Source organism: Bos indicus, chromosome 2 (genome assembly GCF_029378745.1).
Source record: "Bos indicus isolate NIAB-ARS_2022 breed Sahiwal x Tharparkar chromosome 2, NIAB-ARS_B.indTharparkar_mat_pri_1.0, whole genome shotgun sequence".
In the NCBI taxonomy this organism is placed as follows: domain Eukaryota; kingdom Metazoa; phylum Chordata; class Mammalia; order Artiodactyla; family Bovidae; genus Bos; species Bos indicus.
This window is the reverse complement of record NC_091761.1, coordinates 118,742,191-118,799,407: the sequence shown is the minus strand read 5'-3', so window position 1 is coordinate 118,799,407 and position 57,217 is coordinate 118,742,191. Positions and strand designations below refer to the sequence as shown.

Sequence of the window (57,217 nt, the reverse complement as noted above, 5' to 3'; positions counted from 1 at the left end):
AGCTGTGTCCATGGGGTGGACCTGAGGGCCAGCACTCACCACGGACTCCCTGCTCCTCTACCTATACGTCTCATTCTGTGCATTTTCAGCCTCCCCTTAGTCCCCTAATTGATAAGATCTAGGACATATGTGTTTGAGCATATGGACATCAGTGACTTCATGATCAATGTTCACAGGGGGACTGGTGTAAGATAAGCTGACCACTAAATATGAATCTTATTGTAACATTTCTTGCTCAGACCATATCCTGGCTGGAACTTCTCTTTCCCAGAGGGATGGATCAAGGATTCAAAAAGATGGGCTCAGTGAGTGCATGGAAACATGTGTTCCACTGACAGATCTATGTGTTCGATGGGACCCCTTGTTCCCTATGAAAACACATGGAAGAGATGCCTTTCTGGTCTTGGAATTAAGCACGTGATTGTTTTTAAACTCACAGACATCCTGAGTAAAACAGCTGGTCTTGTTTCTTTCTTTGTATGGGCTACTAGGAAGCTCAAACTGTGGCTTGTAACTAGCAACTGTGTAGAACTTTCATTACAAGCATTTTGTGTATCAACCTTATCCCTGGCTTCACATTATTTCTCCTAAGCTAATTCTCTCTTCTTCCCAATAGCATCTGTGACTTCTTAAAAAATATTTTATTAATGTATTTCGCAAGCAAGCTTAAATTTTTTTTTCTCTATTTTTTAGTCAGAGCAGGATCAAAATAAAGATACACATAAAATATCTCAAATGTTTTCACTTGGGCTTATCCTGAACTCTGTGCTATTCTCTAATCTGGGAAGCTCAGGGGTTTTATTGAGATGAAAGTTTCTATTTCAGCCTTTGAGAATAATCATTGTGTTACCATTTCTGTGATTCCTGCAGTAGAAGAATTTTTACCCACTTGCAGTCTTTCAAAACTCCTCTTCTTCCATCTGATGTTTACTTGACATGTGACATAATAGTTATGAACTTATCTTTATTGCTTGGATAGTGGAATGGGATTCAGAAACTCATGTCCTCATGGAGCCTTATAATCCTCAGGAAGAATTCTAAGAATTTTGAGTTTTTAAGCACTTTTCCCCGCTCTGGTCATGGATCTGGTAGATTAACATCAGAAAGTCACTAGCTTGTCTGCGAGGCAAACTTAAGAAGAACAAAATGCAGTCACTAAAGCTTCATTAGAGCCTCCACTGGCCTCCATCTCTCTCAGGCAGCAACACAGACAACAGGGACCTGAAAACCCAGTGTGTGCTTACAGAGGAATGTATGTATTCATTACGGTGTAATTCTGAAGGCAGCGGTCAGTCCTCTTCTCAGCATATTTCTTGCAGAAAAAGAACGGACAATAAAGACAATAAAAAAAGAAAAAAAAATCACCCGCTATTCTATTATTAACAGGTAGGGGGTTAACCTTCAAGGTTTTTAACAAAATCTTGATTATATTTAACACATATTTATTGATGGCCTAGAATATGTAAATCCCTGTGTCATGCCCTAGAATATGACAGTATTCAAAACCAGACACAATCCCTGGTCCATGACTCCTGCTGCTGCTGCTAAGTCGCTTCAGTCATGTCCGACTCTGTGCGAACCCATAGACGGCAGCCCACCAGGCTCCCCAGGCAAGAACACTGGAGTGGGTTGCCATGACTCCTACCATAGGTCTGCTCTACCATTAACTATTCATGCAGATGGCACCACGCAGTGTTCGAGTACCTGCTTTTCTCCCTGGACCATATATTGTGGATATCTTTCCATGTCAACATCTATAGACAGACACTGTCATTTCAAAAGGCTAAATAGTGTCACGTATATGTAATTTGTTGTTGTTTAGTCGCTAAATCGTGTCTGACTCTTTTGTGACCCCATGCACTATAGTCCGCCAAGCTCCTCTATCCATGGGAATTCCCAGGCAAGAATACTGGAGTGGGTTGCCATTTCCTTCTCCAGGGGATATTCCTGACCTGGGGATTGAACTCATGTCTCCTGCATTGGCAGATGGATTCTTTACCACTGAGCTACCTCGGAAGTCCCATATATATGATTGACCGTGTGTATGTACATTTCAGTTGCTTCAGTTATGTTCAACTCTTCTTGCAACCTCATGGACTGTAGCCCTCCAGGCCCCTCAGTCCATGGGATTCTCCAGGCAAGAATACTGGAGTGGGCTGCCATACCCTCCTCCAGGGGATCTTCCTGACCTAGGGATCCAGCTGACGTCTCCTGCATTACAGGCAAGTTCTTTACCATCTGAGCCACCGGGGAAGCCCATGATTAACCATACTTTATTTCAATCAGTACCCTAATGTTGGGGATTTTTCAGTTTAGTTGCTCAGTCATGTCCGACTCTTTGTGACCTCATGAACCACAGCACGCCAGGGCTCCCTGTCCATCACCAACTCCTGGAGTTTACCCAAACTCATATCCATTGAGTCAGTGATGCCATCCAACCATCTCATTCTCTGTCGTCCTCTTCTCCTCCTGCCCTCAATCTTTCCCAGCATCAGGATCTTTTCAAATGAGGCAGCTCTTTGCATCAGGTGGCCAAAGTATTGGAGTTTCAGCTTCAACATCAGTCCTTCCAATGAACACCCAGGACTGATCTCCTTTAGGATGGACTGGTTGGATCTCCTCGCAGTCCAAGGGATTCTCAAGAGTCTTCTCCAACACCACAGTTCAAAAGCATCAATTCTTCTCTGCTCAGATTTCTTTATAGTCCAACTCTCACATTCATACATGACTACTGGAAAAACCATAACCTTGACCAGATGGACCTTTGTTGACAAAGTAATGTCTCTGCTTTTTAATAAGCTGTCTAGGTTGGTTATACCTTTCCTTCCAAGGAGTAAGCATCTTTTAATTTCATGGCTGCACTCACCATCTGCAGTGATTTTTGAGCCAAAAAAAAAAATAGTCAGCCACTGTTTCCACTGTTTCCCCATCTATTTCCCATGAAGTGATGGGACTGGATGCCATGATCTTAGTTTTCTGAATGTTGAGCTTTAAGCCAACTTTTTCACTCTCCTCTTTCACTTTCATCAAGAGGCTCTTTAGTTTTTCACTTTCTGCCATAAGGGTGGTGTCATTTGCATATCTGAGCTTATTGATATTTCTCCTTGCAATCTTGATTCCAGTTTGTGCTTCTTCTAGTCCAGCGTTTCTCATGATGTACTCTACATATAAGTTAAATAAGTAGGGTGACAATATACAGCCTTGACGTACTCCTTTTCCTATTTGGAACCAATCTGTTGTTCCATGTCCAGTTCTAACTGTTGCTTCCTGACCGGCATACAGGTTTCTCAAGAGGCAGGTCAGGTGGTCTGGTATTCCCATCTCTTGAAGAATTTTCCACAGTTTATCCACACAGTCAAAGGCTTTGGCATAGTCAATAAAACAGAAATAGATGTTTTTCTAGAACTCTCTTGCTTTTTCCATGATCCAGCAGATGTTGGCAATTTGATCTCTGGTTCCTCTGCCTTATCTAAAACCAGCCTGAACATCTGGAAGTTCACGATTCACATATTGCTGAAGCCTGGCTTGGAGAATTTTGAGCATTACTTTACTAGCGTGTGAGATGAGTGCAATTGTGTGGTAGTTTGAATTGGGGACTTTTATGCCATTATAATGGAGAAGGCATGGCACCCCAGTCCAGTACTCTTGCCTGGAAAATCCCATGGACGGAGGAGCCTGGTAGGCTGCAGTTCATGGGGTCGCTGGAGTCAGACACGACTGAGCGACCTCACTTTCACTTTTCACTTTCATGCATTGGAGAAGGAAATGGCAACCCACTCCAGTGTTCTTTCCTGGAGAATCCCAGGGATGGGGAAGCCTGGTGGGCTGCCGTCTATGGGGTCGCACAGAGTCGGACACGACTGAAGCGACTTAGCAGCAGCATGCCATTATAAAAAGCACCTCTGTGCACAGCCTGACACATACAGATCTTGTGCACTGGTCTTATGATTTGAAAATCCTCTCAATCATCATTTTAAAGATGCTCTTAAACCATCCTCAGATATACCAGTGTGGAAAATTGGCTCCAAGTCACCCATAATCGTTCTGGCTTTCCTAGTTCAATGACTTCTGCCTGTTCTCAGGTAATAATTTTGTATAGGAAGCTTGACTTGTTTGCATTCAAGTCGAGCTGACTGGAACTGCTTGGGACATGAGTGAGGAGAGTCTGCCTTCATCCTTGTAATGGCCTTACTTTCTCCAGTGACAGCATCATTTCATATCAGTCTTAGAGATAATGATCGCACTGCCTTGTCACTTCTGGTGGTGGAAGGAACCATGCGCGCTTGGTTGCTTCAGTCGTGTTCAACTCTGCGATTTTACGGACCGTAGCCTGCCAGGCTGCTGTGTTGATGGGATTCTCCAGGCACGAACACTAGAGTGGGTTGCCACGCCCTCCTCCAGGGGATCTTCCTGACCCAGGGATTGAACCTGCATCTCCTGTTTCTCATACATTACAGGTGGATTCTATACAGCTGAGCCACTGGGGAAGCCCAGAAGGAAACATATCCTTTTCCATTTACACTTCATTTGAGAACTAGCACCTCCTTCCTGCAATATCCTGGTGCTCATTAAGTGTACCTGATAGATGAATGCATGAATGAATAGCTTCTGTGACTGGAAAAATGCTGTGACTGAGGGACAGACAGTTCACACGTAGGAGGTAGCATGCAGGTGGTGGTAGGCAGGCTTGAGATCATAACATGGGTAAGTTAAAGATGAATGTTCCAGTTTCTAGAAAAAACAAAACAAAACACTAGAAACAACACCAAGAAGTTTGGCTAAAAAAATAGATGAAATAAATGGCAGACTAAATATACTCAGGGAAGAGATGAATAGAAAAAAAGGACAGATGGGATAAACAGAAAACTAAACCAATACGGTAAACTGAAATCTAACCATATTAATAATTATTTACATCAATGAACCAAATACTTTTATGTGAAAAATAGAGATTGTCAGATTGTATTAAAAAAAAACATGTAGCACTTTCACTATGATAGACTCATCCCCCAGCTTCAATCAATTTCAAAGGGTTGAAAACACACAGGTACAGTATCTGAGGTATTTAATTAGTCATCAATAAAATATCTAGGAATTCCTCAAATATATGGGACACTTTCTAAGTAGCCCGTGGGGCAAATGAAAACAAGTAAAGTTAGGAAATATTTTTAATTGAGTAAAAGTAAAAATAAAACACCAAAATGTGTGAGGTATGACTAAATCAGTATGTAGCAAGTTTTTTTTGTTACAGCTATGGATTTTATGTCCCTCTTTCCCCTCAATTTTTTTTTTTTTTTGGCTGTTGTTCTGTTTTTTGTTTTCTTTCAAAGTTCTATTAAAAAATAATTTTATTTGTTTATTTATGGTTGTGCTGGGTCTTCACTGCTTTGGTGGGCTTTCTCTAGTTATGGCAAGCAGGGGCTATTCGTTGCGGAGCGCAAGCTTCTCATTGTAGTGGCTTCTTTTGTTGCAGAGCACGGGCTCTAGGCACACAGACTTCAACCAGTGCAGCTTGCAGGCTGCGTACTTGTGGCTCGTGGGCTCTAGAGCGCAGGATCAGTAGTTGTAGCACATGGACTATGTTGCTCTGCATTATGCAGGATTTTCCTGGACCAGGAATTGAACCTGCGTCTCCTGCATTGGCAGGCAGATTCTTTTCCACTATGCCACCAGGGAAGTCCCTGTTTTTTGTTTTTAAATATTTGTTTAGTTGTTACCAGTTGCAGTATGCAAGATCTTTTAACTGCAGCATTATTTTTGTTTTTTTTTGTTTTTTTTCCAAATTCAAACTCTTAGCTGCAGCATATGGGATCTAGTTCCCTGATCAAACCTGGGATCAAACCTGGGGCCCCCTGGCATAGGAAGCACAGAGTCTCAGCCACTGGACCACCTGGGAAGCCCTCCCATCAACTTTTTGAATGAGAGAGCATTGCTGTTTTCTGTCTCTGTCTCACTGTTATTTGTCAGGTGTGTATCAGAGAGCTAATTAGTCTCTGTACTTCACAGAATTAGTCTAAAAACACAGGGCAGTTGCACCAATGAAGGTCTCTGACCAGGATTTCTGGCCCTCGGGGAGTACTCCCTGGCCATAATTGGCTTCTGTGCAGTGAGAATCAGGCCTCACTTTTTCCTGGACAGCCACCCTGACTCATTTTTGTCTTTGTTACTCAGGCCATGACAGTGAAGGTGTCAGGCAGCTTGTTCTTGGGGCCTCAAACATGGAGAGAGAAGTATACTGCAAGCTTGAAGATGGTATTGGGGATCCTGTGCAAAAGGGTGTGTATCTTTAAGGATGTTCATGGTAGTACTGTTTTTAAGAGTGAAAGACTGGGAAAATGTTTATCTTCATCAGTGAAAGTGAAAGTGTCTGTTGCTCAGTTATGTCCAACTCTTTGCATCCCCATGGACTGTAACCCACCAGGCTCCTCTGTCCATGGAATTCTCCAGGCAAGAATACTGGAGTGGATTGCTATTCCCTTCTCCAAGGGATCTTTCCCATCCAGGGATCAAACCCAGGTCTCCTGCATTGTTAGGCAGATTCTTTACTGTCTGAGCCAACATGCACATTATTATATCCATCAGTAGGTGACGTGTTAAAAAAGGAAAAAACCAATACTGAGAATGTACATGTTGATCATCTCCTCAGCATTCCATGCTTCCTTACTGAAAGTGAAAGTCACTCAGTCATGTCAGACTCTTTGCGACCTGGAATTCTCCAGGTCAGAATAATGGAGTGGGTAACCTTTCCCTTCTCCAGGGGATCTTCCCAACCCAGGTCTCCTGCATTGCAAGTGGATTCTTTACCAGCTTAGCCACAAGGGAAGCCCAAGAACACTGGAGTGGGTAGCCTATCCCTTCTCTAGTGGATCTTCCTGAACCAGGAATTGAACCAGGGTCTCCTGCAAAGCAGGCGGATTCTTTACCAACTGGGCTATCAGGGAAGCCCTTACTAAATAAACTTCTTTACTAAAACAACCTAATTTTCACTCATATCATATGCCTTCTCTCATGCAATCTACTCACTTCAGGGGAAGCTAATTCAACCCGAATCTGTAGGTGGCCCCTGGGAGGTCTAAGACAATCAGCACATTCCACGCCCCTGGTCTCCATCACTGGTGGTTTGTGACTCAAAGGGGTCCAATTAGAGTAAATTATAGGACTGCTGCTTGGAATGCTGGGAAAGGCACAGGCTTGTGGGCCCTTTCTGGATGTTGACAAAGACATATTGCAACTGTCAGGAAGGCAACCTTTTCCCTGCACCCTCTTAGGGTTTTTCGACTGGGCTTGAGATGTAAACTGACGTGAGACAGATTAACAAGAGGAAAACATACAAATTTCTAAGAATGTTATATGACATTGGAACCCTTATAAGGAAATGAACACCCCCCAAAAACAGAAAAACATATATGCTTTTATATTAGTTTAAAAAAGACGGGCAATTGTGGAAAAGTTACTAAACTGTGTGGGGAGGCTAAAGGAAGATAAGAATTACTTTAACAAAGTCTGTTTGTATAGAATTCTCTCAGTCCCAACTGTCAGTTTTGTCTTTGATAAGAATATTACTTTCGTTCTGGTACATGGAAGGCTTCTTTCATATGGGAGTTTTTAATTTCCTATTTTCAGGAAGGAAAGGGGAGATTAGGATGCCATTCTTACATCATCTGTGCTTTAAGTGTTTTTAGCTCAAAACAAATATGGCACATTTATGGGTAAAATACGCTGTCACCCTTCATGGTCCTGGGTGTGTCAGGCCATGGGACCTTCCTGGGACAGACTCCTTCCCCATACTCTCTGCCTGCCTCTTGTTTGTAGAAAAGCTGTAGTCACCTAGGCCTCCCCTGAGTCACAAGAGCCTGGCTCAAGAATTAATGATTCAAAGAATGTGAACATGTAGTGGCAAAAATAGCCAGTTGAGCCAGGAGAGCTGGTAAGAATTTAAACAGAGAATCAGCCATATTCAAACTGAGCAGAACACAGCAGGGCTCCTCCCAAGTACAAAACTGAGCAGTTAATGATTAGGATAATAAGAGTATATATGTAAGTGGGCAACTAAAATTGTTAGCAAGGAGATATTATAGACTATGTTGACAGCTTCCACTCCAAACTTGTGAGAATGTGGTGCCCTATGTCCGCACAGGTTCATTGAGCATTAGCTGCCCCAGACTCCTTGTCTGGTACCTTACAATGAACACTGCACTTTCCTGCACCACAGCCTCATGGTGGTAGATTGCCTTTACTGTGCGCAGGCAAGTAGACTCAAGTTTGATTTGGTAACAGGTGCTATTGGCAGCCGTCTTACAACCTCAAGGAGTCTTAGTACGAAGCTAACTTCATGGAAGGCAGAGTGGAGAAAAAGAAAGAAATGGGATCTTTGGATTAAGCCCACCCCAGAGCCTGCTTGATCAGTAGACTCTACAGATCATGAGCCACTGTTTCCCTTATTGGCTAAGCCAGATGCAGCTAGGTCCGCCTTCCCCATCTGTGAGTCCGACAGGCATCATAGCCAGTATTCGCTGATTAGCACTGGGAGCCAGCAATATGCGGAACCTGCAGAGGCTCATTTGATCAGTTAAGGAACAGTCAGATGACAGCACCTCATGTAGCTGTTAAAAATGATGTATTGCATGGAACAATTTCCAAGAGAAGTGACAAGAGCGGGTGGCAAATATAGGCATGAAATGTTATATAATCAGGGGAAAAAATGTCCATTTTAACCAAGTGATCTCTTTGGCGGCATTGGGAAAGGGCGTAACAGGAGAGAGGAATCTTGTTTGCCTCAGTTATTTCAGCTTAAACCCCATCTGAGGCTAGAGGGAGATTAGGGCACCCCCTCCTGGGGGTCACCTGGTCAGAGGGTAAGAGGGTGAAGGTCAGAGGAGAAGCTCAGGGGAAGAGACCTACTCTTGGAAATGCCAACGTGGGGGCAGTCCAGACTGGATATCAAGCCTTAAAACACCCGATACTTACTGACCCAACAGTTGCCCCAGGGCGGATCTGCTCTGTCCAGGAGGCACTGAGGCCCGAACCTCCTGGTTGTGGGGGTAAAGGGAGCTGGGCTTCTGGAAAGTGGAGAGCTGGCTCATTTCAAGGCTTGTCCTCCTCCCTGGATTTGAGCTTCTGGTGAGTGACAGCCGTCTTGTTTTGAGTTCCCAGTTATCCAGGATTAACATGTGCACTGGTGCAGGGCAACTCTGAACAGAGGGGCCCAGGCCTAGGTGAGGGTGGGGCACAAAGATCAAAAGTGAGGGTTTCACACCTGCGAAGCTCTGAGAAACTGGTCTCCCTCCCTTCGTGGTCAGGCCTGACTTGATAGCTGGAAGTTCTGCTTCCTGGCAGTTTCAGAAGCTTCTCCTTTACACGCAGATATCATTTTTAAGGAGCCCTTTGCGCAGGAAAGTCTTGATCTGCTTAAGGGCTCTCAGTGAGAATACACTTGAAAAGAGAAATCCAATACTGAGGAATTTGCATATTTAGAAAGCTTCCCACAGAAGGCCGAGCCTTGGAGCCTGTGAATGAAGTCTTTCTATGTTTGTTGTACCATGTGAAGGATACAGAAGGGAGGAGAGAAAGGAGTGCAGGGCATCAGGCGGCTGAGCCGGTGGGGGCGGCGCGTGTGCCAAGAGTGCGGAGGACTCTGGGATGTGTGTGGAGTCACCTCCCCCTGCAGGTTTCCAGGGAGCTGCTTTGCATGAGATAAACACGCAACCTTGTTCTCAATGCCAAGGGCCGCCACTGTTTGGTGCTCTGCAGCCTCCTCTTCCCTGGAGGACCGGGCCTGGTGGGGAGGGGCAGGGCAGCCCAGTGGGCAACGCTGGGGAGGGGCAGACTCTAGCCGTTTGGTGTTTCTAAGAGATTCAGCCCCACACTCAGAGGGGCTCCTTTCCCATCCCTTCTCACTTCCCTGGGGTCCTGTGGGAACCAAGGGGCGGTCAGGAGACCTGACTCTTGTCATTTGCTCCCTTTGGCCCCACCCCATGCTCGTCTTCTTCCAGCTCTGGAGAGGCTGAGTGAGAAAGCCTTGAGGAGGAAGGAGGCTTTGAAGCCTCAGTTCAGTTCATTTGCTCAGTCGTGTCCAACTCTTTGAGACCCCATGGACTGCAGCAGGCCCGGCTTCCCTGTCCATCACCAACTGCAGGAGCTTGCTCAAACTCAGGGCCAGGAATTGGTCCCAGTAAGGGTCCTCATTGTGGGTTCTTAGCTGGAGGAAGCAGGAGGCTCCCCCTAGAGGTCACAGTGAGAAAGATGCGGGTGTTTTAGCAACACCCTCCTCCACTTCCACCCCACCCCAGGGCCTGTTGGGTGTATCCTCTTGGAAAGATGAAAGACCCTCTGAGGTTGCTGTCCCAATTCTTGTTTCAACTCCTGAGTGTGCACTTGGGGTCAAGTTGCTGAGGTGTCTACATGTGTAAAAGCAACAGTCAGAACTGGACATGGAACAATGGACTGGTTCCAAACTGGGAAAGGAATAGGTCAAGGCTGTATATTGTCACCCTGCTTATTTAACTTCTGTGCAGAGTATATCAAGCGAAATGCCAGGCTGGATGAAGCACAAGCTGCAATCAAGATTGCCGGGAGAAATATCAATAACCTCAGATGTGCAGATGACACCAGCCTTACAGAATACGAATTAAAGAGCCTCCTGATGAAAGTGAAATCTAGGAGAATGAAAAAGCTGGCTTTAGTTTTAAACTAAACATTCAAAAAAACTAAGATCATGGCGTCTGGTCACATCACTTTATGGCAAATACATGGTGAAACAATGGAAACAATGACAGACTTTATCTTCTTGGGTTCCAAAATCACTGCAGATGGTGACTGCAGCCATGAAATTAAAAGACGCTTGCTCCTTGAAAGAAAAGTTATAACCAACCTAGACAGCATATTAAAAAGCAGAGACATTACTTTGCCAACAAAGGTCTGTCTAATCAAAGCTATGGTTTTTCCAGTAGTCAAGTATGGATGTGAGAGTTGGACTATAAAGAAAGCTGAGTGCTGAAGAATTGATGCTTTTGAACTGTGGTGTTACAGAAAACTCTTGAGAGTCCCTTGGACTGCAGGGAGATCCAACCAGTCCATCCTAAAGGAAATCAGTCCTGAATATTCATTGGAAGGACTGATGCTGAAGCTGAAACTCCAATACTTTGGCCATGATGCGAAGAACTGACTCATTTGAAAAGATCCTAATACTGGGAAAGATTGAGGGCAGGAAGAGAAGGGGCAACAGAGGATGAGATGGTTGGATGGCCTCACTGACTCATCAGACACACATCTGAGCAAACTCAGGGAAGTAGTGAAGGACAGGGAAGCCTGGTGTGCTGCAGTCCATGGAGTCGCAAAGAGTCATAGTGATTGAACAACAACAAAACTACATGTGTAACCTCAGATACTCCTAGAAGACACTGATATGATGGGATGCCATTCCCAAAGGTCCAAAATATACCCCAAATGATCCGTCATCCCTGGAGGATGAGACAGTCAGCGTTATCCAACTCCCAGGGCTCAGCCAAGGGCCTGCTGGGAGCCCCAGGCTCTTTGAGCAACTGTAGTCTCTGGAACCTTCCATACACACTATGTCTCTGAAGATGGCTCATCAGCACATTAAAATCACCTCCAACCACACCTGCAGATAAAACCACACCCCAGTGCCATTCTCCAGCAGACTGCAATCCAAACACCATTTTGGGGGTATAATCAGATTCCCCAGAACATGGTAAAAGCAGTTCACTAGAGCACTGGAGGTGGGCATGCAAGAGAAGGGCAGAAAAATGGAGTGAGGTGGAGGAGAAGGGCATATAGGAGAATCCAGTGAGGGTGTTCAGCGTTTTCATGGAATCAGGCATCCCAGACTCTTCACCCTGAGTCCAGCGGAAGACAGGTGGGCCTTCCTGTGTGTCTCTTTTATGTACTCAACTGGGGTTGGTCACCCCAGACTTGTATAGACTTTTAGTTCTCTCTCTTGGAGGAGTCTGAGCTTGGCTTTCTTGCTTCAACCCTGCAGCTGGGACCAAGCGGTCCTCTTTCTTGGAGAGCTTCCTCCTTGTCAGCCAGCAATGCTACACGTCTAGCGAGGAGGTGCCTCAAGGCTCTTGGTCCCACTCCTTCTGTTAGTTCATGGCTCAGTTCCTCCTGGCTTTGGCCAGGAATGCATCTTGGGATGCTGACAAGGGCACTTTGTTGATTCAAATCCCTGCTTCGAGTCTCTATGGTTGTGCGAGGTGTGATCACGTATATAATCTGCGTATTATTTACGTATATGCTGTTTCTACATATACAGAAGAGGAGTTTCCTGGGGACACAGGATTTGCCTGAATTTCCTGGTAAAGCCACAACTTGCAACGGCAGTGTGAAAAGCTGTCCTTGCTCCACTGGGTTACAACTTGCCTTGCCTGACACGACAGTGAGCCCGAGACCCTAGGCAGGAGTTGGAAGAGGCTGTACTTAGGTGTTTCTCATGAATTTTATGGATGGATTTGTCAGTTCAGTTTTCTGGATCATAGTTACTAACGATCTGTACCTATAACCCACCATGCTTCATGACCAGTGGGACAGTGTTGTCCTCTGGAGGTGGCGATGGGATGGATAAAGGCCACAGTAGTATCTGAAAGCTCAGCACCTTTCACTTGGTCCTAGGCTCCTGGAACCAATGAGCTGGGTGGACCAGACAGGCAAGTGCTGGAGGATGGGGCTTTCTGGACTTGGTTCCACCTTTTCCTTCTTCTACTCTCATTCCCACCCTTGGATGGATTGCTCCAGTGGGACAGACCTGATTTTCCCAAGAAGAACCAACCCGTGGTCTGGAGACCATATTCAGAGTTGAGGTCTGAGTCCAGCCTGTTGAAGATGCTAAATCCTCAAGTCTAGCCTCAACCACGCTGTCTACAAGCTCACAGCCATGACAACCTTAGTTATTGCACTATGTTTACAAATATATTTGGTTCTACTTCTCTCTAGTTCTAAACTTCAAAAGCACCTCTTGGAGCTACCTTGGCTACCCCGGTGGCTCAGTGGTAAAGAATCTGCCTGCAGTGCAGGAGGCGAGGAGACGCAGGTTCGATCTTTGGGTCAGGAAGATCCCCTGGAGAAGGGCATGGCAACCCACTCCAGTATTCTTGCCTGGAGATTCCCATGGACAGAGGAGGCTGGTGGGCTACAGTCCATAGGGTTACAGAGTCGGACACGACTGAAGTGACTTGGCACTCACAGAGCTATCGCTTGAAATTGGCAGTAATTAAAATACATTTGACCCTTGAACAACATGAGGGGTTATCTGAGTTAATTTATAGTTGGCTGCTCTATCTGCGCTTGCTCGGCATCCTCACATTCAATCAGCCATGAGCCATGTAGTACTGCAGCATTTACTGTTGAAAAATATCTGTGTACAAGTGGATTTGTGTAGTTCAAACCTGAATTGTTCAAGGGTCAACTCTAGTTCAATCCCATGATTACATTTATAAACCACTCTGAATACAATAACCCAAGCCAAATCTGTTTGTTCAAAAATGGTCCTAATGGTGGCAGGCCTATTCACTCACGAGATTCTTTTATGTTCTGGGAAGGATTCGAGAGAGGAAAACACCTGGTCTCTGCCTCCAGGACCTAACGGGGGGAGGGGAGAGTGGTGGTGTGGGGGAGATGGAAAACAAGGCCACACAGCAGGATGATGGGGGACTCTCGGAACGTGGCTGTTCTCATGGGGGAGGGTTTCCCATTCTTTAAGAGTGATGCCTATGGTCCATGATAAGTACTGTGAGACCCAAGGCTAGACCAGCACAGCAGAGTATCTGGGGTGAACCCAATGGTGCTGATTGCCAAGGAGGATGCTGTTGGTGTTTTGGGGTGGGATAATTATTTATTGTGTGGGACTGTCCTGTGCATTGTGTTGTTGGCCGTCACCACTAGTGGCCCATAGTATCCCCTAATTACTGTGACAGTCAGCATTGACTCTACATTTCCCTGGGTGGAAGGGGAGTAATGCGAGGTCACCACTGCTGGGGGGAATCTGACCACCAGGGGTCTGGGGCTCAAAGCAGCTGGAAATCCTCAGCTCCCCGCTATTTCCATGCTGGTGAAACGGTGGAGGTGGAAGGGAAAGAGGCAGGAGTGGGAGGCCAGCACCAAGGCCCTGGTCGCAGGTCCAAACCTACCTGGCATCAGTATCTGCTGTTTGTAGCTGCCTAGCACGCACTTCCATTTCCTTTGGTTAAAGGTTACCAAAACGCTGTTTGGTCTCTTCCCTGCTCTCAGCCCTCGTAGTTTCTGTGGAGCTGACCCTCAGTTCCAAAGGTGGTTGTGTAGGGCTAGCCTGGCCAATCAGAGCACCGCATTGCCCTGGCTAGAGTGCAGTTCCAGGAGGGACCCAGACCTAATCAGAGCCCGATCAGGGGCCTTCTGCTTCGGGGACAGGCTGCCTTTCCCAGCCAGACTTGACTTCAGAGGTGGTGGGGTTGGGGGTGGCTATGGCTGGTGCACCTTGAAGGATGAACTTGCCTGAACACGGAACTGACACAACAATGCAGACGGAGAGAAACGGGCTCTGGGGGCACGGCCTACACCCAGGGAACAAACCACATCTGGACTGAACTCTCTCTTGACTTTTACTGGAGTCCGTACACGCTCCTTTTGCTCAGGCCACTTGGGGTTAGGTTGTCTGACATTTACAACCAAAGGGGGCCTGATTAATATGCCAGAAAAAGGAGCTAAATGTCTTCAGAAAATTGGGCTGACCGGACGCAGCAGTCTCGGGGTCCCTGGTCTCCCCACCGTGTCTGTGGGTCCCTTTTCTGCAGGCCAGATGGCAGCAGGACCCCACCCCACCCCAGCAGAAACCAGCATTCTTCTTCCCAAAAGCTGACTGCCCAGAGAAGGATCCTGGCAACCCAGGGCACCCTCTCCAAGTCTCCCAGTGTCTACTCAGGAAGGGAAATCCTGGGATTGGGAGGTGGTGGGTGGGCTCTGGGATTCCTGGCAACCTGCCTTCCCCTTCCTCCCACCTCCCCCCCCCCACCTTCTTGCTCAATCCCACCTGTGCTGTTGCAGGCGGACCTGCCTCCCCCAGGGCTGTCCTGCTGGTTCAAGCCTGGCCCCTTCTTAGAGGCGAGCAGGTCACCCAGGTGCTCTGTGCACTCGCTCACTTGAGTTAGGGGTTGTCCTCACCCCTGCTGCTACTCACCCCTTCCTGTTTGGGTAACAGGCTTCAGTGCATTCTCAACTCCCAACTTCCACCATCTGCATTCCCCTGGGCCCCCTCCCCACCGAGGGGGCAGGGCACAAAATTAACCACCTCCCTCCCAGGAGCCCTTAACCGATGAGTGTATAAATAATACCCAACTTCCCCTCCGGGGCGGGGTGACTCTGAGGTATGTGTTCTGTTCCCTAGCACTGTGTTAGAAGGATACAGCTTCATCTGCCCCCAGTGGCCACTGTACCTGTTCCACACCTGTCTCCCCTATTGGTGTTTCCTGGGATAACCTTGAACTAAGACTTCTGCCTCAGCCGGTCCAGGAACTAGATGTCCAGACCCAGCAGGCACTGGCTGGGGGCAGGTACGTCACCCGACAAACCACAAGGCTGCGAGCCACGCCTCGACAGGCTCTGAACTTCCCCCATCCCAGGCGAAGCTGAATGAAGCCATTTCCCAGGGACAGAGTTTTCTGGTGGTGGATACTAGTGCCCGTTGACTAGTTACCTTAGGTATTGAATTAAGTTGCCTAATTCCTGCATTTAAAATAGGAAAATCTGAAATCGTTTCTTCTGTGAGTGTGTGCAAAGTTGCCTCCCTTGGGTCCGTGGCCCCCAAAAGGAAGGGTAGGATTCCACCTTGGTTTACCTTGGGGTGGGGGGGCTCACAAAGTCACCAAGGCCCTCACATTTCCCTACCCATTTGCCAAGACCAACTTTTGTGTCTCTAGGTAAAACACACTAAAGAAACAGAACTCCTTTTTTTGATTTTTTTTTGGTTTTGTTCTATTTTGGTGACAAGAGAGATCCTTGATGGAAAACTGGATCTGTAAGAAAAATAAGGACAGAGCCATTAGCTTAGACAACACTCTGTGACCCCAGAGTTCTGGTGGCTTTCCAGTTTTATGGCCTCAGGGTGAGGGTTTAGCAGCTAAGATCCTCCTGTGGGAAAATAAATAATTTAGGATTAAAATTTCTTCCATTCATCACCTTCCCTCTTCCTTTTGTCTGAACTCACAGAGACTTTGTTTTTTTCCCTTCAGGCTGTAACGAGCTTATGCAAAATGCCTGGCAGGAACTGGGCTTGGGCCATTGTTGGCACCTTCTGTTTCCTCTCCCTGTCCCCAGCACTTAAGATGGAGCCTCTCTCCCCTGAAATGGAAGGCCGTGGTGGTTTTACTACACTCAGCGCCCAAAAGGAGAGGGGAAAGCAGCTGATTGATTTTAGTGCTGCGTCATTCACTGGTGGGATGCAGCGAGAGAGGCTCACCAAGTTTTTGGAAAGAAAGTTCTGTAAACGTCTTTCCCTTGAGAGGAGGCTTTGCCACTGTCATCATATGGTTCCTCACTCTAGGGTAAGAAGGACACCCAACTGCCCATCTCCCTCTCAGAAGGTCGAAGAGCTAAGTCTCTGAAGCTCTGGATGACTCAGCAAATGCCCGTAATTCATCCCTCCTCCACCCACCAACATACGCATGTGCATTGATTCACGGGTCCTCAGGGTGGCTTTCAGTGGCTGAAATACTGAAGTCAGAGAGGTCTCCAGGCCAACAGGTCTGCACTTGGCCGTTCATCCTGCACTGCCTAACATATCACCTTCTTTAAACGCTCTCGCCCGCCATAGTCGGTGCTGCTGTCTGCTTCTCCCATATCCACTCTCACGTCTTCTTTCCTGGCAGGGGCCTCCTTTGGCTGGATACGCCCCTCCTTGTCCCCACTAGTCCATAGGGGCAGGGTGTGGGGGACATCTAGACCGGTCTAATCCAGTCACGAAAATTCACCCTGCTATGCTATTAATTTGCTTAAGAAGGAGCAGGAGACCCAGTGCAGGGGCTTGTCACCCCCAATGAGGGAGCAAGTATTCCAGGAGAGGGGCACCCTGGGAACAGATTTTTAACTCAAGAAGAGACCCAAGGGGAGGTGGCCTTTTCCCTTGCTTCTGGCTGTCAGGGTGTGCATGCGTGCTGTCGCTTCAGTTGTGTCTGACTCTTTGTGACCCTTTGGACTGTAGCCCGCCAGGCTCCTCTGTCTATGGGACTCTTCAGGCAAGAATACAGGAGTGGGTTGCCACGCCCTTCTCCACGGGTTCTCCCCAACCCAGGGATGGAACCTGCATCTCTTAGGTCTCCTGCATTGGCAGGGGGGTTCTTTACTATCAGCGCCACCTAGCTTTTTAAGGTATGAGGATACAATTCTGAGAGCTCCTCTAGCCATCTGCCCAGGAGGGGAACTAGCCAGCCCCGTGCTAAGGGTGTCAGAGCCGGAAGCTGGAAAAGTCCCCAGGTGTCTGATGACACCGTTGAGTTAACCAGCTCTGACACTTGCCCGCTGTCCTGTTGTTATGTGAGATAATCTCCTTAATATCATTTTGAACTGGATTCTCTGAAATTGGCAGCACCAAGTAACCTAACTCATAATCCACTTGTAAATCAAGTCGTAAAAGGCCACGACTGAGCGACTGAACTGACTGAACTGAAAAGGCCTTGTGGGCATTTGGAAACCTACCAGTTCCCACTTTCGTCTTACAGTTGAGTTAAAAAGAGAGGCGTCAGAGCAATGCCATTGGTAGAACACTTCCCAGATTTACTGGGAAGCACCTTAACCACATGAGAGAGGTAGGTAAGCTTCGTTCAACTGTCAAGCTAAGGAAATTTTCTCTCGAAGCAGTGAAAACTCTTTGCACGTGAAAGGGTCTGCATGGAGAGCAGCTGCTGAGCAACAAGATGCCTGGCAAGTGGGGGCTCTGTGAGCACCAGGGTCGGCTCATCCAATCAAGAGGCAATGAGACCCGAACCCCAGTGCTGGTTCAGGGTCCTCCCACTGTTCGCTACATGAATGGGGATGGGTCCTGGCACCAGGTTGGGGAAGCGCACGTCTGTCTGTCCACATTTGTCAGGGAACAGGGGAACAAGCAGAGAGAAGCAGCTGGAGCCTTACCACCAGAGGTCACAGCTCACCAGCTCCTCCCACTGAGATACATCTCTGTGACCTTGTGGACACTTGTTGACCTGAGCCTGCCTGCTTTCCTTACCTCTGGAAGCCTCCTGAGATCCCAGGTGCTCACCTAGACCCAGAGAAGACCAGGAACAGGTGTCTACTCCGCAGGGTCTCCCTTCACTATCAGACTTCTCCACGTTGGCCCTCTGCTCTATCCATCTTCCCTACATCAGCTATTGCTAATGACCCTTATGTTCACAGCTAAGACCCATCCTTTCCTGCGAGCTCCCTCTATCCTTCTACCTACTTGACATCTCCACTTGGTTGTCCAGCAAAAATAACAGTAAAACAGAACTCTTGATTTCTGTCCCTTGTGCCTTCATCCTCTTGGAGTCAATTTTGAGGCTTCCCTTTTCCTCATTGTTTCATCCAGTCTACCAGCCAGACTTGCTGGTTCAATCCCCACACTGTCCACTGAAGCCAAGTGAAATCGCTCAGTTGTGTCTGACTCTTTTCAACCCCATGGACTGTAACCTACAGGCTTCTCCATCCATGGAATTTTCCAGGCAAGAGGACTGGAGTGGGTTGCCATTTCCTTCTCCATGGGATCTTCCTGACCCAGGGATCGAACCCGGGTCTCCTGCATTGCAGGCAGATGCTTTGCCGTCTGAGCCACCAGGGAAGCCCACACTGTACCTGTTCATTTTCCCTCTACACCCATCACCCTGGTCCAAGCACCGTCTTTGCCTGTCTAGACCAGTGCAAATGAGTCCTACCTGGTCTTCCTCCTCCATTCCCATTCTTTACCCAATAGATACTGTGATTGTTTTGAATCAAAACCAGGAGCTTGAGATATTCCCATTTGAGAGGAGGATGCATGAGTTAATATTGGGTTGGCCAAAACGTTTGAGGTTTTTCGTACTATTACGGAAAATTTCCAATGATCTTTTTGGTCAACCCAGGTGACACTAGTGGTAAAGTCCCCGCCTGCCAATGCAGGAGACATAGAGACTTGGATTCGATTCCTGGGTTGGGAAGACCCCCCTGGAGGAGGAAATGGCAACCGACTTCAGTATTCTTGCCTGGAGAATCCCAAGCACAGAGGAGTCTGGCAGGCTGCAGTCCATAGGGTCACACAGAGTTGGACATGACTGAAGCAACTCAGCATGCACGCAATAAATGTAAAGTGTCCAGAGGTGTGCTTATGTAAGGATTTGCTGTTGCTCTGTAGCAGGGGCTGTCCACCACATCTAGAACACAATGGAAACTCCAAGACCTTGCCTGACCTTGGTCTCCCCTAAAGTGGCATCCTGACCCCTTAGCTCTTAGCCATACTGGCTTCTCTGGCCCTAAAACTTAACATTAAGCATCTTTCCTGTTTCAGGGATGTAGGGTTTGCTGTTCCTTCTGCACAGAATGCTCTTCCCTCAGATCCGCATGGTCTGGCTCCTTCTGCCAAAGGTACCTCAGTTCAGAGGGGTCTTCACAGAACAGCCAGGCTCTGGCAGCGGCCCCTCCTGCTCAGCCCACCTCTCTCTGCTTTTTATCAGAGCCACTTTATTTCCTTGACAACATTTACCACCAAATCAAGTGATCCTGTTTATTCACTGACTTGTCCACAGTCTGCCTGCATCTACTGGAATGTAGGCTCCCCGAGGAGAGCTCTTGTCTGGCTTGGTTTACTCCTATAGCACAAGGTAGGTGCCCAGGAAATATCTAATGAATGAATGCATTATTTAATTACCAAATACTCCCCACTGTGTGGACTCTGCCACCTTCTAGCTTGGATGGCAGGTAAGTATGTGGGCCTCCATCTGAATTTTCACCTCTGATCTCTTTGCCTGGGGACTTTGGCTGGCCTAGATCCACAGATTTTACCAGACCTCAGAGTCGCGAGTCTAGCCCTGGCCTGTTGGTGGACTTGGCTGTCCATGCCCTACTGTGTCATCACATCTCACAGCACCTGATGTGGTGCTGGGCACATGGTCAGTACTAATGTGTGACAGCCCAGCTGACCCACTTGCATACCTACATGGGGAGGGGTGTTGGGCGGACACTGGGGAGCCAGGTGGGAGATACCATGGCCACCAGTGGCTATTAGTTCTGGGCTTCCAGAAAATGCTTCCCTGCCTCCTACTGGTGGTGCGTGCATCCAACCCTCAGAACCCTCAGCATCCACTGAATGACGGGGGAGTTTACATCACAGCCTGGCCCTGACAGAAGCCAAGTTTGGAAATGAGGTCATTTAAAACACATGTGATGCCAGTGAGCGTGGATCTCAACACTGGTTCCCAAATTGTCACCAGAAGAGCAATTTGACAGAGGCAGAGGGTCTGGTGAGAAAGCACCCTCTCCTCACAATCACCAGGCATGGGCTCTGGGGCTTGGAAAGGGCTCTGTCTCAGGCCACTACATGGGCGGGGGCGCTGGCATAGTCTGCCTCTTCTCCAGGGAAATCATGGGACCGAGGACAGAGGGTCTGTCTGTCCCTGGGAGGACCCACCTGTCCTAACTCTGTGTTGGGAAAGGGGCCTGCCCTAGGGAGACAGAGGAGTCACCACTCAGAACAGAAGAAAGAGGCAGAACTGTGTGATGTTGGCACACTGCGTGGTTTGAAAGTGATGGCAGTGATGCTGGGATCCCCAAACAAGCCCCACCTGCCAACTGGACCCCTGCCAGCAACATACACACAGCTTTAGGGCCGGAGTGGAGCCTGGATTCAGTCTCTGGGGAGCCTTGTTAACTTTGCCACCAATGCAAACTCTCAGTAGTCCCAGGGAGGTGACCTAGTCCAGGCAGGGCAGGTTTCCAATTCACTCCTTCCTCCCTTCTCTGCCTCTCCGTTCTCCCTGCAGTCTGCGCCCCCCTTCACTTCCCCTCCTCCTGTCTCTCCTCCCATCATCTCCCCATCCCCCAGGGCTCAGGGCTGGACATACCCGTCGTGGACCCCAGACTCTCTGAGTGGCACTGGACATTGCAGTCAATAATATGGAATCACTACCTATTCCTGTGGTCTTTCAACTCTCTGGTTAAAGAAGGTCTCGGTGTGGAGCTGGCTAGTCTTAACACCCAGCACTAATCAAGTATCTTTGAACACACAGGACACTGACATCAAAGCTGAGATTTTTTTCAGGCACCCCGTCAGCCAGAATTCCAGGACATTACATTTTTACAGTGTTTATATTTCCCGTGATCTTTTAATGACAAAACGTAGGATTTTGCATTTATGGCCCATTTGAAGATAATCTGGAAAACTCAGTAGTGGCCACAGGACTGGAAAAGGTCAGTTTTCATCCCAATCCCAAAGAAAGGCAATGCCAAAGAATGCTCAAACTACCACGCAATTGCACTCATCTCACACGCTAGTAAAGTAATGCTCAAAATTCTCCAAGCCAGGCTTCAGCAATATGTGAACTGTGAACTTCCAGATGTTCAAGCTGGTTTTAGACAAGGCAGAGGAACCAGAGATCAAATTGCCAACATCCACTGGATCATTGAAAAAGCAAGAGAGTTCCAGAAAAACATCTATTTCTGCTTTATCATTTCAGTTCAGTCGCTCAGTCGTGTCCGACTCTTTGCGACCTCATGAATCGCAGCACGCCAGGCCTCCCTGTCTGTCACCAACTCCCGGAGTTCACTCAGACTCATGTCCATCAAGTCAGTGATGCCATCCAGCCATCTCATCCTCTGTCGTCCCCTTCTCCTCCTGCCCCCAATCCCTCCCAGCATCATAGTGTTTTCCAGTGAGTCAACTCTTCGAATGAGGTGGCCAAAGTATGCCTTTGACTGTGTAGATCACAATAAACTGTGGAAAATTCTTCAAGAGATGGGAATACCAGACCACCTGACCTGCCTCTTGAGAAACCTGTATGCAGGTCAGGAAGCAGCAGTTAGAACTGGACATGGAACAACAGACTGGTTCCAAATAGGAAAAGGAGTATGTCAAGGCTGAATATTGTCACCCTGCTTATTTAACTCCTATGCAGAGTACATCATGGGAAATGCTGGGCTGGATGAAGCACAAACTGGAATCAAGATTGCCAGGAGAAATATCAATAAGCTCAGATATGCAGATGACACCACCCTTACGGCAGAAAGTGAAGAAGAACTAAAGAGCCTCTTGATGAAAGTGGAAGAGGAGAGTGAAAAAGCTGGCTTAAAATTCAACATTCAGGAAACTAAGATCATAGCATCTGGTCCTATCAATTCATGGCAAATAGATGGGGAAACAGTGGAAACAGTGTCAGACTTTATTTTTTTGGGCTCCAAAATCACTGCAGATGGTGATTGCAGCCATGAAATTTAAAAGATGCTTGCTCCTTAGAAGGAAAGTTATGACCACCTAGACAATATATTAAAAAGCAGAGACTTTGCCTACAAAGGTCTGTCTAGTCAAAGCTATGGTTTTTCCAGTAGTCATGTATGGATGTGAGAGTTGGACTATAAAGAAAGCTGAGTGGTGAAGAATTGATGCTTTTGAACTGTGGTGTTGGAGAAGATTCTTGAGAGTCCCTTGGAATACAAGGAGATCCAACCAGTCCATCCTAAAGGAAATAAGTCCTGAATATTCACTGGAAGGACTGATGCTGAAGCTCAAACTCCAATACTTTGGCCACCTGATATGAAGAACTGCTGCTGTTGCTGCTAAATAGCTTCAGTCGTGTCTGACTCTGTGCGACCCCATAGACAACAGCCTACCAGGTTCCTCTGTTCATGGGATTTTCCAGGCAAGAGTACTAGAGTGGGTTGCCATTGCCTTCTCCGTACAAAGAACTGACTCATCTGAAAAGACCCTGATGCTGGGAAAGATTGAAGGCAGGAAGAGAGGGGGATGACAGAGGATGAGATGGTTGGATGGCATCACCAACTCAGTGGACATGAATTTGAGTAAACTCCGCGAGTTGGTGATGGACAGGGAAGCCTGACGTGCTGCAGTCCATGGGGTCGCAAAGAGTCGTACACGACTGAGTGACTGAATTGAACTGGAGATAATTGCATTTAAGCTAAAAAGGAAGCTAATTTAAAGAAAATAAGTGATCAGCTGTAAAACATAGCTTGACTATATTCTGACTTCTAGTTTACAAATTTCTTATCTACTGATGTTAACAATTTTAGGTTTTAATAAAACTATAGTGTCTGTGGCAATCATTGTGTAATGCATAGAATCGCTATGTTGTGCGCCATAACTAATGGAGCATTGTAGGTTAATACTACTCTAAAAATATTTAAAAAATAAATTATATTATAGCTTTCAAAGGTCAATAAAATTTGGGGACTACTGAATTAAAAAAGGATGATGATGATGTAGCCGCTACGTTGAGGTCTTCTTTGTGGCAGACACTGCACTGTGTTTAACATGCGTTTTTTTCACCGAGTCCCCCCACTTAACGTGGGCTGTACTATTATTATCAGCACTTAGCAAGAAAATGAAGCATCAGGAGTTAAAAACCTTGTCCAGGCCCAAGAAATACTGGGGGTAGAATAAGGATCTGATCCCAAGGTTTCCTGCCCAAGCTCACACCCATAGGTGCTGCCAGGAGGAGATTCTAAGATGAAACGCTTTAGCTCAGGCACCATCTTCAAACGCCAGTCACTACCACCTTACCCAGGGCTTCCCAAGTGGTGTTAGTGATAAAGAACCAGCCTGCCAGTGCAGGAGATGTAAGAGACGCTGGTTCAGTTCTTGGGTTGGGAAGATCCCCTGGAGGAGGGCATGGCAATCCACTCCAGTATTCTTGCCTGGAGAATCCCATGGGCAGAGGAGCCTGGCAGGTTTTGGTCCATAGCGTCGCAAAGAGTCAGACATGACTGAAATGACTCAGCACAGCACACTGTCTACCCAGCCGGTGGCCAGCCCGGGAGGGCCGTACATCCCTTAGTTCATCCTCACAACCACTGCCCTTGAACGTGCTGTTATTCTCCCCACTTTAGAGATGATACCGACTCTCACAGAAGTTAAGTAATATGGGCCCGAACACCCAGCGACCTGGGAGTGGAGGCCAGACTAGAACCGTGGGCTCTAACTCCAAAACCAGCATCTTCCCAACCATCTCCAAGATGATAACAGTAACAAGACTCCTGGCCATCTCTCTGCCCTCCAAGCACCCCGTCTCATGCTCCCAACCATCTCAAGAGGAAGGTTCTATGACGTTTCCTGTTTACAGATGAGGAAACCGGGGATCCTCAGCTGCTATGGAATTTTGCAAAGCTTAAGGTGCTTCTCTGCTCTTTTATGAATGGTCCCATGATCAGGCAGCAGAGCCTTTGAGGAGATGGCGAGCTCTCCCTGGAGCTTATTTTCTGGGTTGGGCTTTTGAGCATCTATTCCCACCACACACCCTGCTGTGGCTGCTAGAGGTCTGGGGCTGGTTGCCAGCGAGGAAGGATGTGGGAAGGGACAGTTAGGGAGTTTGGGATGGACATGTACACACTGCTATATTTAAAATGGATAACCAATGAGGACCTACTGGATAGCACAGGGAACTCTGCTCAGTGTTATGTGGCAGCCTGGGTGGGAGGGGAGTCTGGGGGAGAATGGATACATGTATATGTATGGCTGAGTCCCTTTGCTGTTCACCTGAAACTAACCACCTGAAAGTAACTATTGTTAATCAACTATACTCCAATATAAAATAAAAAGTTTTTTAAAAAAAAGAAAAAAAAAGCTCCCATTACTGCCTCCCCTTCTCCTCCCCCTCATCACTTATTAAGCTTTCATGGCACATGGATTTGACAATGGGGATAATTATAGGCAGGAGGAGAAGGGGATGACAGAGGATGAGATGGTTGGATGGCATCACCGACTCAATGGACATTGGTTTGAGCAAGCTCAGAGAGCTGGTGATGGACAGGGAGGCCTGGCATGCTGCAGTCTGTGGGGTTGCAAAGAGTTGGACACGCCTGAGTGACTGAACTGATAATTAAAGGTTGCCGGGAGCCATCTCCCGGCATATTGCATATTGAGTGCAGCACTTTCACAGCATCATCTTTCAGGATCTGGAATAGCTTAACTGGAATTCTATCACTGCCGGGAGCCAGCGTGAGGAACTCTGCCCGTGGCAAAGGTCATGAGGAAGGAGGCTCAGCATACGCAAAGGCGGGATCGAGCCTCAGGAGTTCCCCTGGAAATTCTCGAGCATCTACCCCCAAAACCAGAGTCTGCCTATTTTCTGCTTTGTGCTCTCACCTACACCTCTGACTTTATGGGGGGCTGTCCCCCACTACCTCTCTCTGAAAAAAGAGTTAACTTACAGCTCCAGTTAATAATTCCTGGGTGTGATAGTGTTTCAACCTACAAACTCTTTTGGAAGTCCTCTAGCCTGCCTGAATAGGTTTTTCCGGCCACATGTGATTGCTCAGAGCCTCCCAACTGTGAGAGGCATGAGATGTTCTAAACTGTCTAAATACAGATTCCTTTGAGCAGTTAAAAGATTGATTAGAAATTGTATTGGTGAAGGGTTTGTCACTTGTTGGGCCATTGTTTGCTGCTAAGTCTCCATATCCCTTACCTACTGTGTCCCTGGCAGTGTATTGACTACATTCAGGAATCTAAGTAGTAGCTTTAATGTTTGTAACCTGGGACCCTTGAGTTAATTCTTTTTCTTGTTATAGCCCACCACACCTTTGCTCTGTAGGAATGCAACTTTATCTAATGCTTTTGGAGGGTGGTGCCTGACTCATCACCTTTAGAGAAAAATAAGTTTTCTGAAGAAAGGGTCTTAAAATGTTAACAGGCCTCCAGGCCAGAAGATGATGCAAATCACCTAAACTTTTGCATATGATAAATTTGCAGGAAGAAAGCCTGGCTTGCTGCCTGACTCTACCCCTTCCCCCATTATCCTCTATGCATAACTTAAGGTATAAAAACTACTTTGGCAAATAAAGTGTGGGCCTTGTTCACCAAAACTTGGTCTTCCCATGTCGTTCTTTCTCTCACCTTCTGGCTGAATTATTCAGCCTCTTTTCTCCACTGAATTTCCTCACTGAGCTATCCTTATTTCAGCCTCTTTTCTCCACTGAATTTCCTCACTGAGCTATCCTTATTCTATTACTCTTTATATCTTTAATTAACATTTAAATAAGCTGTTGTTTCCTGATTCCTTCCTTCTCCGTTCCTCTCTCCTTTTCACTCTTTAGCTCTTTCTCTATCTTTAGATCTTTCTCTATTTTCTTTCCTTTTTTCTTTTCGCCCCTTTTTTTTGAAAAGAATGTATTTTTAATATGTAAATATGACAAACAGAATATATAAAGAAGCTCTCTAAATCAATAGAAATGTGGAAGAAATATATAAACTGGTATTTCATTGATAAAAAAAACAGAATTATCCTGGTAAACCTCACAAGGAATAAGTGGAACAGAGTTGAAAACCAGTATGAGGCATCAGTGCACCCTCCACATATCAGGAGATAGTTAAACATATATGATACCAGATGATGCCAATTACTGGTGATGTAAAGCAATGAGAATATCGATATAATGGTAACTGGAGAGTACTTGAATAATAATTTTGGAATAACATCTGGAATTATATAAAAAATTACTTATTTCCCATCTATGACCCTAGAATATGTATTATAGGGTATATAACCAAAAGAAAATAGAGAAAGATCTAAAGATAGAGAAAGAGCTAAAGAGTGAAAAGGAGAGAGGAACGGAGAAGGAAGGAATCAGGAAACAACAGCTTATTTAAATGTTAATTAAAGATATAAAGAGTAATAGAATAAGGATAGCTCAGTGAGGAAATTCAGTGGAGAAAAGAGGCTGAAATAAGGATAGCTCAGTGAGGAAATTCAGTGGAGAAAAGAGGCTGAATAATTCAGCCAGAAGGTGAGAGAAAGAACGTCATGGGGAGACCAAGTTTTGGTGAACAAGGCCCGCACTTTATTTGCCAAAGTAGTTTTTATACCTTAAGTTATGCATAGAGGATAATGGGGGAAGGGGTAGAGTCATGCAGTAAGCCAGGCTTTCTTCCTGCAAATTTATCATATGCAAAAGTTTAGGTGATTTGCATCATCTTCTGGCCTGGAGGCCTGTTAACATTTTAAGACCCTTTCTTCAGAAAACTTATTTTTCTCTAAAGGTGATGAGTCAGGCACCACCCTCCAAAAGCATTAGATAAAGTTGCATTCCTACAGGGCAAAGGTGTGGTGGGCTATAATAAGAAAAAGAATTAACTCAAGGGTCCCAGGTTACAAACATTAAAGCTACTACTTAGATTCCTGAATGTAGTCAATACACTGCCAGGGACACAGTAGGTAAGGGATATGGAGACTTAGCAGCAAACAATGGCCCAACAAGTGACAAACCCTTCACCAATACAATTTCTAATCAATCTTTTAACTGCTCAAAGGAATCTGTATTTAGACAGTTTAGAACATCTCATGCCTCTCACAGTTGGGAGGCTCTGAGCAATCACATGTGGCCGGAAAAACCTATTCAGGCAGGCTAGAGGACTTCCAAAAGAGTTTGTAGGTTGAAACACTATCACACCCAGGAATTATTAACTGGAGCTGTAAGTTAACTCTTTTTTCAGAGAGAGGTAGTGGGGGACAGCCCCCCATAAAGTCAGAGGTGTAGTGAGAGCACAAAGCAGAAAATAGGCAGACTCTGGTTTTGGGGGTAGATGCTCGAGAATTTCCAGGGGGACTCCTGAGGCTCGATCCCGCCTTTGCGTATGCTGAGCCTCCTTCCTCATGACCTTTGCCACGGGCAGAGTTCCTCACGCTGGCTCCCGGCAGTGATAGAATTCCAGTTGAGCTATTCCAGATCCTGAAAGATGATGCTGTGAAAGTGCTGCACTCAATATGCAATATGCTGGGAGATGGCTCCCGGCAAAAGGTGCTCTCAGTGCCTGCTCAGATCCTCTTTGTGCGCTTGCATATCCACTGCCCAGTCCTGTGAATTATGAACGCTGTCTACTGATGGCCTAGAGCTGCCTGCTTCCCCAGGAACTTGTCCTCACCCAAACGGGAGCCACTTTTTCACAAAGACACACACTCCCAACCTCTCCCAGTAGCTAACGACTGACTCACAGAAGAGCAAGAAAGGCCAACCCTCTTGCCCCAAGGCTAGACCCCCTCTGGGTGTCATTCAACCTCCAGGCCTGCCTGGACCAGGCTAAGTGGACTTCAGCTGAGACCTCATCCTTGCTTTGCTCCGTCCCCTCCCTCTCTGGCCTCCTCTCACTCTTTTTCCTTCACTAAATCCTGTGCACCCAAATCCTTGTCTCAGGCTCTGCTACTAGGGAGCCCAGCCTGAGACAGGGGAGGATCCAAGATGTTGCATAAGGCAGGCTCCCTGCCCTCAGTGATCTTGTACTAGAAGGTGGAGACAGGCCACCTATGTACGTAAAAATCATCCACAGTACAGGATGGAATAGGCTGGAGAGAACAGTGGTTTAAAAGATGGGAGAAGGTTTCTGTGGAACACGAAGTTCACAGAGGACAAGAAGGGCTGGAAACAGTGGGAACCACAGGGAGAAAGTTTGAAGGAAAAGCTCCAAGAGGTGTAGGACCCCCGGCTCACCTCTCCTGTCTCCTCCTAGCTGGGGTCTGTGAGGAGAGGAACCACCCGAGGTCAGCAGGGAACAGGGAAATCTCTGTTTTGACGATCCCAACAATGGGTTTAGCGTTGTCCATGAGTGTCCGGGGCTGCCCGAGAGAGCCACGCCAGTAGGCCCTGAGGCCAGAAATGAGTCTCTCACTCTCAAGTTTCCCCTGAAAGACTGGGGGTCTTGGTGCCCCCATAAAGACCTCCTCCTTTCAGAGAAGGGACAGGCGCTTCACCATGCTACAGGGCTGGCGAGTCGATGGGCTCTAGGATCACTCTGCAGAGGGCCACGGGCATGAAAGGGGTCCACATACCTGCCGGACTGCGGGCCTGGGGACTTGTTTACAAAGATTCAAGGATGTAGTAGGCAGCTCCTAGGGCTCCCAGAGCCACAGCAACAGTTCCGAGGGCTCGGAGCACGCGAATTACGATGAGTGGAATGTTTTCTTGAAGGTCTTCTGCAGAGCAAAGCAGAGAACCCATGGGTTGGGGGCAGCTGGGCTTTAGTGCTCGTCCGTAGGCAGGGGAAAGGAAACCATGAGGATGACAGGAACACCCACCTCCCCGCTAAAGGTCCTCCTCTCAAGGGAACACAGTTCCTTTCGCCTCTTTCAGTAATGCTCTACCACAAGACTCCCTCCAGGATCCGGGGATGGGCTGGCCTGGGATGCCAGCTCCCCTGGGCACTCAGAGAGAAGATGACAAGGTGTTTAAGGCCACCGTGTGCCAGGCCCTGTGCTAAACACCTCCCTCCCACCCAGTGTCCTCTTCAGGCCTCACAACCCCGCTGTGGAGGAGTCCTGCCGCATAGGTCTGTTCTGGAGATTAGGCAACTGAAGAAGCCACATATTACACCCCCACAAAGCGGGTGGGAAGGGAAACTGCACGAGGCTGCTAGTAAGTATGAACAAAGTGAAAGTGACTTGACTGACTCTTTGCGACCCCATGGACTTTAGCCTACCAGGCTCCTCCGCCCATGGGATTTTCCAGGCAAGAGTACTGGAGTGGGCTGCCATTTCCTTCTCCAGAGGATCTTCCCAACACAGGGATTGAACCCAGGTCTCCTGCACTGCAGGCAGACGTGGAAGGCACTCAGAAAAAGCAGTAGCCATTTGGACAAAGACCCTACTAAAGCAGAGATTCTTACTTAATATTTAAGCACTTAAAATTTTTTAATTTAATTTAAAAAAATCAAAATTTTAATGTATTTAAAGCCAGAGCCAACACTCCACTCTGCATAGAAATGGAAAGGTTACAGAAGCAGGTGTGAACTTGAGCAGACTTAGGTGCACACCTGACACAGGCCAGACTGGACCTCGGCCCCTCCCCTTCACATTCCTATTTCTGAGCCTCGCTTGTACCTTTTCCTCCACCCGGGATCCTTTCCCTTTAAAATAGGCCATGTGTTATGTGTGTGCGTGTGCATGTATGTGTGTGCTCAAGAGCATCCTAAAATCCTTCCAGATTCAGCTCAGATATGACTGATAACACAGCATCTACGTGGACCCCAGCTCAGGAGCGAAGCTCTTTGAACATCTCTTTTGGGACACAGATCCCTTCCTGGTTTGCATCGGAGTTTCTAGATGCACATCTTAGCTTATCATGTAGAAAATGAAAGTGAAAGTCTTTCAGTCATGTGCGACTCTTTGCGACCCCATGGACTATACAGTCCATGGAATTCTCCAGGCCAGAATACAGGAGTGGGTAGCCGTTCCCTTCTCCAGGGGATCTTCCCAACCCAGGGATCTAACCCAGGTCTCCCAAATTGCAGGCGAATGCTTTACCAGCTTAGCCACCAGGGAAGCCCATGACCTGCTGAGGCTAAGGGCAATTTCATAAACAGAAAGATCAGTGAAGAACTGGTCCCTGGGGCAAAGGAAGCAGGCAGCTAGGGCCCTGGCCTTGTGGGGAGGAAAGGCAGGCCTTCCCCCTTGGTCTGGTGGCCACGGAAGGAGCGCGAATCAGATACCATGTGGATGGCACAATTTTTAAGAGTAAAGCTCCCTGTTCTGGTTTCCCTCACCGTGCCTAGCATCCTATGCAGAGGAGGTTTTCCTACTTGGTGGTTTGTGAATCCATGGCGCTCCCTGGCACCAGATGGATGAATGTACTGAATGGAAAGACAGCTGATCATGGCAATGGTGGGGGCGGGGGCAGGCCCTTCCTAGCCAGGACTTACCAGGTAGCAGAGCATTTTAGCTCTGGTGTGCTCTCCCAACACACCTGGGTATCTGTTCGCCTCGCTTCACAAGGCTGAGAGATGATGATTTTCAAGAATGTACAAGACAGGGGAGTTGGCGGGGGAGGGGCTGGGAAGAGGAGTAGAATGGAGATGGGGGTGGGTGGGTTCTGCTTTAGGGTGGGTGATGCCCAGATGGAAGATGTATCCTGTTGGACATGTGTAAGATCTGAGTATAAGTGGGGCTTCCCTGGCTTCCAGAGCTGGGGGGAGGTGGAGGTCCTGCTCTAGCCCTTGTACGTAGCCCTGATGCTGCTGCTGTTAAGTCGCTTCAGTCGTGTCCGACTCTGTGTGACCCCATAGACAGCAGGCCACCAGGCTCCCCCGTCCCTGGGATTCTCCAGGCAAGAACACTGGAGAGGGTTGCCATTTCCTTCTCTAATGCATGAAAGTGAAAAGTGAAAGTGAACTCGCTCAGTTGTGTCTGACTCTTGGCGACCCCATGGACTGCAGCACACCAGGCTTCTCTGTCCATGGGATTTTCCAGGCAAGAGTACTGGAGTGGGGTGCCATTGCCTTCTCCGTACGTAGCCCTGCGCCACTGCAAAAGCTACTGGAGAAGTTCCCTGGACAGATGTCTTCCCACCAGGGGAAGCGGCAGCCACCTGGGGGCTTCATGGGAGAGGAAGAGAAGGGTGAGGCAGTGGGGGCCACTGGGTCAGGGACAGACCCCTGTGGGGCTGCCAGGAATAGCCTGAGACCTGCTGAAGGAGGGGGAGGACTTCTTCTCACCAAGGGGTACGTGACTTACATTCACATGTATCTCTAAATTCTGGGGGAAGTTCACATGCGGGTCAAGAACAGGAAGCTTTTGGCTGTGGCACAGGCCACAGAAGGAGGCAGTGGCCTGACAGAGCGTTTAATCACCGAGCTTCTGAGTGACAGGGAGCTTGCGATGGAGGGGCTGTGGGAGAGTGTGCTCTGAAGCAAAGAAGAATGAACCCCAAAGGAGAAAATTGGCACCTCTCTGTGCAGGTGGGTCCAGGCAGAAAAGGCCAGAAGCCCCACCCGAGGAAGCAGCTTTCCTCTGGGCCTTGGAGTCCCCAGAGGAGGCTGAGTGCATGTGTGCGTGCTGAGTTGCTTTAGTCGTGTCTGACTCTTTGCGACCCTGGGGACCACAGCCTGCCAGGCTCCTCTGTCCATAGGACTGTAAGTACGAGGTGAGCCCAAGATCCAGCACCCCCCCAGGGGCTGCAGAACCTGTAAAAGGTGAGGAGGTTTGGGAATCCTCTCCCTGACATGGTCGGCCAGGCCCGAGGCAGAAGGACATCGAAGATGCGGCTGTGGCAGAGGCCCAGACGACGCCAGCAAGCAGAGCTGCCGGGGCAAATGGAACAGGAACAGAATGCGCGCGGGCCCACTCGAATCAGAGGCCCTGCTGGACAGAGAAGGAGAGAGGTGAGGGGCCCACTGCTGCAGGAGGTGTCCATGCGAGGAGCAGTGGCCTATGTAGAGGAGAGAGGAACGACTGCTTGGGGAAATAATGCATGCTACCTGGGAATAACACAGAGAACACCCATGTAATAGCTCACACCTGGACAGTGCTCTGTATGGCATTATCCATCGCATCTCATTGTCAGCAGTCCTGGGGTAGGGAATATTGTTATCCTCAGCTTACAAATAAGGAAACCGAGGCTCAAAGAATATCAAATATGTGCCCCGATAGTAAGGAGATGGAAGAATCGGGCTTCAGCTCAGGATTACTAACTCGCAATTTGGGGCTCTTTCCACGGAATTTGAGGGAAGGAGGACTGCACATCCTAGGAGAGGTGGCATTGACATTCCTGCAACCAGAGCGGCCATGTTCCGTTTTTCTGGAGCTCACAGATTTATCCAGAAGACAACCACTCCAGTGGACCGTCTTTGAGATCCTTTCCCAAGCTCATCTTCCATTACTGTCCTGAGCTGCAGGTCCCAGAGGAACTTGGAGACAGCGCCCTCTGCTGTTTAGCAAGAGGACTCCCGGATGGATCATTCCCTCCTGTAACTACTTCCGCCTTGGCTCCCTCTTCCTTTTTTTTATTTTTTAAAATAATATTTGGCTGCACCGGGTCTTAGTTGCAGCATGCAGGATCTTTGATCATTGTTGTGGCATGTGAGATCTTTAGTTGCGGCATGTGAACTCTTAGTTGAGGCATGTGGGATCTAGTTCCCTGGTCAAGGATCGAACCCAGGCCCCCCATGTTGGGAGCTCAGAATCTTTACCACTGGATCACCAGGGAATTCCCTGTCTTGGCTTCTTGACTGAACTGCCAACCCTAAAGCCCAGGAAGCCAGTGATCAACACCCATTCTACTTAGACTTGCCCACGACAGAAACTTTTCCTGGAAAGGGGAGGGACGGGATTCTAAAGATGAGACTTATCTTTTTTCTTTTAAAAACTGGGAAAAAACAAACAAACAAACCGGACACACAATTTCCATTCTAAAGTTTACCCCTTTGAAGTGTTCAGTGGCTTTCAATATATTCATGAATGTATGCAATCATCATCACTAATTCCAAACTTTTCCATCCTCCCCCAAGCCCATTAGCAGCCCTGCATATTCTCCACTCCCTGCGGTTCTGGGCAATAGATTTGTCTATTGTGGACATTTCATAAATGGAATCACACAATATGTGGGCTTTTTCGAGACTGCCTTCTCTCCTTAGTCTAATGTGTCTGAGGTTCATCTGTGTGGCAGCATGTATCAGCATCGCTCGTGTCTTTGATTTTGGCTGCACTGGGTCTTGGTTGTCATGCGAGGGCTTCTGTAGTTGTGTGTGGGCTCCAGAGCAATGCAGGTTCAGTAGTTGTGGCACCTGGGCTTAGTTGCCCCAAGACATGTGGGATCTTAGTTTCCCTGACCAGGATGGGACCTGTGTCCTCTGCATTGGAATTTCAATTCTTAACGGCTGGACCACCAGGGAAATCCCCATCATCGCTTCTTATTGCCAACTAGTATTTCATTGCATGGATGTACCATATGTTGTTTATCCATTTATCATTTGATGGTCACTGAGCTGTTTCCACTTTTCGGCTATAATGAATAATGCTGCTGTTTTAGTTCTGGTGTGGATGTATGTCTTTAATTCTCTTAGGTATATACTCAGATCAGGAATTGCTGGATCAGATGGCAATTTCATGTTTAACCGTTTGAGGAACTCCCAGACAGTTTTCCACAGCAGTTTAACCATTTTACATTCCCACCATCAGTGTGAGAAGGTTTTGACTTCCCCACAGCCTCACTGAGGCTTGAAATTGTCCATCTTCTTGATTACAGACATTCTTCTGGAAGACTTGTATTTTCTTGAGCTACAGTATTCTCTACATATGAAAAGATTTGTATTTTAGAATATGGCATCTTTTATTTAAAGGTCCTCATCCCTTATCACCAACCTTCCTTCCCACTCTGGCTCCAAGGGAGACAATTCCTTTGGCAGAAGAAGAGTGGGCATCCACTGTAACCATGGATGAGCCTCACCAGTTCCCACTTTGCCTCCGCCACAAACAGAATACCAATCTGAGGGTGAGCCACATGCATTCATGAAAAGATGTGCAAATAGAAAGTCTTGTGTTCTACAGATCAGTTCTCAAGGCCATAATCCAGAAAGATTTATCTCAGTGTGACGGTCATCAGTTCAGTCGCTTAGTCGTGTCTGACTCTTTGTGACCCCTTGGACTGCAGCATGCCAGGCTTCCCTGTCCATCACCATCTCCCGGAGTTTACTCAAACTCATATCCATCAAGTCGGTGATGCCATCCAACCAACTCATCCTCTGTCGTCCCCTTCTCCTCCCACCTTCAATCTTTCCCAGCATCAGGGTCTTTTCAAATGAGTCAGCTCTTCGCATCAGGTGGCCAAAGTATTGGAGTTTCAGCTTCAGCATCAGTCCTTCCAATGAACACCCAGGACTGATCTCCTTTAGGATGGACTGGTTGGATCTCCTTGCAGTCCAAGGGACTCTCAAGAGTCTTCTCCAACACCACAGTTCAAAAGCATCAATTCTTCAGCACTCAGCTTTCTTTATAGTCCAACTCTCATATCCATACATGACTACTGGAAAAACCATAGCTTTGACTAGATGGACCTTTGTTGGCAAAGTAATGTTTCTGATCATAACATATACAATATTTAGTATCATACTCAAAACATTTCCACATGTTAATGGATTGATCCCTAGCCACAGAAATGTTGTCACAGCCATACTTGGACTTAGGACTCACCCTTACTCCTCTCATTTATTTTATGTCCACACAATCTGAGAGGGAAAGCTGTGGTCCTGGGAGTTTGGTGGGCTCAGGACCACAGTCACGGGCACTGGCTCAAGGTAGATCCAGAAGCTCAGAAAGGATGTTCTTCCTCCTGGGCAGACCACCAAACCTTCCAGGATTGGAAGATCATTGCTGCAGTTGAGGGAGGATTCTAAAGTCAGAATAGACCGAAGTTCCCCTCTTAGTGCTACCAGCAGCTGCATGAGGGGCAGCTGTTACACTTGCTTGAGCCTCAGTTTCCCCATCCATAAAATGGAGATGATACTAGTATCTCCTTTATAAGACTGTGAAATAAGATCACTTGGCTGAGTCGAATGTCAGGTATGCGGTGAGTGCTCAGTGATAAATGTTAGCTATTACCATTATTAGTAGCATGGTATTAACCAGACCACCTCCTGAACTCTGTTCAAGTTCTCTCGACACAATCCCATGCTTATTCAGACTCTGGCTACCCAAGAAGACGGGGGACAACTTTTCCTGGACAGCCATTCTATTTTCAGACAGAGCTAATTGTTGGATACTTTTTAAAGTTGAGCAGAAATCTACCTTCTACAGTGCCTTCCATGGATGAGTTGCCAGATTTAGCAAATAAAAATATAGGATGCCCGTACAATATTCAGGACACACTTATTATTTATCTGAAATTTGACAGGGAGGCCTGTATTTTATCCAGCAACCGTATCCATGGGCCCTTAGTCGGACATCTGAGAACAACATAGAACAAATCTACTCATACTTTCCAGCTGACAGACAGACAACCTTCAATTCCCTCAACGGAGTCTCCTACACCAGAAGGCTCTTGCCTCCCCCGATTCCTCTCAGCTCCCCAACCTGGACTATCTTCCTTGGACTAGATTGTTAGGCATCTTTTACGCACACAAACAGCCTGATGAGGACAGAGTAAAGCAGCATGACCGCCTTACTTGTCCTTCACTGGATTCTTCTATTAATGCAGCCTTGTGTTTATTTGGGTATGTATGGCTCCCAAGGAGCTAATACTACCCACCGAGCCACGGCGAATGTTAATCTGTCTGAATACCCTGTGGCTGTCTTTAGAGAGACTCAACATGGTGAGGAATGACAAAACCCAGGAATCCTGGGCTCTTGGGTAAAAAAATGAACCCCAAACCCTTCACCCTCGCCCTCACCCACACACTCCCCACTGCACGGCTCCAGAATACACATTATCAGTACATCACGACCCAATCAGAAGAGTTATCAGCCTCTGGGGCAGCCCTGGGATCCATCAGCAGAAAGCCTAGAACCACTTGAGTAAGACGGCCGCCCACCTGCTTTCCTGGACCGAGAGGATGCTTTGGAGTTGGGGTCTGGAGACACGACGTCCTGAGCTGAGTGGCTGTGGCTGACTTCTGGAGCTGGGAGGGCTCGGCGTGCAGGTTGCGAGGGGGTAGAGTTGCTGCTGGGCTGTGAGGTGCACCCCGAGCTGGGCTGCTGCGGGGTGGGCCCTGGGCTGGGGGGCGGTGGGGCAGGTGCTGGGTTGGGCGTCAGGGGGGCCGACCCCGAGCTGGGCAGCTGCGAGGTGGGCTTGGGGCTGGGTGGTCGCGGGCTGGATCCAGAGACGGGCTGCTGGGAACTCGACTCTGAGCTCTGCTGCTGGGGGGTGGATTCGGAGCTGGCGTGCCGGGAGGTGGAGCCCCGGCGCCTGGTTTCTGACTTCTTCCTCTTGCCCTTCTTCATGGTGGATCCTCCTGACCTAAGCGTGCACCTACATGGAGCTGCCTAATGTCCCGGCTCCCTCGCTGAGGGGCCGTGTGCCCCTGCCCTGGGGGAAGGCTCTGGCGTCCGTCTGGGCTAAGGCCCTGAAGCGAAGAGTCACCCACCCGCCTCCTGTGAGGTCACAAAAGACAGGGTGGCTCCCATGGCAGGGGCTCTGGGGACAGTCTTCTCTGCTGACACCTGCCTGCTGCCCTCCGTCCTCCTTGGTTCCTGGAGGTGCCCACAGACCTGGGCACCTGGTTAAGCCTGGCCTTGGAGCCTGTGGCAACTTAGACCTCAGGATTCTGCAAACTGAGACCCTCCTTTGGGCACCTGCCTGCTGGTTGTGTCCCTGGGTCTCTGTGCGCTATTCCTCTCCAAGACACCCTGGCTGAGACGCTTCCTCTATCACTGGTTTTTATGTAACCCCCACCCACTCCAAACAAACAAACCACTTCACCATGCATTTTGTGAATTTTTGGTAACTGAAGATTTGCGGGTCCATGGAAGATCTACAGCCTTTTACTGTCTTGCTGTCTGCTTCCCCACACCAGATTATCCCGTTTGGAGTGGCTTCCCCCTTCTCCCAAAGTCTGCTCTCCTCACTGTGGGAAAGGACTTGGGGGGTTCCCCAACTTTGATAAGAAACATTGCAATGGGGAAAAGAATTTCCACAAAAACATAACAGGTGTTTGGAAAAATAAACTTTTCTGAAACTCATTACACTGACAATAGCAGTTGCTGTTGTTCAGTCGCTAAGTTGTGTCTGACTCTTTGTGACCCCATGGACTGTAGCACACCAAGCTTTCCTGTCCTTCACCGTCTCCTGGAGTTTGCTCAAACTTATGTCCATTGAGTCGGTGATGCCATCGAACCATCTCATCCTCTGTCGTCCCCTTTTCCTCTTGCCCTCAATCTTTCCCAGCATCAGGGCCTTTTCCAATGAGTTGGCTCTTTGCATCAGGTGGCCAAAGCATTGGAGTTTCAGCTTTAGCAACAGTCCTTTCAATGAATATTCAGGGTTGATTTCCTTTAGGATTGACGGGTTTGATCTCCTTACTGTCCAAGGGACTCTCAAGAGTCTTCTCCAACACCACAGTTCAAAGGCATCAATTCTTCAGCACTCAGCCTTCTTCATGGTCCACTCTCAGACCTCTGCATGACTACTGGAAAAACCATAGCTTTGACTCTATGGAACTTTGTCGGCAAAGTGATGTCTCTGCTTTTTTAATATGCTGTCTAGGTTTGTCATAGCTTTCCATCCAAGGAATAAGCATCTTTTAATTTCATGGCTGCAGTCACCAACCACAGTGATTTTGGAGCCCAAGAAGATAAAATCTGTCACTGTTTCCACTTTTACCCTATCTGTCATGAAGTGATGGGACTGGATGCTATGATCTTAGTTTTTTGAATGTTGAGTTTTAAGCCAACATTTTCACTCTCTTCTTTCACCCTCATCAGGAGGCTCTTTAGTTCTTCTCCACTTTCTGCCATTGGAGTGGTATCATCTGCATAACTGTGCTTGTTGATATTTCTCCCACCAATCTTGATTCCAGCTTGTGATTCATCCAGCCCAGCACTTCACATGAGATACTCTGCATAGAAGTTAAATAAGCAGGGTGATAATATTCAGCCTTGACGTACTCCTTTCCTGAGTTTGAACCAGTGCATTGTTCCATGTCTAGTTCTCACTGCTGCTTCTTGATCTGCATACAGGTTTCTCAGGAGGCAGGTATGGTGGTCAGGTAATCTCATCTCTTTAAGAACTTTCCACAGTTTGTTTTGATTCACACAGTCTGACAATAGCAGACCATCTCTCGGACTCCCAACTCGTCGTGCCAATTAGGAGACTATGACTCTTTCTTGAAGTTAACAATGTGATCTTCATTTTAGGACAGAAGAGGAAACAGGATTTTAAAAAGACAACCTTAAACTTCACGCTTGGACTGCAACACAGAACATGTTCACAGTAGGACACTCCGCCCTTAATGCGTCACTAGGTGAGTGAGTTTTCGCCTGTTAACCTTGAGAGTCTGGGGGCTGATAATCCTGCTCCAGGATACAGTTTAGGGTAGAACTTTTACGGTTTAGGGAGAACCCCCATGTAAGGCCAGACCTGACATGAAATATAAAATGACAGGAAATATTTTAAGGATTCTAGAGCCTGAAAATATCTTAATGATTCTCTTCTTGCAAAAGAGAAACTGAGGTTCAGAGAAGTTAAATTACCTTCCCAAGGTCACACAGCCAGTTGGAGGCATCAATAAGTCCCGTTCAAGGCTCTTTCTCTTAGGGAGTCAGATAATTATACAAGCCTTAAAATTAATGAATTTTTAAATTCCTTGATAGGATTGATGAAAACAAAGGCACGAAGGATTAGAAATGAAAGGAAGCTCAGATCAATAAAGCTGGGTTGAATCTGGTTGACCCTTGGCGTGAGGAGGTTCACGGAACAGGTGAGTCTGCAAGAAGGTGGTAATTCCCTGAAGTCAAGAGCAATGGATCTCTCAGCAGGGGATTCAATTTAGAATCAGAGAGACTGGAGACCTGAGTTGGGAAACCTGTCCTGATTTAGCAGTCAGGTCAGGAACTCCTAAGGTATTTATCTCTGCGCAATTTGATATTCAGGCAACCGATGGGCTTTTGACTGAGGGCCTCGACTTGGTTTATACCATCATTTCTCAATCTCAGCCCTGTTGACATTTTAGGTCAGAAAATTCTTTGTTGGGAGGCTGTCCTTCACTGGAAGTGGTTTAGGAACATCCGTGGCTTCTGCCCATGAGATGACAGTAGCCACCACCCTTCAACCCAAGTGGTGACAACCCAGAATGTCTACCAACATTGCTAAATGTCCCTGGAATGTGGTGTGTGTGTGAGAGAGACAGGGGGAGGGGGAGGGGGAGAGAGAGAGAGAGACTGAGCATGAGAAATTGCCCCTGGTTGAGAACCACTGGTTTAAGTGAATTAGAGATGGGTAGACACATATGGGTGGGCTTCCTGCGTCACTCAGTGGTAAAGAATCCGCCTGCCAATCAGGAGACCTGGGTTTGCTCCCTGGGCTGAGAAGTTCCCCTGGAGAAGGAAATGGCAACCCACTCCAGTATTCTTGCCTGGAGAATCCCATAGGCAGAGGAGGCTGGCGGGCTACAGTTGCAGAGAGTCAGACACGACTTAGCAACTGAACAGTGACAGCGAACGGACACATGTGGGTAGCATTTTCTGGTAGCAATGAAAGAAACATTCCATTTCACATTAAAAAGCCAAAGAGAGCACAGAAAACAAATGCCTGTACCCCAGGAGAGTGATGAAGGGAACACAGAGGGTCAGGCTTTGGGAGGAGTGAGGAGTCTTCCTATGGCCATGGAGAAAACAGCAAGGAGGTCCCAAGAAGCAGGATGATGGCACCTGTGGAGTAAGAGGTTGCCCCAGAAGGATGGGGAAGGATAGCACTACTGCTAAAACATCTTCCACTCTGCCTGTGGGCATGAGCACACATTCCAAGCCCAGAAGTCTGACTCTACAACACATGATTCTGTAACTCAATGAGTCACAACTCATTGTCCCTGGCTCGTAGGCCATCTCGCTGCTACCCACGTCTAGTTCCAGCTGTTGGTGAGCCCAGGAGGTCGAGGAACACTTTCTTGCATTTGTGGAAGCATTTTCCCCCTACTTGAGCCCTTCTCCCTCTCAGAGCACTTCCCAACATCAAGATCCACCTCAAGTGGACATCTCATAAAGCCTTTCTTGGGATCCCCAATGAGAAGTGATCTCTCTCGCTCTGAGTCCCAGGTCACATTCTGTGTGGTGTGAGAACGATTTCTATGCTTGTCTTCTTTTGAGTTCCCCACTCCCGAGCTGTGGAGACCAAGGAGGGCCAGAGTCCAGAGAAGGGCCTCAACAAGCTGCTTGAGGGTGACGGTAGGAGGACAAAGAACACAGGGAATCACTGACTGCAGGGCGGGCATGGCTGATAGGCGACAAGGCTCCTGGGAACTGCATCACCAAGAGCTTGTTTTCAAAGATGGAGTGGGATTTTCTGGACTTGCCTGAGGATCCCCACTGGAACAATCCCTAGGCAAGAGGCTTTCCTAAGCAGGCAGGCTGGCCATGGGAAAACCTCATGGACTATTTAGGAGAGGGAGGAGAATGGGCCTAAAGGGATGCAGCTAGGTGGTCGGGACGAGGTCCTGAGCAGAAGGTCCCTGACGCTGCTGGCCCTGACGCTGGTGCATCTGGGGCACCCAGATCAGGCAGTCACCATTTGTCCCGAAACTAGCATCTTAGAGCTGGAGGGTACCATAGATGCCAACTGAGCCTTCACCCCCACATGTCAGGAGGGCAGCTAATCAGCAAGAGGGGACAACTAGCTCTGGTCACCAGCAGAAGGGTCAGAGAAGGCAATGGCACCCCACTCCAGTACTCTTGCCTGGAAAATCCCATGGACAGAGGAGCCTGGTAGGCTGCAGTCCATGGGGTCGCTAAGAGTCGTACACAACTTCACTTTCATTTTCACTTTTTCACTTTCATGCATTGGAGAAGGAAATGGCAACCCACTCCAGTGTTCTTGCCTGGAGAATCCCAGGGATGGGGGAGCCTGGTGGGCTGCCGTCTATGGGGTCGCACAGAGTCGGACACGACTGAAGTGACTTAGCAGCAGCAGAGGGGTGGCATAGCCTCCAGTAATGGAGCCTTGACTACCTGCCCAGAGCACCTCCTTCTTCTGGACTGATGCCCCTGGAGGGATTCTAGGAGGCAGAGGCATTAGATGCTCATTTAAGAGCCCAGAGCCCTCAGACCCATGGATTAACCCATAGGTCTGGAACCCTCCATAGGGTCTTGAGGGCTGGAGGTAAGAATCCCGAAGTGGGGGAAGGAGGAGGGTTACTAGGCTAACACAGGGCCTTCCTTATTGGATTGTTGTGAGGATTAGTCGTGAAAAGCCCTTAGAACAGCACCTGGCTCACCATCGGCATGTTTTCATTGTAGTTGCGATTCCTTGGAGGAGAAGACTAAAGAATCAAGTTAAGAAATAGTGGATTTGGAGAGGAGAGGGTGGGCTCGGGAACTGAAGACTCCCAAACGAGTACCTTAGAAAAGTGCAATTGGCAGCAGCGAGCAAGGGGGAAGAGGGTCCGGTGGATTGGTGGGAGGTTTAACTACAAATCATTTCCAACACTTTTTGACCAGGGATTGCCTCAGCGAGCGAGACATCTGGTGTGAGAAACCCAGTTCATCTTTACCCCAAACGAAGCAAGTGGAGGCATTAGGAGAGGGACCACGACATCAGGAATTTGTCTACCACTTGGGCTTCCCTGGGCTTCCGTGGGCTTCCCTTGTGGCTCAGTCAGTAAAGAATCTGCCTGCGATGCAGGAGACCCGGGTTGGATTCCTGGGTTGGGAAGATCCCCTGGAAAAGGAAATGGCAACCCACGCCAGTATTATTGCCTGGAGAATCCCATGGACAGAGAAGCCTGGTAGGTTCCCAGTCCATGGGGTTGCAAGAGTCAGACAGGACTTAGTGACTAAAATCATCCCCACCAAGGGCTTCCCTGGTGGCTCAGATGGTAAAGAATCCGCCTGCAATGCAGGCGACCCGGGCTCGATCCCTGAGTCGGGAAGATCCCCTGGAGAAGGCAACGGCTATCCACTCCAGTATTCTTGCCTGGAGAATCCCATGGACAGACCATGGGGTCGCAAAGAGTCGGACACGACTGAGCGTCTAAGACTTTCCCTTCTGGGACCAGCAGGGTGGGGACTTCCTCTGTATTTGCACTTTCCCACCCCGCGGGCGCCCCTGGCCACCCGGCGTTCCCGCCCCCTGCCCTCCCTCGGGCCCCTCACCATCCGTCTGGGTGGCCCGATCCACGAGGCGGACGCAACCCGGCGACGCGACCTTGTGCGCTCCTCCGGCGGCGCGCTGGACGTCCAGGGTGCCCTCCGCGCGGCGGGGGCAGAACACGGCCGTGTGCACCTCGGCGTCGGGGCTGTGCGGGGCGAAGGCGCCGCAGAGCAGGCTCTCCATGCGGCGGCGCGCCTCGGCCTCCTCTTCGCGCCGCGGCTGCACGATGAGGCCGAAGAGCGCGGCGGGCCGGCTGCGCTCCCGGGCGCTCACCTGCTGCAGAAGCAGCTGCAACCGCGGGAGCTGGGAGCGCAGCGCGGACGCGCGGCACAGCACGAGGAGCAGCCGCGCGCCGGGCTCGGGCGCCGCCCGCTGCGGTCCAGGGTCCCGGCAGCCCGGCGCCGCGTCCTCCGCCGGCCCCGAGCCCGGGGTCCCCGCCGGCGCCGCCTTGCACTGGCGCTCTGGCGCGTCCCTGGCCTTGCACGGCTCGCACGGCTGCTTCTGCGAGCAGCGCTTGGACTTGGCGGCCGGGCAATCGGCGCCCTGCTTCCACGAGCTGTCCCCGGAGCGCTTGAGCCTCCCCCTGGCGCAGTTGCTGGAGTTGCTGTGGCCGCTCGTGGCTCGGATGGAGGAGGGTCGGGAGGGCGGATCGGTCGGGTCCTGCTCCAGAATGTTCTGCAGGGTCACACAGCACTCATCCTGCTTCCAGAGTTCGCCCAACAGCACCACCTGGCCGTGGCCCTCGATGCACTGGGTGGGGGCCTGCTGCTGCGGCTCGGCCTTGCCCTCCCCCAGGGCCCTGGAGGGCTGGGCCCCAGGCTCCATGGCCAGTCCGGCTCCCTTGCCCCTCTGGGCCGGGGCCTCCGATGGCCAAGGGAAATACTGCCCTTCCCTGGGGCATGTCACAATACCCCTGCCCCCTACCTCTTCCCGTGTGGCCAAGGGCCTCTGCCAGCTGTTCCTTGGAAATCTTCTAATACAGGGAACTTGCTGCGGGCGCCGCTGGCACGCTGGCTGTGATTAGTTTCGCAATCATTTTGTGTGTCTTTGGCGTCAAACGAACAAGTCCGTTTATCCCATGGATGGATCATTATGTCCAAGGCTCCAAGTAAAATGGATTTCTGTGCATTTAATAAAGCGGTGGGCCTAGATGCTCACTGCGCCTGGAACGTTTGAAAAGCAGTGAGGAGCAGAGAGGCTGGCTCTATCTAGGTGGCTGCACCCTAGGAGGCAGGTCCTGCTCAGGTTCAGTCTGACTGCTTGCTCTCCAGTCTTCTATGTTATGCGTCTGAAAAATCCAGTCTTTCCTGCCTGTGTTTCTCCTTTACCCGGCGCACAGAACACTTCACTGATGACACTTCTGGCCGCCAAATGAATTACGTGCTTTTCTCCACCTACGTCCAGCAGTTCTGTATCCTACAGGTTTACTGGATTCTGACACTATCAGGTCTCACAGGTGGTGTCCCACAAGACTGACCCCTGCTTCCCCTCTGCTGATCCAAAGTCCAAGTGGTTACCTATGCTTCTGACTGTAAATAGGGGGTTCCCTTGACCCCCTCCTTGGGTTTGATGAATTTGCTTGAGTGGCTCACAGGACTCAGAAAAACAGTTTACTTATTGTTCGCAGTTTATCACAAAAGGATATGATACAGGATACAGATGAAGGGACTTCTCTGGTGGTCCAGTGGCTAAAACGCCATGCTCACAATAGAGGGAGCTTGGATTCCGTCCCTGGTCGGGGAACTAGACCCTACATACCACAACTAAGTGTTCTCATGCTGCAACTAAAGAACTCGTATGCCGCAACTAAGAAGTCTGCTTGTCGCAATGAAGATCCTGCGAGTGGCAACTAAGACCCAACGCAGCCAAAATAAATAAATATTAAAAAAAAGGATACAGATGAGCATCCAGCTGGAAAATGTGTGTGTGTGTTGTGGGGCAACACACAGGGCAAGGTGTGTGTGTTGTGGGGGAGGGGCATAGAGTTTCCATGTCCTCTCTGGATGCACCACTCTCCCCCACTTGTGTTTACCAACATGGAAACTCTCCAAACCCCATACTACCTGGGTTTGTGGGGCAGCCTCCTCATGCAGGCAAGATTAGTGATTAACTCCGTTTCCAGCCCCTCGGCCCTCTCTGGAGAAAGGGACTAGGGGATGAGCTGAAAATTCCAAGCTTCTAATCATGGCATCACCAACTCGATGGACATGAGTTTGAGCAAGCTCTGGGAGTTGTTGATGGACAGGGAAGCCTGGCATGCTGCAGTCCATGGGGTTACAAAGAGTCAGACACAACTGAGTGACTGAACTGAATCATGGCTAGTTTTCCTGGTGACCAGCTCATGTCCACAAAGCCTACCCAGAGTGACCTCAGTAGAGCAAAAGACACTCCTATGACCCAGGAAATTCCAAGGGATCTAGAAGCTCAGTCCCAGGAACCAAGGTCAAAGATCAACTATTGGAACAAAAGATGCTCCTTGTGTTCTTAGCACTTAGGAAATTACAAAGGGTTCAGGAGCTCTGTGCCAGGACAGGTGCAGGATAGGTGCAGAGACCAATCTATATATTTTCTGTGATCTCACAGGGCACCAGAGCTCTGTCAAAGTGCTAGGAAAGACCTTCTGGAAAACAAAACAAAAAGCATAAAAAGGCCTTATCTGCCCAGCACATCAGGTGAGCAAAGAGAGCCGTGGGGAGGGAGGACAGAGCTGCCCAGGACAACTGCAGTGACTGGGAATTCTGGTGGGGACACTTTTTTCCATTTATTAATTTGTTTAAGAAAATGAGCTTTCAGTTCAGTTCAGTCGCTCAGTCGTGTCCGACTCTTTGCGACCCCATGAATCGCAGTACCCCAGGCCTCCCTGTCCATCACCAACTCCCAGAGTTCATTCAAACTCATGTCCATCAAGTCGGTGATGCCATCCAGCCATCTCATCCTCTGTTGTCCCCTTCTCCTCCTGCCCCCAATCCCTCCCAGTATCAGAGTATTTTCCAATGAGTCAACTTGTCGCATGAGGTGGCCAAAGTATTGGAGTTTCAGCTTCAGCATCAGTCCTTCCAATGAACACCTAGGACTGATCTCCTTTAGAATGCACTGGTTGGATCTCCTTGCATTCCAAGGGGCTCTCATGAGCCTTCTCCAACACCACAGTTCAAAAGCATCAATTCTTTGGTGCTCAGCTTTTTTCACAGTCCAACTCTCACATCCGTACATGACCACTGGAAACACCATAGCCTTGACTAGACGGACCTTGGTTGGCAAAGTAATGTCTCTGCTTTTCAATATGCGATCTAGGTTGGTCATAACTTTCCTTCCAAGGAGTGAGCATCTGTTAATTTCATGGCTGCAGTCACCATCTGCAGTGATTTTGGAGCCCAAAAAGATAAAGTCTGCCACTGTTTCCACTGTTTCCCCATCTATTTCCCATGAAGTGATGGGGCCAGATGCCATGATCTTCGTTTTCTGAGTGTTGAGCTTTAAGCCAACTTTTTCACTCTCCTCTTTTACTTTCATCAAGAGGCTTTTGAGTTCCTCTTCACTTTCTGCCATAAGGGTGGTGTCATCTGCATATCTGAGGTTATTGATATTTCTCCTGGCAATCTTGATTCCAGCTTGAGTTTCTTCCAGCCCAGCATTTCTCATGATGTACTCTGCATATAAGTTAAATAAGCAGGGTGACAATATACAGCCTTGATGTACTCCTTTTCCTATTTGGAACCAGTCTGTTTTTCCATGTCCAGTTCTAACTTGCTTCCTGACCTGCATATAGGTTTCTCAAGAGGCAGGTCATTCTCTGCCTTTTTCAGAGGTGGTCTGGTATTCCCATCTCTTTCTGAATTTTCCACAGTTTATTGTGATCCACACAGTCAAAGGCTTTGGCATAGTCAATAAAGCAGAAATAGATGCTTTTCTGGAACTCTCTTGCTTTTTTGATGATCCTGTGGATGTTGGCAATTTGATCTTTGGTTCCTCTGCCTTTTCTAAAACCAGCTTGAACATCTGGAAGTTCATGGTTCACGTATTGCTGAAGCCTGGCTTGGAGAATTTTGAGCATTATTTTACTAGTGTATGAGATAAATGCAATTGTGTGGTAGTTTGAGCATTCTTTGGCATTGCATTTCTTTGGGATTGGAATGAAAACTGACCTTTTCCAGTCCTGTGGCCACTGCTGAGTTTTCCAAATTTGCTGGCATATTGAGTGCAGCACTTTCACAGCATCATCTTTCAGGATATGAAATAGCTTAACTGGAATTCCATCACCTCCACTAGCTTTGTTCATAGTGATGCTTCCTAAGGCCCACTTGACTTCACATTCCAGGATGTCTGGCTCTAGGTGAGTGATCACACCATCGTGATTATCTGGGTCGTGAAGCTCTTTTTCGTACAGTTCTTCTGTGTATTCTTGCCACCTCTTCTTAATATCTTCTGCTTCTGTTAGGTCCATACCATTTCTGTCCTTTATCGAGCCCATCTTTGCATGAAATGTTCCCTTGGTATCTCTTGATTTCTTGAAGAGATCTCTAGCCTTTCCCATTCTGTTATTTTCCTCTATTTCTTTGCACTGATCTCTGAGGAAAGCTTTCTCATCTCTCCTTGCTATTCTTTGGAACTTTGCATTCAGATGCTTATATCTTTCCTTTTCTCCTTTGCTTTTCGGTTCTCTTCTTTTCACAGCTATTTGTAAGGCCTCCTCAGACAGCCATTTTGCTTTTTTACATTTCTTCTCAATGGGGATGGTCTTGATCCCTGTCTCCTGTACAATGTCACGAACCTCCATCCATCAGATCAGATCAGATCAGTCACTCAGTCGTGTCCAACTCTTTGCGACCCCATGAATCGCAGCACGCCAGGCCTCCCTGTCCATCACCAACTCCCGGAGTTCACCCAGACTCATGTCCATCGAGTCAGTGATGCCATCCAGCCATCTCATCCTCTGTCCTCCCCTTCTCCTCTTGCCCCCAATCCCTCCCAGCATCACAGTCCTTTCCAATGAGTCAACTCTTCTCATGAGGTGGCCAAAGTACTGGAGCTTCAGCTTTAGCATCATTCCTTCCAAAGTAATCCCAGGGCTGATCTCCTTTAGAACGGACTGGTTGGTTCTCCTTGCAGTCCAAGGGACTCTCAAGAGTCTTCTCCAACACCACAGTTCAAAAGCATCAATTCTTCGGCACTCAGCCTTCTTCACAGTCCAACTCTCACATCCATACATGACCACAGGATAAACCATAGCCTTGACTAGACGAACCTTTGTTGGCAAAGTAATGTCTCTGCTTTTGAATATGCTATCTAGGTTGGTCATAACTTTCCTTCCGAGGAGTAAGCGTCTTTTAATTTCATGGCTGCAGTCACCATCTGCAGTGATTTTGGAGCCCAGAAAAATAAAATCTGACACTGTTTCCACTGTTTCCTCATCTATTTAAATCAAAGACTCTGGAAAGTAAGCTGCTAACCAGAAAACTTTGAGCTGGCGTCCTGCTGAACGTTTCCAGGAGCCCCAGGCCAGGAGGCTCTGGGGGACTAGGTGAAGGTCGAAGGCACAAGTGTACTCACAGGCCACTGACCGGAACTAGCAACGTGACCACATTGGCTGCAGGGAAGGCTGAGATATGTGACCTCTGCTTGGGTGGCCAAAGTGAAAGTGTTAGTCGCTCAGTTGTGTCAACTTTGTGACCCCATAGACTGTAGCCTACCAAGCTCCCCTGTCCATGGGATTTCCCAGGCCAGATTGCTGGAGTAGGTAGCCATCCCGTCTTCCAGGGGATCTTCCTGACCCAAGGATCAAACCCGGGTCTCCTGCATTGCAGGCAGGCAGGAACCCAGTTACTCTTTTGGCGTGTCTATTACAAAAGGGAAGAAGGGGTGAGCAGATATTGAGGAACATTTAACAGATCCTTCTTTGTGTCTAATAATTGCCCCCCTTAATTGACATCCCTATGTGCTGAGTGCTTTACACATGTGATCTTTAGTGCAACCCAGCAATGGAGAGGGCACCATTTCCAAGTTACAGATGTAGAAACAGGTTCAGAAGGTTGGGCAACTTGTCCATATTCAATCAGCTAGTGAGTGCAGGTCTGGGATTTAAATCCAGGTTTAAATGGTTGCAAGTTATAGGTGGCTACCAGGACACAGTGAATACCCCAGCATCCTGAGGCCAAGAGGTGGAGCTGACCCTCTGTCATATTGGCTTCTGGAGTCATACTGATCCTCTGTAGTTCTGACTGGGGAGGATGGCGGAGAGGGAGGGGGTGGGGGAGAGCAGAGCACCTAGAGCACCTAAACCCCACTTGTTTAGGCTCTCAGGTTGCAAAGTTTTGCATCCACCAAAGCTGGATGCACAGTTTTCAGGGCTCAGTGAGAAAAAGTCAGAAATTCCTGTTTGAATCAATGACTAATCCCTCCTTTGAAAGGTGGGCAACTTTCTGGCTAAAGAAATTATAAAATAAAATGTCATCATAAAGGGCTTCCCAGGTAAAGAAGCTGCCTGTCAATGCTGGAGACCTCAGAGATGCAGGTTCAATCTCTGGGTCAGGAAGATCCCCTGGAGAAGGAAATGACAGCCCACATCAGTATTCTTGCCTGAATCCCATGGACAGAGGAGCCTGGCGGGCTATAGTCCATGGGCTCTCAAAGAGTCAGACACAGCTAACGTGATTTAGCACAAGCATGTCATCATAAAGGGACATTAAGAGGAAAAGACTCCAGGAGGAGGGAAGAATAGCTGTGTTACCATTTCAGATCTCATCAAAGCTCTTATTTCTAGCTTTGGAAAATCAGGAAGTTCTTGCTCAGATAAAAGGTTGGATCCAGAGATTTGTAAACTGAGGAGTGAGAGGCACAGAGATGGTGGATTCCTGGGGCTCCTATCCTTTTGGGTCACTTGCTGTTGTATCTAGTTGTCATATCGGGATTTTCTGTAAAATTTCATTTGAGGGAAAAATTCTGCTGATAATGCTTGGAAACTTTTGAGCTAGACCAAACTGAATAATGTTATTACTCAGTAATTTCTATTTATGATTTTGAAAAATTATTTAAAAGTAGGCAGTATAGGAACGTGGCTAGGTTAAAAAGTGGGCTTCCTAGGTGGCGCCAGTAGTAAAGAACTCACCTGCCAATGCAGGAGATCTAAGGGTTCGATCCCTAGTTTGGGAAGATCCCTTGAAGAAGGGAACAGCTACCCACTCCAGTATTCTTGCCTGGAGAATTTCATGGACAAGGAGCCTGGCGGACTATGGACCATAGGATCGCAAAGAGCTGGACGCGACTGAAGCGACTGAGCACAAGCACAGCACACAGGTTGAAAACTAGACATTGTGGCCGCTGTTTTGCTTTCTTGGATCACTCTCTCTGGGGGGAACCAGCTGCCACGTTGTGAGGACACTGGAGCAGCCCTTTGGGGGGCCCACATGCAAGGAACTGAGGCCTCCTGCTCACAGCCGCTAAGGGAAACATCTTGGAAACTTTCAATACTGGCCGATATTTCATATGTTTGGTGCCTGGGGTGATACCTTGACTTCACCCTAATGGAAGACCCCCCTCTAGACTGCTCAGTTAAACTGCTCACTAATTTCTGATCCTTAGAAAAGGTAGATGATGATGCGTTATGATACTAAATTTTAGGGTCATTTGTTCCTCAGTAATTAAATTACTAATATAATCACCCTCCCTAATCCCTGCTCCAACCATTGTAGGAACTCTTCTTCATAAAGAAACAGACTCTTGGAGATTATATAATTATTCGAGGTCTACTGTAAACAGGATAATGGCCCCCAAAAGGTGCCAATGTCTTAATCCACGCAACCTGTGAATATGTCAGCTTACTTGGTAAAAATGAATTAAGGTTTCAGATGGAATTGTGAGTGCTAATCCTTTATCTTGGGGTACTGGGCTCGCTTCCCGGAGGGGCTGTCATGGCCACCTGCAGGCTGAACCCCACTTTGGGGCAGAGTCTGCCTGTTCGAGGAAGCCCGAGGCGATTTGGGGAGGGGTCAGGAGGTGACGTGGGGGTCTGGGGCCCCAGTGCGCGAAGCTGGAGCTTGTGAACGTGATGCTCTTCTTCAAGATGGAGACTCCTTCCTCCACTCTTGCTTTGCGTTTCGAGGGTGGATTTGTGGTTCCAGAGATTTAGGGCAAAAAAAGATGCTCCAGTAAAGAACAAACTCTTAGATGAAAATTCTCTCTGGGGGCACTTCAGGGTGAAAAGGTCTGAGTTGTTACTTGCATAGGGTCTGAGTTGTTATTTAGTTGGCTGTCAGCTTTCAAGTTGATCAGCTCTTGGGGCCTCAATGGTCTCTGCCACCCTCTCTGGGTGGAACAAACTGCCCCAAATCTTTTCCTGATCTAATTTGTTTTGACTTTTAGGTCCTGTCTAGCCACTTCCTAGAAATTTTTGTGTCTCAAACTTAGTCTGTCACTAAATTTGTCTCCCCATTAAAACAAAAAGACTTTCTTCAAACTCTTTTTTTTTTTTTTAAATACACATCTCTTTTCAGATTTGAAGCCCAGAGTAGAAGACTCTGGACCTTTTCTGTCCAAAGTTCCCCTAGGGGTTGGTCCCTCCCTGTTGGATGACCCACCCTCTTTTCCCTACTTAACAATGTCCCAACCGTGGTTTAACCATCTTGCATTTGGTGCCTGGTTTTCCCTGCTGCTAGTTTCAGGACTGCACTTTGCTGGCTCCTCTTCTTGTCTCTGATGCTTGAAGTGACTCCTTCCTGTCTTCACCAGTTGGAATCCTCAGTACTGGCATCAGATTGCCTCTTTCAAGAATCTGATAAGGATACTTGCTTAGCTCCTAAGAGCGTCCCTGGTGGCTCAGACAGTAAAGTTGTCTGTCTACAATGCGAGAGACCTGGGTTCGATCCCTGGGTTGGGAAGATTGCCTGGAGAAGGAAATGGCAACCCACTTCAGTACTCTTGCCTTGAAAATCCCATGGATGGAGGAGCTTGGTGCAGGCTACTGTCCATGGGGTCATAAAGAGTCGGGCACGACTGAGCAACTTCACTTAGCTCCTAAACTCTGCCTTGAGGTCCTGTTTCTAATTCCATTTATTCAGCCATTGCTGTTGAGTGCTTACCTGTTTTGTACCATATCCTGTACTAGGTGCTGGGTTGGCATGAATGGAGGGGGTGTTTTGTTCGTTGGACCCAACTTTGGGATATGCCTTTTTGGAACAACAGAATGGCTTCCCTGATGTTCAGTGGGTAAAGAATCTGCCTGCAATGCAAGGGACACAAGAGATGTGGGTTCGATTCATGGGTCAGGAACATTCCCTGGAGGTGGAAATGACAACCCACTCCAATATTCTAGTCTGAAAAAACCCATGGACAGAGCAGCCTGGTGGGCTACAGTTCATGAGGTTGCAAAGAGTTGGAAATGACTGAGTGACTGAACACAATCCTTGATCTTAAAATAGGGAGATTATCCTGGATTATTCCAGGCAGGCCCAATATAGCCACTGTGTGCATGGTAAGTCTCTTCAGTCATGTCTGACTCTTTGTGACCCTATGAACTATAGCCTGCCAGGCTCCTATGTCCATGAGCTTCTCCAGGCAAGAATACTGGAGAGGGTTGCTATTTCCTTCTCCAGGGAATCTTCCTGACCTAGGGATTGATCCCATGTCTCCTGCAGCTCCTGCATTGCAGGTGGATTATTTACTGCTGAGCCACTTGGGAAGCCGCAATATAACCACAAGGTCCTCAATAGGGAGACAGGAGGGGTGAGTCACAGGGAGATATAACTGCAGAAGAGTGTCAGAGTGCTGGCTTTAAGTATGGAGGTAAGGGGCCATGAGCCGAGGAATGTAGGCAGCCTTCAGAAGCTGTTTAAAAGGGAAGGAAAGTGTCTTAGCCAGCTTAGGCTGCTATAACAAAATACCACAGACTGGCTGGCGGAGAACAGACATTTATGTCTTGTAGTTCGGGAGGCTAAGAAGTCCAAGATTTGGTACCTGCTGCCTGGATCTCAGGTGGTGGAAGAGACAAGGGGTCTTTCTGTTTTTTTTGTTGTTGTTGTTTATTTGGCCACACCCCACAAGATCTTAGTTCCCTGACCAAGGATCAAACCTGCACCTCCTACCTTGGAAGCACAGAGTCTTAACCATTGGTTTTGTTTAGTCATTAAGTCATGCCCAACTCTTTTGAGACCCCATGGACTGTAGTCCACCAGGCCCCTCTGTCCATGGCATTTCCCAGGCAAGAATACTGCAGTGGGTTGCCATTTCCTTCTCCAGGGCATCTTCCTGACCCAGGGAGCGAACCGCATCTCCTTTATTGGCAGGTGGATTCTTTACTGCTGAGCCACCAGGGAAGCCCTGGGACCAAAAGGAAAAGCCAGAAATGGATTTTCCCCTCCATCCTTCAGAAAGGAAAACAGTTCTGCTTCAGACTTCCAACCTACAGCATTTTAAAATAACAAATTCATGTTGTTTTAAGCTGCTAAGCGTGTGGTAATTTGCAGCAATAAGAAATTGATACAAGATCATATTGCCAGAAAGTGGCAGAGCACAGACTTAAATCTGGTCTTCGGACCCAAGGCCCACTCTCTTCCCCTTCCCACCCCGTCTCCCAGAGAGTGGAGAGACTTAACCTTTTCTGCTGCAGAAGGAGCTCCCATCGCTGATGACTGAGTCACCTGAGCATTCTTGCAGGTGCTGTGCTGCTGGGTGGGTAAAGCCCAGAGGCTAATCTGGCTGCTCTGGAGCCTGTGGATAGAATGCAGGTTGGATCTGTTAAACTAACTAAACAAGGAGACAGCAGACCAATGTGGCTGCAATGCTGTGAGGCCTTTGAAAGCAAACCAATCTAAGCCTGTAAGTGCCCCAGGGCCATGAAATCCAAACGCTAAGGACAGCCAATCACAAACACCAAGTTGCCTGTAACTGACAGTCAAATCAAACGATTTCCTTTCTTTGCTTCCACACTTTCTCTGTACATCTGATCTTCCCTTGGCTCCTTTGGGCTAGGCCCTCCTAATCATTTCTAGTATGGAGCTGCCCAATTTGAATCAGTTTTGCTCAAATAAACTAAAAAAATTTTAATATGCCTCAGTTTATTCTTTAACAGATCCTGGCAGCACTGCAGTATTCTTGGGCTTCCCTGGTGGCTCAGATGGTAAAGAATCTCCCAGCAATGCGGGGAACCTGGGTTCGATCCTGGGTTGGGAAGATCTCCTGGCGGAGGGCCTGGCAACCCACTCCAGTATTCTTGCCGGGAGAATCCCCATGGACAGAGGATCCTGGCGGGCTACAGGACACAACTGAGGGACTAAGCACAGCACAGCACCACTGCATCATCTTCCCAGAGTGGACAGTCATATCCTTTCCTCCCATGGAAAAGCATTCACCTTTCGGTCATTTGGTCCACATATATTTTGTGAATGCCTGTGATGTACAGGCATCGAGCAAATTCTACAAGGATACAGTGGTGACTGGGATAGATAGGGAAGCTTCTTACCCATTGGGAGATTGCCATCTGCCAGGGTGGGAGAGAAAGACCCGTCTTTGCAATAACCTAGCATGATCACCAACCCCATCTTGCCACCCAGGACATCCATGGCCATGCAGCTGCTGAGTGAGGAGCTGCAGGAAAGGGATTAGACCCCACAGGCCGGTTCCTGAGCCGGGTCCATGTTGTCTGAGGGCAGCACCTGTTTATTTGTGCTGTAGAATTCAGCCCTGCTTGATCTGATGGCTCAGATGTAAAGAGTCCGCCAACAATGCAAGAGACCTGTGTTTGATCCCTGGGTCTGGAAGATGCCCTGGAGGAGCACATGGCCACTCATTCCAGTATTCTTGCTTGGAGAATTACAGGCTCCAGAGGAGCCTTGTGGGCTACAGCCCATGGGGTCGCAAATAGTCGGACGTGACTGAGCGGCTAGTATATTAATGTGTAGAATTCAGACTGGTACCTGCTACAAATGGCCTGCAGAAAGCAGAAAGGGAGCCCGTGGTGAAGTACCGGAAACTAGGGACGATCAGGGCACTTAGCGCCTGGGGAAAAAAAAGGAATCAGGACACGATAATCAATGCCAGATGTCAAAGAGTCTTACATTACGTCTGCATGGAAAACTAGACTATAAAAGAACACTCAATGCCACGCAAAGATGTTCACGTAATGTTGTTCAATGGAGACATTACGTTGCAAAACAGTCTACCTTATGAGCCTCTCTCCCCTTTCTGGATTAAAAAAATGTACATATTGGGATTTTAAAAGTGTATAAATACACCTCAACATGTTACCCAGAGTGTTAACTGGGTTATGGTGTAGAGTTGCCAGATTTAGCAAATAAAAAATACAAAACATCCAATGAGATTTAAGTTTTAGATAAACGGCAAATATTTGTTTTTAGAACAAGCATGTTCATGCAATTATTTGTTGTTTATCTGAAATCCTAAATTAATGGGAAGTTCTGTAGTTTATCTGGCAGTGCCACATGGGGGAGTTTTCTTTGTTTACTTTTTTTTTTTTAATGATAAACACACTTTAATTTTGAAATAAAAAGGAGAACTTACTAGAGTTCTGCTTTGTGTAAGAAAGATGTGTGCAGGGTGGATTCCTGGATTCCCCCCAGAGCTAAGTTCCTTGAGGTAGAACATATTATCTTCACTCACTCAGGCCCAGGCCAGGATAGGAATTCACGACACGGGCTGAATGATGCTGACCCCCAGATGGCGCTGTGGGGCTAAGGGTCCTGATGGCCAGGGATCGCAGCATTAGGGAAGAAAGAGCAACATTACCTCCTTTGGGCCAGGGGGCTTGGAGATCCTTCTGTGCCAGGGGTGCAGGAAGAGCTGGATACAAAACTGGAACTCTGTTTCCAAAGCACACCCCTGGGCCTTTTTCCTCTGCAGAGCCCCCGAACTGCTGTGACTGTGGAAGAGCTGAACCAAGGTATCAGCCACCCATGCCCTCCTGTGTGCCCTGGCCCCTTCCTTCCCACGAGTCCCCAAGCTTCTCCTCATTGATTCAGTTCATATTCCTCCAGGGAATGAAAGGGTATCAGTCTGTGCCCTGAGACACTCAGCTGTCCGTGAGTAGATATCGGGAGAGAGATGGAAAATAGCTCCTGTCCTCAGGGAAGGGAGAATCTAGCTCCCAGGGAGAGAGGAATGAAGGATCTAGGGCCCGAGGATGGAGATGCTCAGAAATTGTAAATTGCTGACATAGCTGAGCTGGTGTCCACGCCTTGGCACAGCATGTGCTGAGCAAAGGAGACGTTCAGTAAACATCCTTTATCTAACCAGCACTCTGAGGCCCTAAGCTGTGCCCAGCACTGGGCTAGGCTCTGGGGATGAAGCCCCTTAGTGCTTCAGGGGATTATATTATGTTTTGGTGGGAGAGAGACAGCAATAAACAGGTAGAATAATGCCATGATTTCTTTTGGTGTTAAGCTAGAAGAAAATAACGCAAAGTTATCGGTTTCTATCTAAAGCTTTTTCCTTACTGGTCCAGGCTGATAGTGATGCACACAGAAGCGAAACTGGAGGAGGGGGCAGGGAGAGCTACTTCCAACCCCTGGCACAGCCAACCATGCTTGGGTCCCTCTTGGAGGGGCCTGGAGGAAAATATAGTTCTGGGAATCGCCAGAGTGATGAGATCCAGCTGGCTGGAAAGAAAAAGGTCCAAGAAGGAGGAAATTCAAGTCCCTGGGGCCTCTTTGGGTAGAACAGGCCAGGGGACAGCTCAGGGACAGCCCAGCAGGGAAGGGAGTGGATGCAGAGAATTAGAGAGAGAGAGAGAGAACCTCAGTAGGGCAGGGATAGGGGAGTATGATGGTTAATTTTATGTGTCAGATTGACTGGGCCATCATGCCCAGAAACTTGGTCAAATATTATTCCAGATGTTTCTATGAGGGTTTTTATGGGGGAATGTGTAATATTCAAGTCAGCAAGTTTTTGAGTAAAATAGATTGCTCTCCCTAACCTAATATGGGTGGGCCACATCCAATCAGTTGAAGGCCTTAAGAGAAAAGACTGAGCTCCCTCGAGCTAGGGGGAATTTGTCAGCAGACTGCTTTTAGACTTGAACGGCAGCATCGGTTCTTCCCTGGGTCTCTAGCCTGTTGGCTCACTGCTGATTTTGGACTTGCCAGTGTCTGTGATCACGTGCACTTCATTCTCTAAAATGAATCTGTCTCTCCTTATACACACATCCTATTCAATTTCTCTGGAGAACCCTGACTAATATAGGGAACCTCGGACCTTGGCTGAGGTTGGCAGACCTGAGAACTCCCTGAGACTTTCAACATTTACCAGGCATCTGCGGTGCGTTGAGCTCCCAGACACTGGGCATGGTGACTATGAACATGGCTGCAACCGAAAGTCTAGAATTGGATGATGTGGGCCTGTCTCTGACATGGCTTTGGAAGGATATTTAGCCCAGAAGGAAGGAACTGGACCCGTGCAATGAGGTGAGATGGACAGCTCATCCTAGAATTCCTCTTGATGAGACTAATCTTCAGAAAAATACCTTAGAGTTACTCGGGGAAATGAGGCCCCCCTGGAAGCGACC

The 57,217-nt window shown here is 48.2% G+C and overlaps 1 protein-coding gene across 3 annotated transcripts; it reads right to left on the bottom strand.

Annotated features, from left to right (window-relative positions):
- Nucleotides 1–15,935: 15,935 nt before the first annotated feature.
- Nucleotides 15,936–36,969, bottom strand: SPATA3 (spermatogenesis associated 3). 3 transcript variants are annotated; one of them, XM_019978433.2, is made up of 4 exons: nt 36,443–36,969; nt 32,102–32,279; nt 28,977–29,120; nt 15,936–16,004 (listed from the first exon to the last, which is right to left on the bottom strand). In XM_019978433.2, exons 1-3 carry the CDS (start codon nt 36,849–36,851, stop codon nt 29,015–29,017), a joined length of 693 nt encoding a protein of 230 aa, XP_019833992.1. In that variant the 5' UTR covers nt 36,852–36,969; the 3' UTR covers nt 15,936–16,004; nt 28,977–29,014. The 3 variants fall into 3 exon arrangements, with proteins under 3 accessions (XP_019833992.1, XP_070629942.1, XP_070629940.1); XM_070773841.1 differs by having other exon boundaries at nt 32,102–32,276; XM_070773839.1 differs by lacking the exon at nt 15,936–16,004 and adding an exon at nt 27,706–28,791.
- Nucleotides 36,970–57,217: the final 20,248 nt, after the last annotated feature.

Bases quoted from the DNA above. Each gene is read 5' to 3' on its own strand.
- SPATA3 (XM_019978433.2), bottom strand. From the start codon at position 36,851: ATGAAGAAGGGCAAGAGGAAGAAGTCAGAAACCAGGCGCCGGGGCTCC. The intron at 32,280-36,442 runs GTGGGCGGCCGT...TTCTCTGTCCAG, and splicing joins CTCTCGGTCCAGGAAAGCAG to CAGGGCCTCTGATTCGAGTG. The intron at 29,121-32,101 runs GTTCTGCAGCCC...TTTGCTCTGCAG, and splicing joins AACCTCCTCACCTTTTACAG to AAGACCTTCAAGAAAACATT.